This window comes from Agelaius tricolor, unplaced genomic scaffold (assembly GCF_023055355.1).
Source record: "Agelaius tricolor isolate 1412-34295 unplaced genomic scaffold, bAgeTri1.0.p SCAF_2, whole genome shotgun sequence".
NCBI lineage: Eukaryota > Metazoa > Chordata > Aves > Passeriformes > Icteridae > Agelaius > Agelaius tricolor.
This window is the reverse complement of record NW_027269262.1, coordinates 72,016,930-72,088,729: the sequence shown is the minus strand read 5'-3', so window position 1 is coordinate 72,088,729 and position 71,800 is coordinate 72,016,930. Positions and strand designations below refer to the sequence as shown.

General features: G+C 43.5%; 1 protein-coding gene and 1 long non-coding RNA gene across 4 annotated transcripts; one reads left to right on the top strand and one right to left on the bottom strand.

The window, feature by feature from the left end:
• Positions 1–20,657: 20,657 nt before the first annotated feature.
• Positions 20,658–46,488, bottom strand: YWHAZ (tyrosine 3-monooxygenase/tryptophan 5-monooxygenase activation protein zeta). Of its 2 annotated transcripts, none has more exons than XM_071421482.1 (6): positions 46,355–46,488; positions 43,833–44,136; positions 28,836–28,959; positions 25,280–25,443; positions 25,095–25,190; positions 20,658–21,705 (listed from the first exon to the last, which is right to left on the bottom strand). In XM_071421482.1, exons 2-6 carry the CDS (start codon positions 44,124–44,126, stop codon positions 21,646–21,648), a joined length of 738 nt encoding a protein of 245 aa, XP_071277583.1. In that variant the 5' UTR covers positions 44,127–44,136; positions 46,355–46,488; the 3' UTR covers positions 20,658–21,645. The 2 variants fall into 2 exon arrangements, with proteins under 2 accessions (XP_071277583.1, XP_071277584.1); XM_071421483.1 differs by lacking the exon at positions 46,355–46,488 and adding an exon at positions 46,154–46,287.
• Positions 46,489–46,603: 115 nt separating this feature from the next.
• On the top strand, positions 46,604–62,745 carry LOC139587308 (uncharacterized). Of its 2 annotated transcripts, XR_011678367.1 has the most exons (3): positions 46,646–47,560; positions 48,080–48,224; positions 59,549–62,745. It is a non-coding gene; the product is annotated as an uncharacterized lncRNA (long non-coding RNA). The 2 variants fall into 2 exon arrangements; XR_011678366.1 differs by lacking the exon at positions 59,549–62,745 and having other exon boundaries at positions 46,604–47,560; positions 48,080–48,319.
• The last annotated feature ends 9,055 nt before the right edge of the window (positions 62,746–71,800 follow it).

The window sequence follows — 71,800 nt, the reverse complement described above, 5'->3', positions numbered from 1 at the left end:
TGAATCTTTCCAAGGATGGGGCATCCATTACTTCTCTACACAACTGTTCTAGTGTTTTGCCACCCTTGTGATAAAAAAAAAAAAAAATCTTCATTATATCCTAAGTCCCATCCCATATGTTGAGCAGGGCTTGACCCTACACAAGGTAACACATTTCAGATTACCAAAGCTCCCAAACTGCTGTCCATCAGCTGAGCCATCAATTGTGACTATTGTGCTCTTCATGCTGCCACTGAAGTGTGCTAGTCTGAAACCCAAGATAAAGTGGGACTCACTCAAGAGCACTGGGCTAGGTCTGGATCTGTGTTTGTCCCTTATTATGAGGGTCTTGCAATCAAGTGCTCATGTACATCCATGTCTCCCAACATCTCTGAAAAAATGTGCAAGCAATAGAATGGTGCTCAGGCTGTTTCCTTCACTATTCTCCATGAACACAGTTGCACCCTTAATAAAGCTGTCCCAAAATAAATGAATAGTTGGTGCCCTCTGTTCCCAGCTTTGGTGTGAGAGCCAGCCCACAGAGGCTGTCCTGGCTCTGCTGGCTCCCTTCCTACCATTCTTTAGCCCACTATCATAGTAGTGGCACAAAGGCTTTCTCTCTGCTGTGGACAGGGATGATCACACCCAAGGCTACATTTATACACCATTATCTCAAGTGTCAGTTAAAACCAGTTACCTTCTCCACCTCTTCCTCTGTGCTTTTCAGCTATTGCACAGGAAGATCTGTGTTTCTCAGCAGAGCCTTGTTCTCCCCTGCTGTTTTGACTGGGAACAGGTTGGTGTGGCCTGCCTGCTGCATCCCCATGAGTGCTCAGCCTGGCCTGCCCTGCCTGAGCTGGGGGCAGCAGAGGGCTGACGGGGATTTTCTTGCTGTGCCCTGCCCTCTATGTCACTGTCACCCACTGGGAGCCTGAAGGAGGTGGCAGGGGCACTGGTGCCAAGATGCAACTCCCAGGCACTACTGCTGCTGCTATTTATAATTTCCCTGGCTGTGCCATGTGCATGAGATAATAGGATAGCTGTTCTGCTAGGCAAGCTGTATTTGTTTGTACCACTAATATATCTTGCTTTGTCATGGTTTCCTTACTTTAATAAGGAGCTTTTTTTTTTTTGTTTTTCATTAAATGCCTCATGAATTTCTGTAAACAAGGAGGGTGAGGCCCATGTTGGAGCAACTTAAAATGTTTTCAGTGAAATCCAGTGTCACAGAGCAGAGATGTAGAGACTGGAAACTGACCATGACTCACCACTCCATCCCTCTGAAGAACCCCATCCAGAGATGCAGTATTTGCCACTTGATGGCTCCTCCTTCATGCATTGTTGGTGGCCTGATCCAGAGGTTGCTGGCTCCTTACAGTGACTTCTATGGGAGTGTTTTTGTGCTTTTTTGTCCCTTTGCTGGACCAAGGTTGGAGTGCTTCATGTGCCACATGACAGAGCCTGCCAGGTAGACCTGTCTAGTCATTAGTTTCTCTGACAGCAACAAGGTTTGAAACATTTCTCTGAAATCCAGTAACAATCCAGAAGGGAATGAGATCCTATCTGCAAGAGCTTGCCTGGAGAGCTGAATGGAAAATTATAGCCCTATTACACCATTTACAGAAGACTGGTGCAAGACCTTTTTGGCTAATTAACACTCCCTACCTTGTCTTTTGAAAAGCAGAACTATAATTCACAGGGAAGCTTGATCCGGAAGCTGGGATCTCAAAAATTGCATGTGTTTCTGTAAACACCTGATTCATGTCCAAAACTTGCTGCTTCTCTGTATCTCAGGACTGAATGTGGGAGGATGGGCTCTGCTTCCCCTGAGGTCCAAGCTGTGTGGGTCTGGACACCTCTCTTATTGCACCTGTACAACCATTAGTCCAGCTTGAGTCCAGCCTATGTTTATAAGACAGGCTGAATTCAAGCTGATGGTTACAAGTCTGTATCCTGAGAGGATCTTTCTCCCAGTGGTGGCAGAATTCTCCCTGCAGACCTGGGTAGCTTGTCACCCCAAAACAACATGGGGTGGAAAGCCACATTTAGGGTGTGTAACAAAAAGGGGAATTTAAGAAAGCTGTCTCTCCTAACTTGTTGCCCTGTGATGTCTTGCATGCAGGTGACCATAGCAATCCAGAGGAGCTTTTTTTTTCTAAAAAATGCTGATTACTGCTTTCTTTTCTCCAGAGGAGCTCTCCTTCAGCCTCCACTTTTTTCACAGCTGATTGTTGTCTCTGTTCTGTGAGTAATGAATCAATTACTCACAGATCTCACTGCCCTTACTGCTCCTCTGGCTTCCTTCCTGTTGCTTCACACCCTTTAGAGGTTTTAGAAAAAAGGTAAAAGCAGAACAGAAAAGGTTGCCCTTAAATGCTGATCTCCTTTTACTGATGTCTAAGTGGCCATGTTCTGCAACCTTCAGGGAGAAAGGAAGATGACACCAGGCTTTTAAACTCACTTCATTTTCCTGGCAGCACTGTCCCTCTGCCCAGGGGAAGCTTACATCTCTTGGGTCTCCTGCCATCCACTTTCTTGTGGCACAGGGTGGGGGGCTGCTCTTCTTTCTGTGTTAAAATGTGCAAAGTGATGACTCTTGAGGACAGCTTCTCCTCTAAACCGTGTGGTGCCCTGAAGGAATGTCCAAGATTGCTCCCAGTTGCATGGGAATAACTGAACCAAAAAGCCTCAGCCTGCTCCCACCAGCCCATGGTCCATCCCCTCAGACATGTTTCCCAGGCATGTCCCCAGGGCATGTCCCCAGAGCACTGCCCCTCTCTCTGCAGGCTGCCAGGCCTGCAGGGCTCCCCTGGGCCAGAGGTGAGCTGGGTGCAGGTGAAGGGGAGGCTGACATTACCCCTCCTGTGGTGAGAGAAGCTCAGCACAGGGCTCCTGCCTGGCTGGAGCTGCCCTTCAGAGGCCACCAGCTGCATGTCCCCTGCACCACCACACTGCTGGGGATGAGAAGGAATGAGGTGTGTGGGAGCAAAGACAGCCCTGAGTGCTGGGAAATCACTGTGTTCATGCTCATAACTCCGCCACCAGCTTGTGGCCAGTGAATGTATAACCCCAGAGCCAATACTTTACTATGCCAGCATGTGAGCTCCTTTTTCAGCAAGATGATGTGGCCCCTGGGAAGCTCCAGCACTGATGAAGCAGCTGTCTTGCTGGATTTCCCCTCCTGCTGCTGATGAAAACCACAGCTGATGAAAACCACAGCTTCCTTCCACACCCCTCCAGCCCCGCCCTGTCCTGCTCCCTGTGGTGGCTGGATGCCTGCTCATCTCCCCAGTGCTACCTCCAGCCCCTGGCAGAAATACCAAGTCCCCACACCATTTTTGTGCTCCCAATCTCTTGCATCCCCAGGTGAAGGACAATGGAAAAAGCTGGTGCAGATGGTAAGTGCTAAATGCACTGGGAGAAATCTCGGTGTGGCACGAGGGGAAGAGGGTTCAGGGCTCCTGACAGCACCTGGGCACCTTGCTGCTGGTCCTGCTCCAAGCAGAGGTGCTGGAGTGATGGGCAGGCACGTGGCAGCTCTCCATCTCTTACATGATGATTTCTTTATGCTGGGTAACCTGGTACCTGGCTCTGTTCAAAAGGATGCTGGTGGCTTTCTGAAAGCAAACGTGTGCGTTCCATCAAGAGTGATGCTGTCTCTCTTCTTCCCAGTGTGGGGGAGTGAGGCCAAATCAGTCAATTAGCTGATTAACGAGGAAGGAGAGGAAAGCTGGCTCAGGAAACATTTCCATGCACTCTGAGTACCAGAGCAGAGTGTGCAGGTCAGGGTGCCCCTCAGACACATGGAGTCAGCTGTTCCTGGCTGCTTCTAAGGAGACAGCAAGCACAAAATCATCAGGGTTGGGCAGGGTTGGCCTTGGGCAGGAAGGGATAGGGCCCAGGTGCAGAGGGCTGGGGTCAGTGAAGCACAGTCACCCCACAGGGTGCTGGCTTACAGGGCTGCCTTGGGAACATGCCTTATCTCAGTTCTCCCTGCTTCTCAGACATTGACACTTCATCACTTTGATTCCTCTTTTTCAGCATTCCAGCCAGCACAGTGGCAAAGGCAGTGCTGCAGCAGCTTCAGGTGTGCTTGGCTGTTTTCAGTGCCATGTGGCTGCTTGGTTGCAGTGCCAAACCATGGGGCTGCTCTAACCTCAGGTGCTCAGCCCAGCTCCCAGAGAGCAGAGCTGCCTCAGCAGGCCTGGCCCTGTCTGTTGAGTGGTGTCAGATTCACTTTGTTAAAGACCCAGGGCTGGCACACTTCTCTTCAGCAGGGAGCTCTGGTGTGCTTTGTCCAGTTGAAATTGGAGGCATTGCTGCTGGGAAGTGCTGCCTGCTTGGGTGAATGGGACCTGTATGCACACCTGAGGAGGCTCGTTAAGGAATATGGGAAAATCCACTGTCTGCCCAGACTGAGAGGCCTCTGAGAGCTGAATGTTTGTTTGTTTGTTTGTCCTTCACACCCCAAGCTCTGAGTGCAGCAGCTCCCTCAGCTCACAGCTTACATCTGAAGCCTTCAAGTCTTTGGCTAAAGTCATATCTTGCAAGGGAAAAGCAGAGACAGACCTTGTGAAAGTGTCTATCCTGGAATGGGGGCATCTTAATGTGAGCTCAGCATTGCTGAATGGGAACAACCTGGTATCTCTTCTGTGCTGCCTTACAAACAGTGCCAAAGTGCTAACTTCTTCATAACACAATATTTTGTCACTTCATTATTAGGGAGCAAGACTTACAACTGCTAGGCTTGCAAGCCCTCCTACCTCCAGAGAAGCTGCCTGTACCTGGCACTTAGGCAGAGGCAGCCTGAGCCAGCCCCACACAGCTCCTCCTTTCCCAGCACGGCGGGGGTAAGGCTTGGAAAAGCTGGAAAGAACAAGCCAGTGTATTTGCTGCAGTATTTTAAGCACAAAGACACACCATGCTGTGATTATTTTCCACGTGGCTGTGAAGACATGAAACATGGTGTAATTTATGGTTATGTTAAAACTGCAATGCATGAGCTGCTAAGGTAGCCCACGAGCAGCACTGAAGTTTGAGGAATGCTCAAGGGCAGATTCCTCTTGATCCTCCAATCTATGTGGCATTTGGTGAGGTCTGCATGGAGATGCATTACTCACCCTCTGCTTTCAGTGGGAGAAATTGCTCTGGGCTTCCCCAGGAGTGTCATGGGCAGGAGTGGGTGGGGACTGAGAGCAGGTCACAAGAACAGTCCTTGCAGTGCCATATATCCCTCTGTCAGCCTAATGAAAGCCTAATAATTAGGATTGCCATTCTCTTTATTTTTAATTATGAGGTAGCACTTTATTGTAGTGGGCAAAAGTAACTCTGTAATTAGCTGGTATGATTACTCAGTTATTAGCCAGTCTCTGACGCTGCAGACACCCAGGAGAACCCTTGGCAGGCTGTCACAGGGCTGTGTGGGTTGGATGGGACCCCTGGCAAAACTTCCCCATCCTGCTACTGAGACCATGCACAGACCTGGCAGGGATGAGGACAGCATGAGGCTTCAAGCACGAGGGGGTGACCTCCAGCACTGAGGAATTGCCATCCAAAAGACTTTAGCTCAGCTTCTCTGGCCTCTGAGACCTCACCATCCTGCATCCCCAGTGCCCCCAGTGTGGTTTCTTTCACCTGCACAGGTACAGGCTGGATTTCTTTCACCTCAGTCTGGTTTCTTTCACCTGCACAGGTACAGGCTGGATTTCCCAGCTCCCAGGCCCCACCACACTGACACCCCATGCTCACTGGGAGAGGCTCCTGCCAGAGGGCATTGCTTAGCACTGCAGTGCACAGCAATATCAAACCGTTGAGGGCATGGGCTGAGAAGCTAATGCGTTTATAAACAAATTACTTAAGACAGAAGACTGCTGTGAGCAGCCCTGTGCTTCTCAGCCATCTGAATCCTAGTCTGTGCAGCTTGCACTGGTGCCTGGATTGCTCCTCCCCAGGGGCAGGAGGTGGCATCACCTCTGCCCAGGTAGGTTGCAGCCTGCCTGCCTTGCTTGGATCTGAAGGACTGAGCAGTTTATGTACTCACTGCAGTGAGAACCTAAGAATCTTTCCTGGGCATGGGGGAGGAGAGTGCAGGGAGCAGCTGGGCGTGGGCCCGGCTGCCCGCTGCATGCAGGCTCACAGCTGTGCTGGAAACACCCTGGCTGGGCCAAGTTTTCCTTCTGCTGGGCAGATGCAAACCCTGCTCTCAGCTTAGCTGCCACTGCTGCCTGCATCCCACGCTCTGCTGGGCTTGTGGGGCGTTTCTTGTCCTCTCCTCTCACCCCCGCCAGGTTTGCTTCTTTAGCTGAGCCACTCGGGGGCCGGCTGGTATTTCAGTCACTGAAGAAATTAGTAACTGATTTATGTAACATCTCGTGGGACTGACTGCAGGGTCTTCGCAGAGACACAACTGAGAACAAGTATGCTATCAGCAGAATGAGAAAGAGGGGCCCAGAACGCACCCCACAGTGAACTGTGGAATCCCACTGCAAAGCCAGATGCCACCCTGCTGTTGTGGCACCTGTACTTGTGTGCCATGGCCATGTTCACTGCAGCTCAGCTCTGCAGGCCGGGCCCAGCAGCCACATTGCCATGTCCTTCCTTGGGCTCACCTGAGCCGGTTCTCACCTTGAACAGGAGTTCCTGCTCTCCTCTGTTTCTCCAGCTGTCAGGCCAGGCCCTGTGCCAGCAGTACAGCGCTCAGCACCGGGTGCTGTGTCTCCCAGGGCCTGCTCAGGCTGGCATCACCTGCAGCAGCCCCTCCCCTGCTGCCCCTGCCCAGCTGCCTCTGTGCCCAGCAGACACAGGAACTGTGGTTCAGCAGGACCTGGGTGCTGTAGGCCCTTGCTCCTCCTCCTGGCTCTCTGCTGAGACTTTGTTGTCTGTCTCTCACCTCTGGTCATCAATGCTCATGGTGGGGAGGAGGGATGGTCACCCCACACGTGCATGGGAAAGCCCGGGCAGAACAATTCTGGGACGTCGGACCCTGCAGCTCTCCCTGACTCTCCTGGGGCTGAAGCCTTCAGCTTGGACGGTGCAGGGGTTATTCTGAGCATGCACATGTCTCTGGGCCACTGTCCCTGGTGGCAGACCTGACATCCCCATGCAGGAATGGAAACCCCACTGGTTCAGCAGCGGTGGGCGGGAAGGCTGAGCAACATGCCAGCATCCCTCTCAGCAGCTGTGATTCAGTAGCAAAGGAAATAACAAAGAAAGGCTTGCAAAATAAAAATGCTTTTGATGTGAATAGAAATGTTTATAATAATCTGGATTTTTTTTCATGTAAATAAGGCTCAGAAAGTGTGTTTTGTCAAAGTGACACACAGTGAGCTCTAGTAGGTGTACCCATCTCAGCATAAAAGGAACAGAAGCCACTCACTTGATGAACCTGAAAGCTTTCTTAGAATTACAAAAGGAATAAATGATCTTAATAATATTAACTCCTGGGTGGTTGCCTGAGTCTTTGTGAGCAGTATTCATCACATCCCAGACAGTGTAGTTTTAAACTCTCACAAAAGGCAACTTCAGATGATCTCATGGTCTCCTTTTCAGCAGTGTAAATTATTGCTAACACCCCAAAGGCTGGGATTTAACTCCAACATAAGAGTGTCCATTTCAGCAAACCTCAGCATGGGAAGACAGCTGCTGCTCTCTCCTGGCAGCCTCCCAGGGCCACTGCCACAGCCTCAGCATCCACTGGGGTCTCACAGGGGCTCTGGTGCTTGACAGCTGGGGAGGGGAGCAGAGGGGCTGCAGGAGCTGGGACATTCACTTGTGCCATGCAAACAGCTGGACAGGAGAGAGGCCCCTCCCCGTGCCTCCCACAGGTACCACCCTTCAGGACAGCAGTCCTGGCCCAAGGTCACAGCACAGCATCAGCCAAGCAGCTGCAATCCTAACATCAACTGCTGAAGCTGCTATATCATCATGTTTATAAAGCATGAAAAACAATGTCTGGATTGTACCTTTCCCTTCAGCTGTGTGCTTTCAAAGGCAGTTTCCCAGACTGCTTGGTCTCAGGTGAGAGGTGCCACTAAATTTTTGCCATACTGACATTGATTCAGCAGCTGTTGCCAGTCTTCTTGATCGTGAAATGAAAGTTCTTCACCAAAAGACTAATTCAAATGCAAAATGAATTAGGCTTTTTTTATCTTACTGCACATGTACTTCAGGAATTTAGGAATATTAAGAACCCCTAGAGACTACCTTCTTTTCAGTTACCATGGCTCATCTCGACAAGCAGCAACCCCCACACTTGCAGGCAATGCCAGAGTTTTGGTTTTTGATGAAGGCAGGTGGGAACAATCCTGTGTTGATTCTGGAAGAGGTGCTGGAGTCTGGGCACCTCAGTGTGGTGGGTGAAGCGTTGTGAAGGGCAATGGAAATCAAATTAATCCCCCACTCTCCCTTTCCCATCCCCTTTCCTGCAACTGAGCTGGTAGGAGATGGCAAACACTGTAAAATTCAGTTTATTCACCCAGGATCCTGGCTATGTGTTGTGGAGAGATTATCAAGTGAAAATGCACCAAGAGATGCTGTACCCAGTGTTAATGATCTAAACTGGTCTGATACAGTGTAGGGGGTTGTTTCCCTACAAACCTTTCATGGCTTCTGTCTCCAGCTCATGCTGGTTACTGCAGCATGCCCCCAAAATCATAATCCTGCAGCAAATGTTAAGAGATCTCACCAGCATGTTGTTTTCATTAAGTAACAACACAACATGAGGATGAGATAAACTCTTACGAAAACCCTTTAATATGTATTGTTTATAAACAAAAAGTTCACCTTCCTCTTTCCTTTTGGGAAAAAAATGGTGAAGCAAAGTGCTTTTTTATTGCCTAACCTAGTTTCTTTTCAGGAATAGAAAAAAACTGTAAACATTTTTAGCCTTGATTTATATCTTACACAGGAGTAGAGTGTGTGCAGGACAGGATCCAGCAGTGAGTGACCTCTGCTTCACACAGGAGTGGCTCATGGATGAATCAGTCTGGCTTAGATCATAGATGCTCCCACAAAATACAGCTTTGCTCCACGGGATGGAGCAGCCGAGTCCTGCATGTGGCTGATGCAAGTTGGCAGGATCAGGCTCTGCATGCAGGGCTGTGATCACAAAGGGTGGTCCCCCAGTCCAGGTGCCAATGCTGTGCCTCATGCCCTCACAGTCAGGGATCTCACTACAGAAAATACAGCTTGGGTTTCAGCTCATCAGTTTTCTGAATGTGAAACCACACAAAGAGATGCGGAGGATAGTGCAGGGAAAGAGACAGCAGGACTGCAAATCTTACCCTGCAGTGTCAGCTACACCTTTTGCCATGATGCTTTTGCTCTCAATTTGCAGCATGTACTTTCTGCCTTGTTGAACTTTCAATACAGTTTCTCTGAAGGACAACAGCAAGGCCTGTGCTGATGTCAGGAACAGCCAGTTCCCTGCCCGGGACTGGGTGCAGCACAGCACAAGGACCAGCCTCCGTACCTGGCCTGTTACTGCTCCCCCCTCTCTCAGCTGTGTGGGGGCTGCAGGGGCCACCTGGGCTCCTTTCCTTCATTTTGCAGGGCAGAGGAGGTCGGTGTCCTGGCAAGCACCCCTCCATGCAGGTAGCACCCACATGCTGCAGACAGCTTGGAATTAATGAAAAAATGTGTCGAGGTCCCAATTTGCAGGTTTCCTGAATGCTTTTTCTGCTTGAATACTTACTCTCAGCAGCACTTGGATTTGCATGTATGACAGGTTGAATCAAAGGTTTATTGTCTGCACAGCCCCTCTGTTTCTCTAGAGATTGTGATTTTGGCAAGAAACAGCTTCTTGAGGCCCTGGGGTGTCTGTAGGCACAAGGGTCACTGCAGGCACCAACCCTGTCAAGGGGTGGCTCTGCTGCCCTCCTGCTTCAGCCACGTAAGCACAGAATTGAAAGGAAACCTGGAGGATTTTGCAGGAGTTGCTTTCCCCAGTGCTTGGAAGTGAGGGAATTTGTTATAGAACAGCAGCGTTAAGAATCTCCCTGCTCCTCGGATTGTCGTCTCCAGCCCTGCAGAGGGTGCCCTTGTGGAGCACTGTCACAGCTGCTGCCAGGACAGGGACCTTGAAACGCAGCGAGCCCGGCACTGAGGGGGCCAACGGGCAGCGGGCAAGGCTGCACAGGCACAGCGCAGCAGGCACGAGCAGGATGCAGAGGGGCAGCTCCTCTGGCTCCATCGAACACACGGCCTCGCCTGCCCACCACGGGAGGGAAGGGCATCTCCAGGAGATGCCTGTGCTGTTACACACAGCATTAGTCACCCATGTAGAGGGACCCATTCTGTTCTGTTGGCTTTAGAGGGGGCCACAGGGATTACCACCACCCTGCACGCTGAAGCTTGCTCCTGGAGACAGGTGGAGGGGACACTCCTGCTCTCCCTTCTCCATCTACAGTACCAAGTCCAAAGGTTAGATGCTTTACAGCTCAGCACCATGGCTTCTTCTGTGGTTTGATGCTGAGGAATACTGCCCAGGGGTCTTTGGGCTCAAAACTGCTCCATTAGTCTGGATGTGTGTTGAAATGTGGAGCCTGATCTTTCTAGTCCATGACCTACCACACCAGCCACTTGCTGCCATGAGACAGATAATGATGCTGTCCTATAAGCAAGGCAAAAAGTAAGATTTTGGGTGTTCTGGACAGAAAACATGTTGCTGCTCTACCAGAAGAGCTAGAATTCTTTATTGAATACAAAAAATGAACTTTCGGTTTGAACTGCCAACAGTGCTCATTTACAGGCACCAAGGCTTTAGTACTTAGGTCTCTGGACATTTCTCCACTGAGGTTACACATAGCAGATGGAGCTGCCAGACAGTAATGGACAGAGAAATGAACTCAGCCTCTGGAGGAATTCTACAGATGCACTGAACAACAGCTGAGTGCACAAGTCCCCAGGGCATGTATTTGCTATGCCCTGTAGAGCCCAGCACACCATTTGCTACCATTATCAACAGCAGAAGCATTTCTTGAGAGGTTTTCCTCTTCTCGCAGGTAATTCTGCATCTTCTGAGAATTCTGAGAAACAACACACCCTTTTCTCAGTGCTCCTTCCTCAGCCACAGAATAGTCAGACCTCAGGCCTCCTCAGAGAGGCAGCTGAAGGTGTGTGTCAAATACTTTCAACAGTAGCTCTTAAGTAACTACAAAAATACTTGGTTTTTCATCAACAACATAAACAACATTTTAATTTTTTTAAAATGTGGATTTTATTTCTTGCTGTAACACACCATAAATTGCATTACGGAATCTGATAACTTCTTGATTTGTTATTTTGGTGGGTTTTGTGTTTATCAGATGCATATGGTCTTATGTTGCAGTGTGATGCCATTTCCTGTTTCACCTATCCCAGTCCCCCAGGTGTGCCAGGCTCTCCTTTCCCCTCCCCCTTGCCCCCTTGCTAAGTGCTGTCAGTCAATCTTAACATCCCAGCAAGGGCATCGTGTGACTGGCAAAAGTTCAAAAGATGCCCCTCAGCCCTGGGGCCATTGGCCAGTCCAGGTGTCATTGTCCCCTGAGACTGCCCCCCTCCCACCTGGTTGGTGGCACACCTGTCCCTTCCCTCCCCCTGCCCCCGAGCTTAACAGACACGGGACCATGCGGTCAGGATTCTGTGGAGCTGTTACAAGATTCAGACATCTGTGACTCTGGAATGAAACTCTGGATTAAACCCTCTGCAGAATCTGTCTCCTTTTCCTCTTCACCTAGCCTGGAGCCATTCCATCAGTGGTAAACTGAGTTCCTACCATGCCTGGACATGTTCCAAGTGCCAGCTGCAGCATCCAGCCAGCCAGGGGTGTCTCTGAGGTGAAACACCACAGCTGCCACCTTTGGCCCAGCAGCAAGGACCGGACGAGCCCAGGCACGTCCCACCTGGTAATATTGGGATCATATTCCAATAGTCTTACAAGAAGGGGTTTCAGTCTATGACACAACTGGAAACCTTAGCACATGCCACATGATAGAAAAGACATAATTAAAGAGGATCTTGTCAAAAAAACCCCCCAGTATCAGAGTCAATTCTGCAGGACTTGCAAGTAAAAGAAAAATGTATCATCAGAGTGTAACAGACATTTCTTGAATCAAGAGAAGGTCATCTGGCTCATCTCCTGGACATTTCATTTCATCATGAAGGATTCTTAACTGATTCTTTAATTTGTTCCAGGAACCTTGTTAGGGAGAGCGTGATGTAGCTTTTGCTCCATATGTGACATGGAGTCTCTTCCAAATTCAGCTTACACACCCTCAGAAATATCCGTGATTTTGTAGAAGGTTTTAATTACATCTTGAAGTTCCTTGTTTGAATAGTAAATGCTGTAATTGAACATTTCAATAAAAAAGATCTCTTACATGAGCTTAAGTCAAACCTTGCAGCCCTGCAGACAGAATTCCATTCTTCAGCCAGGGAATAGGAGCAGGAGCAAGGCAGTCAGCCACATTGAATTTCTCTGCCAATGTCTCAGGTGTGACCTTTAAGGACAGCTTTTAAGGGCAGAGAAGAGTTTAGGCTTCCTCATTATCATTCCAAGAAAATATAATTTCCTATTATCATCCCAGAACACAGAGAGCAGCAGAGAGGCTCGGTGTGACTGCAGCACAGAGAGCTGATCCCTCTCTCTGGCTGGCCTTGGTGGGTGAGCTGTGTCCCCTGCAGCCAGCTCTGGAGGCCTGCAGGAAATCCATCCAGCTCCTTGGGGTTCATCCCTCAGTGCCTTCCCCAGTGAGGAGGGGCTGACAAGCAGGGGAAGGAGATTGGCCACATTCAACTTCCAGGTTCAAAGGAACTGAATTCCTGAGGAGCAGTATGGAATTCTGCATCAGTGCAGACAGACAGTGATAGCCATGTCCTTAGGCTTTCCTGCCAGCTCAGGACTGGCTCTCCCCTCCCTGGCTGACTTGTCATTCACACTGTCAGCCTTGGACAGGATGTCCATGTCCCAGACATTAATGACCATAATGCATGAACTGGCTAAGCTGCACAACTGCCTCAGGCATCCACTGTGCTGGCCTGCTGGGAGGGGAACTTCATGGCTCTGCTGGAATTTGCTCTGTTTCAGGGAAGTGAGGCACAGCTGGGGTGCAGCCCTGGGGGCTCTCCTGTGGTCAGCAGCAGGTGCTCAGCACACACATTGTCCGCTCCAGGTGCTCATGGAGACAGAGAAGCAGCACAACCTCAGAAGAACCAAGAGAATAAGCTCTTGAACTTCTTTGGGGAAGAAGATTCTTCATCCTTTTGCAACAAAATACCATATATACAGAATTACCAGTGAACAGGCAATTCAGTAATTTGCCTCCTTGTTTCATCCATTTGATGAAAGAAAAATATTGAAATCCAGAGATAGAAAATCCAGATATTTTTTAGTCTAAAGTTTTTACAGTAAAGTTTCTTTTAAAGTCAACTGCTAGGCTAAAACCAGCCTAGCAACTTCTGTTTCTCACCCCTTTGTTATCAATCCCAAGGTATTATAGGATAAAGGAGAAGGTGACTCATGAATCAGTGTGACTCTTTAGAGGTATGAGGCACAGTCTCATCCACAGGAGGCTGTGAACTCATCACAGACTTCATCCAGGTGATCACTGGAAGCCAACCTTTCCCATATACATTTTCTCTCACCACCAAATGGCCATCTATGCATCAATTTTAGCTTTTCATCTGACTTCCAGGGGTTTCCTTAATTAAGTGCAGTTTGACTAGAAAGCATCCTGGATCTTTCCTTTACATTTCCATGGGTTTGGAACATGAAGTACTACAAAAATATTTAATAAGGGACTTTGGAGGCTTTTTCCCTGCTATTATTATGTTTATCCCACTGTAGGAACACTGTCCACTGCACCCCAACCATTAGAACTATTTCCTTCCCCCTCCTGAAAATCCATCACCTTCTGCTTTCCTAACCCCACGCCTCTCTCCCAATCTGCTGAATGCTGCTGAGCAGCCCCAGGGCTCCCTTAGGCAGTTTGTCTGCCAGGGCAGCTGCTCCTGACAGCAGGAACCAGGGAAGGCAGCTGGGTGGGCAGCAGGCAGGGAGCTCCCACATGATGGCTGCAAGTTGTCCTTGGCTTGGGCAGGCTGCAATTGGCAATGTCAAGTCCAATTTTCATTTTACTTTGCAAGCTTATTCAAAACCTTGGGCTTTGTATACACAGCAGCTTCCAGAGTAGGGAAGAATTGTTCCTGGTATGTATTGTACCACTGAAACAGTCGCTGAAGCAGAACTCCCCTAGCTGACCAACCCCTCAGGATAATCATGTTGAGCTCCTGCAGTAATGGAAGAGGAGAAACCACTGAGGCTGTGATGACATGCCCCAGGCTCTCATCAGGCACTGGCAGGTTTTTTAGCGAAGAAAACTCCAAATCAATTAGGCACTCCTTTAAAACTCTTATGTGTGCAGCATTTGGTATCTTCACTCCAATGATGATGTCACTTTTACTGGTTCCTCTAGGACCTTAACTGTGACCTAAATTTCTACTGTGGATAGCAGTACAACCAAAACCAGATTTTCATCAACATCTCATCAGTTTTGTCAGTAACACAGGCCTGATATATGATTAACAGACAAATTTTTAATTTAGAAAAAGGTGTGAAAAAAGAAAAAAAGGTAGAAATCTAACTGTGCTTTTGAAGGTCACATCTAATGAACCTGATCCCATTTTGTATTAAGTCCAGATCATTTTTCTAGGTTGCTTTCTGTCTAAAAATTCTCATGTGTGTCCATGTGTGAGCAGCTTGTGAAACACCTCCCAGTCCTACAACATGAAGGTCCCACTGCATGTGCTACTCGAATGGTCCCAGCTCTGAGGGCTGGCCTGGAAGTTGGGTTGTGTAATCTCTTCTGTGCTTTGAGGTTAAATTTTTGCTGCCTCACTTCCCTATCTCTCTCAGCACGTCTTCTTCCTTCCTTTTGTTGTAGTCTTGCCATCAGCATTTTCTTTGCTCACCTCACCAGAGTGCCTGTTTGCATTCTTTGGAAAATAACTGTTTATCTTTCAGAATACTTAACACCACAGACTTATCCTCCCTACGACTTAAACATAAACTGTTTCTATAGCCCAGCTGTGCAACCTGCTGTTTTGCTGGGGCTATAACACACAATGAATTTCAAGCATGACAAAAACAGACTGGAAAAAGATGGATAGTCTACAAAATTTGCTATGCAAATGTCAGACTTATTTATACTACTGATAGGCAGCAGGAAGTAAAGTCCATCCTCTTTCCTCGGAAAGTCAAGCTATGCTGGACCTGGCTTCATTTTGGAGAAAGAACTTGCTCACTGCTGATGTTTGCTGCCTTAGAAAATAGACCTGCACTTCTGTTTCCCTGTTACAGGGCAGGCACCTTGCTTCAGTGATTTTCTGCTCTAGTGCAAGAGCCTGTCACCCCTCCATGGTCACTGCTCCTCCACACATGGCATGGTGAGCACGTGGAGATGAATGGTCTGGAGTCACACTGCAATGCCTGACATCACTTGGGTGAGAGCTCAGCTGTAAGCACTGAGGAGTTAACCTTCCTCTACCTTGAATAAAACTGTGAAGCTGCATAAAGAAAAACAGGCAGGTCTCAAACCACACCAAGATGCTTTGCTGAAGTTCAGTGTTTTCTTTACAAAGCTTACTGGAATCCCCTTTGGCCACTCCAGGAACATCCTTGGGCCAGAAAAATTCTCATTCATGAGATGCCACTTGCTGGCAATCCAGAGACAACCTCACTGACCTAGAAGGGTTCTCCAGTTTGTTTGGCAGTAGGAATGGAATTAGATGTGCTGATGCTAAATGGCTTAGCATTAGCAGCAAAACAGCTTAAATACCCTGTCCCAGAAGGTTAAACTGTAATGAGCCTCTTAAAAAACTCTCAGTGCAATGGGCAAGCACTTGGCTCTGTAGCACAAGGCTGGGGATCAGTCTTCCTCTCCCCTCCTTGTGTGGCTATACAGCAGCAGACAGCACCAGAGGAAAACATTTCCAAGTGTTACTTTTGAAACATAAAGAAATAAAATGATCACACTTAGATGTAAAAAAAATTCTTTCCTCTTTAAGGAACCTGAAAGATTCAGCAGTAGGGACTTGGCTTTGCAAATTTACACATTGACAAGCTGATGTGTCTGTCTTACAGGTCACCTGGGGTCCACACCAGTCTGCTGGGATGGCAGCTCAGGTGTATGATATTCAGATTTTATTTGGGTGGCACGCTCATCTACAGCTAATGCACCGCCACTTTACTCACCAAAATATGTTGACTCCTGATGAAATGCTCCAACTTTAAAGCACTACAGTACAGTTTATAAAGGGACCAGGATTAAAAGCAAGGAGAAGACCACAAAGCAAACAAACAGTAAACGAGTAATTTCTCCCACCAAAACTGATATTTCCTGCCATGCAAGGAGAAATGTCTGGTCAACAAAAATAATTTGCTAAGTTGATTCAGAGGAGCACATCTAGAGTAAGAAAGAAACCACTATAAAACACACTCAACCCTAAGAAAGAACAAAACAAAAAGAAGGTAGTCTATGGTTGAAAATACTGTTTTCCAATCCCTTTTCAAGACAAGCCTCAGACATGTAATTCAGGGCATGACATATCTGAAGTTCTGTCCTTGAAACCTTTTCTTTTTGCCCTCTTCCTCCCAGTCAGGAGTCACACAAAGTAATGGGTCAGCAATGAATTACAGCATTCCAGATCTGCATCAAGCAGCTGAGTTAGGGGGAACCTGTTTCAGCCTCCTTCAAGGCTACTTTCAGCCACCACAGTCTGGTAACATCTGGAGGCCTGGCCAGGAGGGCAAAACCACCATCTGAGCAGTGACCTTGAAAGGTTTCTGGAAAAAAAATATTCTGAAAAAAAAAAAATTCTGCAGAACAGCTCTACCAGAAAGTTCTTCAAAGATATCTAAAACTGCCTTGTTTGTTTGTTTGCTACAGGAACCTTGGGTGTTCCAGAAATGTGGGTTCCTGAGGGACCAAGCAAACCTGTGTGATTGCAGAGTGACCCTCCAAAGCCCTTAGCAACTCCTACTTTCAAGCCATAATTGGTGCTGTATTTTGCCTGGGACCAGAATCTGAAGTTGTCATTTTCTTCCTAGTTCTAAAAAAGCAATTTGGCATGTGGCATGATTGACTTGGCTCTACCCTGTATTTCACTGCTAGTAACTGTTAGCCCACTGGAAAACCAGAGGTGCATCCCTCACCCAAACGGTGGAAATAAGGGATGCCCAGTTAGAGCCTCACTCCAGGATCCAGGAGTCCTCCCACTCCAGCCAGGGATGGCTCCTGCCTCTTGTGTCCCTGCTCATCTGTGAAGCAAATCCATACCTCTAGAATATTTAATATTCTAGATTTATATAAGAGTATAAAGTTGTTGTTTCAAGCATATGGTTAAAGATAGAAGTGCTTTACATCTACAGAAGCCACACCTCAGCCTCGCTGAGGACAGAAGGTAATTTGACTCTCAGCTCCCAAGAACTGGTGATAATGTGAAGTGCTGACTCCAGGAGAATCACACCAACCTTGAGAGCTGCTTCAGCTTTCCTGCTTTCAGCTGGAAACTGAATTACACAGGACAGAAAGTCTTCAGAACACTTTTTTGTCACTCATCTCTCAAAAGGAGAGTTTAGAGACAGCAGAGCACAATGTAAAGAACATTGAATTGAGCTTAATTATCTGTATTCATATTGAAGTTGCGTCTTATCACGAATATTTCTGTATTTTTCAAAGATCAAGTAGTTGTTATGGCACTTAGCACTTGGTAGGTTTAAAAAAGGGTTTTTGTTGTTATTTCAAATCCAGCTACAAGAGGACAAAAAAAAAAGAGAGCAATCCTTAGGTCAAAATGCTTGGGTCTCACTTATCCCAACTAGCAGCTCCTACTGCTACATCTAACAGGCAATGCCAGTTTTTCAAAGGTTTGGGTAGGCAAACATTGTTTTCAGTGAAATCCATGGGATTAATGCAAGGTGTCTGAATACAGCTCAAAGGTAACAGTGATGGTTTAGAACAGCTCTCCTCACGTGAGTTTTGAGGCACCTTAAAACCATACCAGTAGCAAACAATTCCCCTGTTTAAAGGGCATTTTGAGTAATCATTTTCAGAAAAGCTGAAATTCCCTATCTTTCAACAAATTTTAACTGTACTTTGGAAGAAAATAAAACTACTTACCATTAAAAAAAACATCCCAAGACTTGGGAAAAGTGGCTACATCTTGACTTCCAGTAAATTTTCTTGTTCCAAGGGCTGTCTGTCCTTCCTTCCATCCTCTGTCCAGAGTCAGGACGTAGCAGCCTGCCAGGAGCTGGCTGAGCTGTGATTTAGTGGCAGTAAGGAATCCTACACCCCACACAGTGCCTGCTGCACAGCTGCCTCAGCAGAGAGGGCAGCCAGCTGAGTGCTACCTGGGCTGTCAGGGCTGCTTCTGCAGAGCCCTGCACTTGCACCTTTAAAGCTCCTGCATGGCCACACCACCATCCTGGCAGGTTTCCCCATCAGAGGGGCGCAGGCTGCAGAGAGGCTTGGCTGCCCCACGTGCAATGGGGGCTTCCATGCAGACACCCCCAATCCCTGCTGGGTTTGCCTGTTCAAGCTGTGCTGCCCAGCCCCTGTCTGTCTCTGTGCTGACAGGTCCCACAGGAGGGTGTGCAGTGTGTGGTGTCAGTCCTGCACTCAACACTCACAGCATCTCAGGCCCACAGAAGCATTTTCTGCTCAGCAAAGCAGGAGGCAGCACTGCCACACTTTAGGGGCTTCACAGTCAGAACAAAGACTGTAAGCACATGAAAACACGTTTGTAGTAAGAGAAGGCTGATCACTCAATACAGGACATTTTTCATCATCACATATTGTAGATCACTTGAGTGAAGAACGGGGGAAATGAAGAACCTTCTGTGGTATTTAAAAGATCAGCATAACTGCTGAGATCAGAGAAGGCTTTCTGAAACAAAACCCACTGCACCATTCAGTGACCTATGTAAAGATACCTTCATATTTTGTGTTCAAAGGCACAAGAGTAAAATATTTCTTATGCTGTGTTCCACTCGCATGATTATATGTGCTTCTTAATTTTCGGGAATACCTTGATTTCTCCAGACACATGGAATTACCTCACAGAACCCTATTACTCAGAACTTTCTTACAGTTGGATAAAGGCTTAAAAAAATTTAAAAAGGGCATTTTTCAAGGCACATTGTTTCATCCAGTCTAAGTATTTACCATGCTAGCTGAAAGCCACATCCTTTCAGTAAGGGAAGCAGGGAACGTCTTCATTAAAGTGTGTCTAAGACAGAACTCACATATGCTGCAGAACTGTGCTCCTTTCTAAAAGTGGATCAGATATCCCCGCTGGAATTTTTTTAGTCATGGTCTGTCAACTTCCCTCGCTTCCATACTGGAATGTAGCCCTTTGTTTCGTAAATGTGATGACAGCTTTTTCCTTTTGACAAGTGCTTTCATGTATTAAAGAAGTCATTGTTACTTTTTCCCTGGTGACTGAGATGCACCAAGCTCTCCTCAGAAAGCCTTGTTAACCTTTGCCCTCCATACACCTCCCTTTCTCCTGTTCTTAATTGGATTCTAATTTTTATTATCTACTGTAACAGATTATCACCTTCCAATTCTAGGAATGGTGACTATGTCCCTATCTACTTTTATAAAGGTGTAAAATTATCCTAACCATCTTTTCTACTGATCTTGATCCTTAAATACCAGAATAAAGGCTCAGATGCTTCTGGAAATGGAACATCATGGTCCAAGTGCAGTGATGTAATTTAAAAAAATGCAGGAATACCTAATTTGTAAAAGTAAGATCTGTAACTTGCTAAAGTCAATTCCATGTGCAAACGGGTAAGGCCACTGAGTTCATGTTCAGTGAGGTGGTTCAACTGTTTCCTCCAGGTATCAAGATTAACCTGCTAACTTTTAAACCCAGTGAAGTGTATGTAAACCTAGAAAATACTTACACTGTGCTTACAGGTGCAGCTCTGTCAAAAAAAGCCATATAAGTGTCCCTCCTCTTGACTACGTAAGTGTAACATTAATATTTGAATACAATTCCATTACTTTCCAAGATCCTCAGTACTTGACAGGGATATGACACTTTGAAAATCAGTGTCAATTTCTCCCTGTAACTATTTCAGTTTCACACCAAGTATCCACAAATGCTGTAGTTAGTCTGAATACCATGGATGCACACGTCCCTGGGGATGGGGAATGCAAGAGCATCATTGCTTCATCACTCTGGACTTTTCCACCAACTGAGCTGTAATGTCTGAAACCTCTGGACAATACAGAGGCTCCTGCTCAGTTCTCCTATAAAGACTCAACAGCAGCAAGCAAGAGTTTTCCAAATAAATAAAACCATTCCAAAAGGTCAGCTTTTAAAGAAGTTCTTAACGCCTTTTGCTCTAACTCTGGGGATCATCTATGTTAAGGTATCTCCAGAGTTCCAGTCAGGAACAGTCAGAAAGCTCAACCTAAAAGTTCTAAACTAGTTAATTAGAGCAATCTTCAAATCAGGTATGGGGTATTCAATCTCAACTTCCCTAAAATGAAATAAATACCTGAATTTGTATTAAAAATTTCCATAACAGAAATACACTTTCATATTGAATTTCTGTCTAGTACTGCCATTCCTCTCAAAGGTGTAGGAAGACAGATGACATGAAATCTACACCAAAGGTAGTTGAAAAGTCCATTCATAAAACTTTTATTCCACTTACATCAACTTAATACACATGTTCTGAACAGTTATGCTTGGATTGTTCATGAAAATTTCATAAGACATTAAACAAAGCTAGCCATCATCTCAAGTTATTTCCCTGTTAACTATTTTTACAGCACATGCATGTTAGGCAAGTATCAAAAAAAAAATCACAAAAGCAAAAAACCTAAAAAAGTTAAATACATGGGTTTTTGTTTTACTGCTGTGCTCGATATACAGTGTCATTATGAATATCAAGCAATTCATTTTTTACTGCATCTTTACTTGTACATTTGTTCTTAGGTTGCTTAAACCATTTAAATACAAATAAAATGTGTAGCAAAAATAATGAAAGCAACAGCAGGTAACTTTACAAATAATGGAATGTGAACCGTTTCTCCGTCCTTCTCTAGAGAAAGCTGACTGGGTTATCAAACTGTCTTAAGGAACACTTCAGCTGCAATCAAAGATGTACACTTGATTGGAAATTCCACAGATGTCACATGTTCCCCTGACATGCAATATCTATGGGACATCAGTTTATTCACAGCCATGTGTGCTCCAGCTTGGATATTCAGACTAACTACACCTGTGGCTGCAACATTGATTATCCCTTTTTTCCATCGTGACAGACCAATATGCAAGCAGTCATCTTTGCCTGACATAGAAAGCTGTTTTAACACTGGCCTTGTGGGAAGCCACAATGTACCAAAAGTACTATGCCAAACATGTAAAACTTGTATAAAAATTTCACAACCCTATATTGGCCACCTCAGATGAAAACAGATAAATTCCCCAAATGTTAACTGGCTCTATTCCCCTAATATTAAACAAAACCACATGGGAAATATAGAAATCCAAATAGAAGTAACATAAACCTGTCAAATCGTAAACAAAAACTATTTGTGGGACAGCATGGATGACAAATGGTCTACTGTTTAAATTTCAGAATGAGGCAGATGGAAATTGGAAGGCTGGTTAATTCTCCCCTCCTTCTCCTGCTTCAGCTTCATCTCCCTGGGTATCCGATGTCCACAACTGTTTAGGAAAGAAAACAGAGTAACAGGTACATTATTATACATTTATTACTAATAATTTGTAAGTAATTTTTAGAAAGAAGGTCTATGTCTTAATAATAGCAACTTCTAACAGGTCCTACTAAGCACTGTGGAGAAAGAAAAGGCACACAGTAATATGAATCTATTTCTTAGCTATGGCAAGATGGAAATTCAGTTCTAGGTGACCCAACCCTACACTGCATTTAATGAGCAAGTTTATGAACAGTGAAAACCCAAGTATCTTACAGGGCTCTCTAAAATACAACTAACAAGCAGGCAAGAGTCGGACCTACTGAACAGGTAAGTGAGAATCAGGAACTAACAGAAATTTCTTTCTCCTCAAGCAAGTTTTACATGCCTTTCTGAAGGAAAAGCTTCAGCAAAATTATCTCTCCACATCCAATGCTACAGCAAATGTTACTTTTTCTTCAGAACAGGCATCTAAAGGTTTTCTCTGTTTTTTTAAACCCCAAAATATTTCATAAAAATCTCTACCCCCGGCTCTGTTCAGTTAGTTGTGCTCCCCTTTAGCAACTTTAAGAACACTGAGCTGCCAACTTGGCAGGCAGGGCAAGGATGGAAGAAAATCAGGCTAAGCATGCACTATGCACAAAATGTTATTTTCAGCTCCATAAAATCATACTAAGGAACCATATATCAAGATTAAGTACCAGCTAAGGAAACTGAGCATCAGTTCCAGAGGAACAGTCAGTGCCAAGAAATTATTTCGTGAACCAAATTATCTCCATGCTGGCTGCCTCCAAACTATTCCCAGCCCAATATGATTTGTCATCTCTCACTTTATGGAGTTAGAGAAGCATTAACCAAATGATTCATGCTCTATAGTATAAGGTGGTAAAACATAAAACCAACCATTCTCTCCACTGACAGTGCTGTACCAATGAAGTCCTACAGAATGCCTTTATTTTTAAAATCCATCATCAGAAACATTTCATGCTTTCAGGAGCAGAAGGCAACAATGAAACCTGTACAAGATCAGTAGCCTTGTCCTTGCTCTGAACATAATGCATGGCATCTGCACCTACTCTTCCTTGCTGAAGGCATTAAGCAACAAGTTATTTTACTGAAGATAACAGCACACCAATAGTCTGTTTCTAGATCTGCACCGCAATCTTTAGTACATTATTATATTACTACATTAGTCCCAAATTCAGTGCTATTCTTGTAAGGAGAATTAGTAAGAACAATTCTATCATATTTTATCAGAATTCAGAAATCAGAGGTTTCTATCCTAAATCATCACCCCTAGAATACAGTCACAAGAGTAATTTAGGATGGAAAAGACCTTCGATATCATCAAGTCCAACCATTAACACTGTCAAGTCCACCATGTCCCCAAATCTTGACAACCCTTTTAGTGATGAAAATTTTCCTCATCTCCAATCTAAAATACACATTAAGACAAAAGGGCCTGAGTGCTAAGAAAGGGGCATTACCAATTTTACCAATTGAGACACTGAGATCAGTTTAACCAATCTGCTCGGGGTGGGAGGGAAGCGCCTAGGAAGAAGGACTGGCTTTTATTTAATAAAAGAAAACAAAATTTCATAACAGAGCAAAGAAATTATCAAGCAATTCCAGTAAAACAGATTTTGATATGTAAACAGCCCTCTGAACAGTTCTGCCTTCAGTCCCCACAGAGAATGAACAGACTTCTTCAGCCATACAAGACCTGAGGTAAGACAACCAACAACTGAGGAAAGTGCAACTGCACAGAACTGATCAACATGCTAAATCTCTGTCTAAAGCCCACCTATCTCAGACTTCACCACTTGCATAACCAGCAAAACAACCTTTTTTACATTTATGAAATTCACTGTAGTCTGTCAGTCACACACATATGAGAAGTTATTTTCTACCTCAAGAAGTTGTGGATAAACATGGAATCAATGCACTCGTACAGATCACACTAAGCATTGAAGGCAAGACACATCACTCATTCAAGAATATGGAATCTTGCATCTGTTTACAGCTTTCTCCTTGCAATGGAAAGCTCACATCAATTTTCAGGCCTACTACCCTAATTCACACACTATAGTAGCTCAGTCTGACTTCTGTTCTTGTGTGAAACAATTTGCTTTCCAATTGCTATGACAAGCTTTACATTATTTTTACTGGAAAGTTAGCAATTAAAGTCAGCTTCTCTCCTGTTTCAAAACCACTCATTCAGAGGGCAGCTCTTGAGCAATCCCACTCAAGGGGACAGTACACAGACACTGAGAGCAATGCCAACCCTCTATCTGTCTGCAATACAGAGGTTGAGAAATCACTTCCATTTGTTTTGTAAGCAACAAATGGAACAATAACAAGTAGTTTTTGCAGCAGTGTTAAGTTGCCATTCCCATGGAAAAGGCTCCAAAACACAAGAGAAATTAAATGTTAGATGCAAAAGCAGAAAGTATGGCAACTCCAGTTTTTTACAACTGCACAATTTTACCTGTAGTTATTTTTAAAGCAGTGCAGCTATTTTGCAAAGGTCTCTGATATCAGAAGCACAAAGTATTAACAAGGGGCTACATGTGGCAGCAATAAATGTTTCTTATTTTTTCATTTCTTGCTTGCAGCTCTTCTCCCCACAGACCAAGAAGTGAATTAAGCCATCTAATTACACTCTTGCATGTTTGCTCACATTTAAGTTTCATTTGCTTTAGATGTTTATCTTTGTCAGTTTTAAAGTTCAAAGTACGATAAAAAAATCCCACACACAAGATGAAGATTTTGATTATTCTGACAATTTACACCACAGCTTTGAGTCCAAGGAGGAAAAAAAATTAATTAAGACAGTTACTTTACAACTGCCATGGAAATAGCATGGCTCTGAACTTCAATTTCCATTTCAGCTTTACCAAAATTAAAGCCAAACAAAAACCCTCTAAACCACAAGTCCTTAAATGGACTTGCTAGCTTTGTTTCCAGTTTTCATGTAGAATCTCTTCCTTGCAGATACTTTAATGCAGAATAAGCTATATGAAATTTGACAGAAGCTTTAAGAGGCAGATGCCACTGTATTCTCAAATGCTGTTTAACACTGGGTAGTAGGTTTGATAGTCACAGTTCAGACTCATCATTTAAACATGCTACATTCCTTGAATAAAATAATCTGAAAAATGTGGTTAATTTGTCAGAAAATCATGTTATTTTAGTATGGAAAAAAAAAACCCCAAAACAAAACAAGGAAAAAAAACCCCCAGCAAACTAGGAAGGAAAAATATTTAGCTTAGAAGGATGATGTACTATGGACTTGTTTCTGAGTGACAGACACAGCTCCATGGCCAGGAACAAAAAGGACACCTTGAAGTACCAGAAGACCAATTCTGTAATCTATTTGCAAACTTTGATGATACTCACTGTCAAATTGTCTCTCAGTAACTGCATTATTAGCGTGCTGTCTTTGTATGACTCTTCACTTAATGTATCAAGTTCAGCAATTGCTTCATCAAAAGCCTAGTGTTATAAAAACAAACAACTCCATTAGCCATGTGACAAAAGGTTATGCAAATAATTTAAATGGAATTTCCCCCTCTTTGACTTACCGTTTTTGCAAGGGAACAGGCCTTCTCCGGGGAATTGAGAATCTCATAATAGAACACAGAGAAGTTCAGAGCCAGACCTAATCTGATGGGATGTGTTGGTTGCATCTCCTTTTTACTGATTTCAAAAGCTTCTTGATATGCCTGTTGTGATTGCTCCACTATCCCTTTGGGGAAAAAACAAACACAAACAAAACCCACAACAAGTAAGTAATTCACACACTGTAAGCAGGATACAATCAGGACTGTGTTCACACTTGCATGAAGAAACCATGTCAGGAGTGAACGCCTGTGAATGAATACTTTACCTAACAAGTCGCTATTTAATAAAGATTTTACTAAATTACATTTTCAAATTATTAAAAAGGAGGGAAGTTGTAACTGACCAAATTACAGGTTTGAGTCTCTTCCCAATGCCCTGTGACTACTTGTATTTTCAAATGATTGCAGCAGTTTTGTAGCACTGAAGATAAAACCCACCATATACTTGATACAGTACCACAATTTCAATGTCTTTAAGCACTGCAGTGCATTAGAGAGACACATTTTAGTCACAGGAAACACTGATGACCTTTGCCTGTCATGCTGAACCCTTTCAGAAACAGACATCTATGAGTCTCCATTCAAACTGCTCGGAAAAGATAGTGTGGCATATGTCAAATCAAATTAAATATGTATTTTTAAAAGCTTCCAACATAGTTCTATTTCCAGTGCAGATATGGAAAGCATTTTTACCTAACTTAGAAGTTCCAGTACCTATAAACTTTGAAGGGAGAAAAATTAATAATTTGGCTCCTTTATTTTAAAGATTAATCTCTCGTCACTCTTAACTGGTTCTGTTGTACAAGTTATTAAGACTTGGCAAAAACCAGCAACCACAATGTGTATATGAAGATTGAAGAGCTCAACAGTTCCCTTTCTCACTGAAGGCACATGACCTTAGAGCAGGTTCTGCCTGCACAAGTCCGAGATCACGGCCCAACACAGCCCACAAGCTGCAGGGGCCAGGGAGTCGCTGGATGCTGAGCACAAAGGGGCACTTGTTCCTCAGCTCTCCACCAGCATCTGAGAAAAAGGTGGGCAGAAAGTCATCCAATTCAGATGCAAAAAGGATTCCAACCCTAACATTTCTGGATCAAACCAGAAATGCATCCAGCCTGATGTCTGCAAGAGTGCAGTCACACATATTCAAAAACAAAGAAGGGAATTTTAAGGTAAAGACTCAAAAATACAGCAGGATTTAAGTAAGGAGTTTTCAGACTCCAAGTCTGAAAACAACTGAATACTAATACTCAGGATGTCTATGCAATCACCATTTGCTCACCTTTAGACAGTCACAAAAATTAAAGCATCATATTGTTCTCTTCCACATGGAAGAGTGAGGACATGCACTGCACAGTTCATCAACAGTGCTCTCTCTGCACTCACCACTAATAATGGAATGCTTCATATCAAACAGCTGCCCTAATGTCTTGAAAATGACCAGAAGTTAGTACATTGCAGTTGAGAAGAACTAGGTTTACTGCAAGTTAAATTTAGAAATTGTGAGAAATGTTTAACTCCTCTCATAATAGAAAATGGTGCTGTTTAAGAAAAGCAAAATAAGAAGAATGAAAAACAAGTAACTTCAGGAAATGAAGCTGAGAGTTTTATTTTCTAGTAATTTTTCTTTAACATAATTTCAAAGCAAAAAATGTATTTTTTTCTCCCTAATTGAGAAAACAGTTACCTTTTGAGCAACAATTTTGAGCACTTAGTGCATAATTCACTGTATTCTGTTAATTTTTAAATCAGTCACACAGTATTAAAAAGTTTTTAACTTTGAATTCTTTAGGAAGTGCAGCTCCAAAGTTAAAGGATAAAATGGAGTGAGGTACCTGCTTGACATTCCTGTCTCCTAGACTGCTGTAAGGAAGCCCCATCCGATAAAACAAACAATGTGGTTTATGAAGATAAAAATCCAATTCCTACTATTGGGAGCTTTATATTGTTGCTGTATTTAGTGCTCCCACTCAAAAGCCATTCTTTCCTATATAATTATTAATCAACTGCTCTTCTTCAAGGTCACAGACAACATACAGGAAAAACATGTGACATGAAACACTGGAGGAGGGGGATGAATTGAAAAATTGGAAACCCACCACAAACTGCTCAGCCAGGAGACTGGGTTAAATAAAAATAAACTTTAAAAGCACTTTAAACAAAGATTTTCACAGTCTAATTTTAGAGCCTGTTACTTAATCCTCAATAGAAAAAGAAACTTTGGGACTCAAAATATTGTACCTCCTATGCATTTGAACAGAGATCACTAAAATCACCGAAGGAAAACAGAGTAACTCTCTATAACAGATCTAAAGTAATGGTAACACATACAATTCTGCAGTCACCAGGACTGGCTCAGTTTGCATACAGTAAACATCAGAAATCAAATCCAGCCTTACATACTAGGTATGAGGATCTCTGTTTAACTCCCTATTATCCAGCAAGCTGGGAAAACTGGGCTTCACTGTGTAATGTGGATATAACACATGCCAGTAAAGCAGACACATCTATCCCCTTGAAATTATTCCATGTCTGTTTCACATCTCTGCCAGGCTCAATCTAGTCTGAGGTCCCACAGCCGCTGTTCTGTGCCACACTGGGGGGTTTAGCCACAGGCTGCAGGTGCTGCTGAGGGCAGAGTGGGGCTGCACAGCTCAGCATTCCTCACCCCTGTGGGCTCCTGCATCCCCAGGGCAGCCCAAGGCAGTCTGACACAGCAGGCTGGCTCTGTGCTGCTGTGCTGCTCCTCAGGGCACACTGCCAGCAGCCCTCAAGTGGCTCCAGGAAACAGCCTGGCTCTGTTTGCAGCGAGCTGCATCCTGCTAATGCACTGCTCTGAACTGAAGAGGACTCTGCACAGAGGCAGCAATGCTGTTAGGGTGGTTCCCATCACAGCAGGAAAGGGACTCAAAATGATGAATACCTAATATTAACTTTTTAAACTAAAATTAGGTGAAGGCAACTTACCTACCATTGTGAAAAGCTGCTTACATGAAAATATAAGAAATTTGAGAAAATAGAAGACATTTGGACATTAAACTATCATGTTTACAGAAGAAACTTTCCTACCAGTAAGATTAATTTTATTAAACCTTTTCTCCTCCAGGTTGTTTCTATCTCCTTGCTCATTGAACCTATGCAGACTTCCTATATTCTGTAGAAATGCAGGAGGAATGGCAAGAGTAAGTCTAAGAGGTAAAACCCCTAAGATTCAGGCAGACAGAAATGCATAAACCAGTGCTTCAGTGGTAAACCAGATACATGCATGTGGAAGTTGGAGACAATTTCAAGATTTTGTGACTCAGTGTCTGTTTTGTGCCTCCATTGGTACGTATGTGAACATTTCTGTAACTCATTTGAAACCCAACAATCTATGATTTTCCTTCAGAAAACAGGAAGCCTATTGCTAAAGAAATTTACACTCAAATCAGAATTACTCTAAAATTAGGGTTGTGTCATTACCCCACCAAAAGCATTTTAACTGGACAATGTTTATCTACAAGGTGACATACAGTACCTTTCTTGTCATCTCCAGCAGCAACTTCAGCCAAGTAACGGTAGTAGTCTCCTTTCATTTTCAAATAGAAAACTTTGCTTTCTGCTTGAGAAGCATTGGGGATCAAGAACTTTTCCAACAGAGACTAAAAGGGAAACAAAGAACACAGTGTTTTGAACATATGCTGAACCAACAACTCAATTATATTTCCATTTATTTCAAAGTCAAGACAGCTTCACTTCTTGCTTATTTTCTTCACATCCTACATAACAGTCAGCTAGAGAACGTGTTCTGGATTCCAATTCTAGATTTAAAAAGAATGCTGCATTGTGTGCCTTGATGGGGAGAAGGAGGCTGTGTCAATTTAGCAGATAAGTTTTACATGAGCAAAGGATGGCTTTCTATAAATCACTATACAGAACTCTGGCAGAAATAAGGTAGTCCAAAGACTCTGGGCAGAGGGTATACCATGGAAGAAAGCTTGCATCTACAAAATACAATAAAAGGATTTGATATCATCAGCTGCCAAATCAGAGACCTAATTATTTTACATACACAGGCAATAAATAAGCTTCCTTAGCCCAGCTCCCATTAACTTCAATGCTCCACTGGCATTCCCAGCAAGAAACCACAAGGTGAACCTGTATTCTTGCATTTCCAGACAGCTAACAATCTGACATTCAGCTCTGTAGCACTTCTATCTGACTTTATGTGCTGCCCTAACAGGTATTTCCATTATCTTCCAAAGCAAAGTAGCTCTCTAGAGTCACTCCACCAAATCCTCCCCATGGGCTGACATTTAACACCAGGTTTTTCTAGATTATTCTAACTGCTTGTTAACATAGCAAGTTAACATAGTTGAGGCAGTCATGTAATTTAGCAAGAATTCTATTATGATGAAAAGAAAAAGGAAAAAAAATCACTAGCTTCAACACATTCAAATTAAGGTACAAGCTTGTCAAACTTTGTGATATTGAGTGCTTGAAGTCAGACTCTAAAAGAAAAGCCAGTTATTTAAAAGTCAAAAAGGTACAGCATGCCTGAATAGTCAGAATTCAATCAGAAGCTGTTACATATACTTGGTGAAGGCTATGCAGAAAATAATTTTTTAAAAGAGGTTTTAGTACAGATTTTTGGCCATTTTTTCCTGTATAAATTAGATGACTGACATTGCAGTTTGGCTTCACTTTTTTAGCTTTTACTTCCAAGGATACCACAGAAACAGACAAACTAATTTAGTTCCAACTTACAGAAATGATGGCTGCTTAACAGCACTTTCCTCTCAAGGCCATCCAGCAGGTTAAATGAATGTCTCACAGGACACTGCTGGGACAGACTGCAACTACTGCACTGTGACTTGGACACCTGTGGTACCTGCTCTGCCCAGCAGGCCAAGTATTAAGCTATGGAAAACTGTAATTCACAGAAAGAGCAAGAAGAGCAAGTCTGGTCTTGGTTTTTGTTTTGGTTGCTTTTTTCTTTAATCAAAGTACTGCTAATTCATTTATATGAATAAGGATATTTATTGGTAGACTCAAACTTGCATGAAACTCCTCAAAATGAAGCTATCCATCACAGCATCTCTCTCATTTCTATTGCAGCAGGCAGATAATAAAGAAATCAGGCTGACAGACATGAAAGTCAGACAAGGTTCAGCCATGCCTGTGCTACAATGAGACAAAACCTGTAAGTGGACTTTCTTTAGTGGCTTCAACATAGTGGATTTATTTGTTTATCTTTAATATTAGGCCTTTTCAGTAGTGTGGGACTTGGTATATAGCTTCATTTTATAACCACACAGGGAGACACTGAAAAATCCTGCATGTCCTCACTTCCCATCCAAATGACAGCTGAGACAATTCCTTGGCAACAGAAGGAACTCAACACAAGCCAGTCAGCAGCAGAAGTATTTTTCTGGAGACAGTCAAAAGGGCTGCTGAGCTGCCTCAGGCCAAAGGCACCCTTCTGAGGGCATCCCACCACGCCAGGAGAAGAGTTCAGAGCCAGCTCTGTCCCAGTGAGGCTGGGATGTAGCAGGAGGCCAGCAGGTTTATGGGTCACACACCTCAACTCTCTGTGACTCCTTACACACTCTGCCCTCACCACTAGAGAGCTTCAGGGTTTGCAGCTACGACATTTTCATGAGTGCCAAGGACTTCCAGTGACAACTGAAGGTTGCCAGCTACTGAAAACAAGGCTTCTTATCAGTTTTTCTCTGTGAGACTTCAATTAAACCAGGTGTGTCAGTTTGCACCTACACTTCTGGCACCGTGGGGAGCTGCCCTTCTTCTGCATCCACCATTAATCGGCCAGACCAAAATATTTTTAGTGATTCCAGACACAGAAATTATTCCTCATCCCTACAGAAGGTCATTTGATTAAAATGTACAGCTCTACTCATTCACACAGCAGGAACCAAGCTCCAAGATTTAAACTTCACTTAGATCACAAATGAGGTGAAGTTGTTTGCAAACTGCATGGGTGAATTGCACCAGTAGACAGATAGGAGGGAAGACTACTAATTATCTTTTTAAACAGACCAACACCAGCAGGGCAAAATAAGCTTGAAGACTGTAAATCTTGTACTGCAGGAAGTTCTAAAGCCATACTGAATTTCAAAGACTGATGAACTGAGAAAATCCCTTTGAACAGCTATTCACAGAATATAGCCAATGCAGAGACTCCAACTCAAACTGCACTGGGAGCTTACTCATATTTGGATGAAAGAGTCTATTCTATACAAACATGTAGGACTGGTGTGCCACGTATCTCTGGAAGAATTTTATTTATGCCAAATACTTCAAAAACAGCAACAATAAACCCTGCAAGCAGATGAATATTTAAAAGCTAGCATGTGAAATGATTGAAAGGAGATCCCTACCCTATTATTTATTTGGTCATATAAATTCAGTTTCTTCTGTTTGTATTAGTCCATTTATTTAAGGATCTATTTTCTTTTACTGGCAGAAGTAGACACAGATCACTCCTTTAAAGTTAGCCTGAAGATTCAGGGTACAGATTTATCCAAAAGAGTGGCTGTGAAAGCATAACCTGCATGCCAGACAGGTAAGACCAATGAAACTACTAAACTTTTATCTGCCAACACATCAGCTTATGGGGAATACTGTTTATCTTGTGGATTTTTCTAAAAGGTTTAACTGCAAAGCATCTCTGGAGGATACATTTTTTTTCCACAAGGAGGAATATCTAGGTATTTAAGTTCTGTTGACAGGCTGTTTTTGCATAGCTGATGTAGTACCAGCAATACATGGCCACCTTCTCTCTCCCTTACGAGTTGATAGAGCAGTGTTTATCAGTATAGAGCTGATCACCATGCAGGCCACTGAAGCTGGAGCAGCTAGTCCAAGACTGGCTCAGTTAGGTGATCTGTATTTACTAAGCTGATGTGATCTGCATCACTGCAATGCATACAGCACCCTGACAACTGCAGTCCATGCAGCCCAGTCTACTATTATATTATGTGTAGTTAAGGTCTCATGCTTGTTCATGATGTTCCTTGCTACCATGTGAAACTCCCATCCAGGCTGGATATATACTAACACATGGGCAGTTAATTACAGCATCTCCTTCAGCATCTGCTAGGAAGAGTTTTCTGAACAAAACTAAACAGTCCCTGCCTTTGAAACCCCCCAAGGAGACAGCAGTAATTGTCAGAGCTTTTGACAGCAAGAATCTAACTGCTGTGAAACAAACCATACCATTGTAGTAACTAGGCAGATGCAGCAGCATTTTAGAGCACTTTTCAGCCCAAACCTGTAATACCTTGTCCAAGTGCTTCTAGCTCTTTTTGTAAGTCTTTTCAGAAAGATTTAATGGGAATTACCTTTTTTTAAAAAAGGATGTGCTAAATCTGACTATCAACTCTTACTAATATGCTGGCTGTCCAAAGATCAGGCTTCAACACTTCAGACCTGGCTATGACGAAGCCAACAGCTTTCTGCCTCTCTGCACTGTCCAACAAACACACTCCAACTCAGGAGATGTCAGCTGTGCCCACACACCATTGGTAGGATTTGGTATGTTCCCTCACCCTCAGCAAGTACTAATGGGAAGTCTTTGTCTCCAAAGTCATACCAGACACTGTCAGCATACAACTTGAATTATCCTGATGTTGAATTTCAATCCTGGCTTATTTTAAACACTAAACTGGAGAGAAATTGACTTCCTTCATTCTTACACATATTCTACTGCCTGAACAGGATACAGTCAACAGGTGGCAACATGAAGTACATCACATTCTGAGCCACTTTGATGAAAGGCTTTTCATCAAGGCTCCTGTGGTTTTGCAAGATCAAGTCTGAAAGGTTAAGAGTTATCAGACTTAGGAATGTGAAAGAAGCCTAACAAGTAGTTACCAATAAACCCCAACAGCCAACCTCCTCCTGAAATTCTGCCTTCTTCTTACTACAAGTGGACATGCTTCAGCTGTCCAACTGTGGTGAGCCCTGCAGTTGAAGACTGGAAGCCAACACAAAGACTTGAAGAGTCCTTTCCTGACACTTGAAGCCTAAAACCACTCTTGTTTTAAAAGCATTTGCATCTTTGGCAAATGACGTCTGTGGGCCAGAAATATACTCCCAAATCCACCATAAGAACATAAAATTAATTTTATTTTAATGTTCAATTTTGCCTTGTTGCTTCTAGTTCAGTGCTTATTTCCCTTTATTAAAGGCTTGGTCTCAGTACATGTTATTGCCTAGAAACTTTAGATAATTATTAATACACTAGAGATGATTGCATCAACAGCTCCATTTTCTATTTATAGATTTCCCTCTTGACAAGCAGGAAAATAAGAACAGTCATCAGATTCTAGGAAAATGTAGGAGCAATTAGTGGATAATACACAGTTAAAGTACTGGGAATGAGAAGCCTTACTTTTAAATATGAAAAAATTAATTATTGAGATATTTAAATGAATGAAAACACTACAACTATAGGAGAAATAAAAAAGATATTCTTGCACAAAAGAACCAAGGTGCAGAATGGGAAAACTCAAAAGAGAATACACTGATAAACTTTAGGTACTTTAAATACTATCAATTCTTCTCTGAAATAACCTGGCTTTTTGTTTACTAAACAAGCAGTGTTTTTGTTTTCATGCAGTATCGAAAGACACTAACAATAGTTATGTTTTTTCTAATTTTGAGAATGAATTACACAAGAGTACTAGCTGGACTTCAACTCACTTGTCAGCCCACCCATGGTATATGACATAGGGACAAAGATGACATGGAAGAACTCTTGTTTTTTAAATTCCTGAAAGACATGAAACAAACCGTATCTTTTTTAAGCTCAGCTTGACACGAAGTTAATATTTAATGACAACAGCCTGGTATTTTCAGGATGTAAGTAGCATTCTTCTCCAAGATGCTGTAAGAACACAAGAGGGATCATACTGGCTGACAGGAGTTCTCTCTCTGCTAACCTCACTGCAACACTGCCCAAAAGGGGATGCCACTAGAAAATCCACATGAACAAAGCAAGAAAGCCTCATGCTTCTCTTAGCCTCCATCAATGCCCAGGGATTTTCTGAGCCAGATGTGGTTTCTCTGGAGATAATAACATTTAAAAGGCTTCTTGTCCACATTCCACACATTGTTCAAACTCCCATTACATCAAAACAACCTAAATACCCACAATGCACCAGAGAAGAAGCTGCAGATACCTGTGTACCTGTACATTAATGTTACTTTTATTTTTAAACTGCTTCTCAGTTTCATTTAAAAAAATACTCCTATCAATTCCCATTAGAAGCTAGCAAGTGATTTTCCATGACTGTTTTCCACACAAGGATTAAGAAAGTTACAAGCTATAAAACAACACATACAATTAGCTACACTGCACAGACTGGCACACACACTAAAGAGGGTTTAATTAAACCATTTGTGGCCATTTTATTTACACACATTCATCTGAATTGTTAGAGAGAGAGACAAGAATTTGCATTTTTAAGAGGTAATATTTTTAGACAATCCCTTTCCAAACCCTGTTTTGACCCAGGCTTACTATGCTGCTCCTGATTACAGCTCTGCCCCGAGTTTGAGATTAAGGGCTCTCTAACTGCTGCCTCATGGGTGACCTCCATCCCTCTTGTGAAAACTAAAAGGACTGTTCTCAGCCTTCTACTCCAGCCAAAAGTGACACTACAGTTTAAAGTCACCTACAGAATTCTCTCTACTAGTTTGCTCACTAGAAGAGGAATATAAGAAAAGCTGTCAGTATTAGTGGCTACTGAGGCACTGGAGATCTCTGCTGAAACATCTGCTGAAGAAGGAAAGCAGCCTGCTGCCTGTTCTCAGTATCAGTTATTCTTTCTTCCCATCAAATTGGCTGCCCACAGAAAAAGCAGCAGAAGTTTGAGAAAGGTGATAAGGCTGGCTGGAAGAGATGAAGCGAGAAGCATGACCCTCAGCAGGAGAGGAATTCAGAATTTGGGACAATGGATCTTAAAGGGGAAGGGAAGAATTTGACTCTGAGTAATTTGCAGTGTTTATGCAACAGGGGGAGATGTGGAATTGCTAAGAGCAGGAGAAAGGTACACTTGATTAGCAGTTTCACTGTAGTCAATCTGGTGAAGATCTAGAAAGGAAATGAGCAGAGGAAATGAAGTCTGAGTAGCAAGACAGTAACTGAAAAAAAGATCTAAAAGGACTAATGGACAGAAGAAAATCCCATATGACAGAAACAATGGCAAGAAATTTCAGTTTATACATAAAAGTACTAGTAAACCAGTCTAAATGTGCTCCCTTAGAAAAGAGAACAAAAGCAGCATCACTATGGGCAGGCGAAGGAAACATGGAAGAAGTAGAACACCCTGAAAAATCATCTTCACGGTGAGACATATGCTGGGAGAGAGATACAAGTCAGTTAGAAGCAGATGTAGGTACAAAAATGCATACAGGGTGCTTGGCATGGACATACCACTGGTCAGCAAAACAAGAAACACACAGCACCTGAGGCAATGAGGAGCAGCATCTCAGTTCACACTCTTACAGCCACACATGTAGCTCCCTTTGCAGATCTGCCTTCCCCAGCTCAGACCACCATGCCCTTTACCAGCTAGTTTCTTCCACTGTTTTGCTTTCCAATTTGTGTTTATGGCAAGGGAGGCAAGCGTGCCTTATATCAGGATACACTCTTGAGATAATTTAAGACTCCTCAGGTGTTTCCAGCCAATCATTATTGTTTTCTACCAAAGCATGCGTAACAAACATGACAGTGAGGGAACCAAATTCTGAAGCACAGGTAAAAATACCTCCCCAATTTAGTAACCCACTCTGAGGAAACTCATATGAAAGGCAGCAGCTGTAAAGACACTTAATATAAAAACATTAGGATTAAAGTCTTAATATTTTTGATGCATCGCTATAGATCTTAATAAACAGTTTCCACTGAGGATCAAAGTCAATATGTAATTTTTACCTGTGCCTTTTTTTCTCAGCATCACCTCATTAAACTGCTTCTTGAATATTGGGGACTTGCATCAAAATAAAATGGTACCAGATTCATCAATCATTATTCTTTTCACAACATCCTCTGTAAAACTTGAGATAATAAACTGAAACCAACTGAGTTGGGTAAGATTTTCTGCCCAGGATGTAGTCTCAGCTACAGCTATTGCAGCTGTACTCCAAACCAGAACATGTCTTAAGACTCCACAGTTTTGGTCTCTAAACAAATATTAATAAAACTCCCCATAAATATGATGCAACACTTTTTATCCTTGCTCAGAAATAGAAGCAGGAGCCATTTATCTTTTAGCAGCTTGCACTCTGAGCAGATTTCAAACCTCCTGAAGCAGAATATGGATTGACTAGGGGTTCACTATACATACAGTGTTAATAAAAACATTTTAGTAGGAAAAATGCCATTTTAGCAATGTAAATCTGCACTAGGAGAAAATGACCAGTTGAAAGATCAGATTACCTTTGTTGACTCTTTTGTAACATAATCACAAAGGGTAATATCCAGGAAAAAAAACCCCATCACCACCAACTGACAACTCTTCTCAGCCTCATGTGAGCTGCCTTACAGAATCACAGAATCAAGTAGGTTGGAAAAGACCTCTGAGATCATTGAGTCCAACATATTATATCTGATAAAAAAATTTAAGAATTTACTGTTGGTCTCAGCAGAACATGACTTTTTTATTACTTCCCTTTGAAGAGGCATTGCCAATCTTCTGTCAGTTTTCAAGAAAAATAATCCACTGCACAAAAGTTAACATTCAGTTAAAAAAAAAAAAAGTTTAAGAAATAATCACAATCTTAATTCTGTTCAATCAACTTTAATAGCACAAGCTTTCCCAAGCTATTTAAAAATGGTAATCAACTACTGCCTGAATGGACAACCAGCTTCAGAGGCAGGAGCTGATGGGTGCCCACAGCAGAGCACAAGTAAAGCATTTGAGAACCTGTTTCACAAATGCACTTCTGGCACGTGCACGGTAACGAGACAGAAATTTCCAGATAAAACCAGAGATAGTGCAGTATTTGTCTGTACATATGTGCAGAGATAATGCACTAACTCTGCTCATATTCTAAATTTTATGTTTCTGTCACTTACAGCTTCCACATGCACAAGAAGCTGATACATTAGCAATGCAGTGTTTCTGCTTCTTAGATTTCTAAGCAACCAACCATTGAAACAAATACAATGATCAGCTTCACAAAATTGCAAGTACATGCAATGAAGTTCTTCCTTCAGCAGCACAAAGAAGATGAAGAGTTATCTGTCACAGGTGACTAAACTATCAACTTACTTTATTTTGCTGTTTAGAACTGAGTATCAGCAGTAGGTACATAAAGTATTTGAACAATGAAGGCTGCTGTCAAATAAAGCAAGTTGTTACTTCGATGCTTTTGAACAGTATAAGCACTCTGTACCTTTTTACTGTAAATCAAAGCAAATTATTAAACATTAATGCCAAATGAGATTAGTACAGCAGGTTATAATAAAGGTGTCTGCTACTTGCAATAAATGCAAGAAGATGCAGATACATGCACATATGTGTTTACCCATGTGCAAGCAGAGTTAATGTAAGAAGTAGCTGCATTTATGCAGAGCACCTTAGCTGATTTCATGATAAATGGGAGCATTAAATATATGTGTTAACATTATGGATACCCTTCTTGCTAAGATTAGAATAAATTAAAAACAACACAAGTAATCTCATATTTAAACTGATCCATGAATGATGATTTAATGATCAAAGATTCAACAGTTTTTGCAACAGTCTAATCACTTACAAAAGTAAAGGAAATTAGTCTAGCTTAGGCACTGCTTTCACTACAGGCAAACAACAAAAAAAAAACCCCAACAAAAACCAAACCAACAACCCAAACCAAAATAAAAAAACAACAGCCAAAAAAACCCCCAAACCTGAAAGGGTGTAGCTACAATGAGGGAAGTGAGTGAAATAATGAGGTTGATACAAATTGCCTCTGCTTCCTACCTTCAATTCATATGAGCAATGATACCAACCAAACCCTTACTGAAAAAGCCAGACTTGTAGAGTTCGACAAAAGCTTAAATTATAACTACTCTTCTAAGTCAGCAAATCCTGGCTACATTTTGCTCTGCAATATATAAAAGTTCATTCACAGAAGCATTTGTGAACCAGAGTACTCACATATTTTTACATATGTCACTAACACATTAGCAATTACTATCTTTTAGTGCAAATTTTAACAACTTGAGATGACATCTTGAGTTTTATGTCCAGGTTAGAGCTCCACAGCACAAGAAAAACAAAGATATACTGAAGGGACTATGGGGCTGGAGCACATGAGGGACAAGGCAAGGCTGAGAGAGATGGGTTTCTGCAGCCCAGAGAATTCCAGCAGATCTTACTGCTGCGTACAGCTGCCTAGAGACCATGGAACCAGACTCTTCCTTGAGATCTACAGTGACATCACGGGAGGCAGCAGACAAGTTGGAACTTGAGAAGCTCTGCTTACATGCAAGTATTCTTTCCTTAACAACATGAACAAATATTAAAACAGGCTGCCCAGAGAGGCTGTGGAATTTCCATGCTTAAAGATTATAAAAATGTGACAGACAAGGCCTTGAGCAAAGTGATCAAACTAGATCTGTTCTGACCAGAGTTGAACACTGTGACCTCCCTTCTAACCTCAATTCTTCTGGGCACTGAACTCCCAGATTTCAACACGTTAATCACCCCTTTCTGTGACTGACATTTCTGCAAATAGAAGGTTCTACAAATGTCTCCCCTTTTTTCTGAAAAAATGACACAGAACTCAAAGACAAAGTGCAATAAAAAATAAAAAATTAAGCCAGCCTGAAGGAATCACAGAACTGAAGGTAGTGATTTTCAGTCAGAACACAATTTTCTGTTAGTAGCAGATATCATCATAGCAAGAAGGTTGTATGGTAACCTCAGTCTACAGGTTAGCTGTGCACTTTAACTATCAGGAGGACACACTGAGCATGCAGTGGCTGAGTTTTAAAAAGACAATTTTCACATGTGCATGTCAAAAAACATACGGCTTCCTGTAGGAGAGAAGACCAAATTTCCTAACCCTATCATTAAGAATTATTAAACATTTTATAGAACTTAACATAGTAACTTATTAGATGTTTGCAGGCAACTAGAAAATTGTTCCACAGTAATTTGAGAATGATGGCAATAGGCATTGATTCTGTGGTATGCTCTTTAAAAAGCCATTTAGATGTGTTCGGAATGGAATTACACCCCCTTCCCCCAGTGAACTGCAGCCCCATGACAGGTTACTAAACATTCTACTCCCCCTCTCAAGCAATATACATAAAAAAGATATGGAAACCTAAAGTCACTAATCTGAGATATAACTGAACCTTCTGCTCTCACGTTTACCACTTCTAAAAAGCATCCATAACAAGTGCAAAGAAATCTCAAGTATGAGCGCACAAGGAGTACATTTTTAGGCTTCTGAGGGTGAAATTTGGAAGAAATAATGTAGTGAAGAAAGCAAACAATTCATCTTACTGGACGGTCCTAAACAACACCATTAACCTGCTGCTTTTCTGGCAGGAAAGGAGTGGGGGGGAAAGTGCTGAGTAGCACCAATGTGTAACAGTAACTCCAGAAGGCTGAAGGGCAGCCAAGGTTTGCACAAGTTCTCCAGACCTTAACAACTAAAAGGGAAAAGAAATGGTGAAAGGGTGCTTGGGTACTGCCAGAGGAGATTTACTTAGGGCATTTCTGCAGTGGAACTTGGAGGGGGAAGACTGGGCATCGGGCAAGGACATGGGAACTGTCACATAATGAGCACTTGGAGCACATGCAGGGACTGCTGCAGGATGTGCCAGCCTGGAAGAGTGCAACTGTCTGCAATTATATCCATACTAATGCAAAGATAGCCAGTCATGTTTTCAATTATTAGTTTACATTTAGCTGATGTAAGAGACATCCTGAAAGCTAACAGAGCTCTTGAGAACTTCAAACATACATGCAGTACAGGGTGTTAGCTATTCAAAGACCTCTCCATTCTTCTCTATACTTCAGAACCCTTGTTAGCTGAAAAACTCAGCTTACTGCAGATTTAATTTGAATCACTTCAGTTACAACTCACTTCTCTGCTAATGGCAGTTTAAAGAAAATCCACACCTGTTATATTAATAAAGATTTTTATTATGGAAATGACATATGGAAGTTGACTATAGATCATTATACTGGTACTTTAGACAGACCCTCCTTTCTACTATAAAAATTGAAACAGAACTTAAAGCACACACTTAGCTAACATGAGGAAAAGTATTTAACTAAAAGCCTAATTTCCTGTATCAATTGGAAATTTTCTATAATACTCAAAGCACTTTTCAGATGTTCAAGTATGGCAATGTACTTCCTTACACAGAGCATCACACACACTGTATTACTACTGAAGAATTTGGAAATGCAGTCTTCACGGCCACAGTGCAAGGAACTTGTACTACACTCAATGTGCCACAATTATTTGACGTTTACCAGCAGTACCAGACCAACTCCAAACCAGAGCTGGTTATATTATGCTTTAATATATTTAAATGCATATGGTGCTGGAACAAGATATTTAAGATGTCTCTTCTTTGTACAGCAGCACTCTGAGGCTGCAGGAAACAAGAGGATGTGTTCAACTCTTCTGTAGAGTTGTAGATGTACTCCATGGCAGGCTGAAGAAAAGATTCAGGAAATGGCAAGGATGCAGATGCTGTCTTTTCCTGTTGCAAGGTCAGTGTAAAGGAGAAAAATAAACATTTGGAACTGACCACATAACTATTAAAACTTTTATGATTGGGCCCAAGAGGGATGAAGCAAGAAAGAAGTTCGTCATTAATTGCCCCTACTCGCTCTGTAAATTAGTAGAAGAGATGGAAACAAAGCCCAGGTGGAGTTTGGTATATTTGGTATCTACAGGATTAGAGGAGCTATTTCTTCCAGTACAGTAGATTTCATTCCAATAAATGAGGGAAGAGAGCAGGAAGCTGCAGAGGAGCCAGCTTTGGCCACACTCTTCTACTCACAAACACATTCTCTAAATTGCTTTCCTCCCTTCAACACTGAAGTTAGGACGGCAGTCATTCTCAGCTGTGATGTAACACCCCTGGGCATTAAACATTACTTAAGACACTAGCAGACAACTGAAGACAACAACAGCTCAAACAGAGCCACAGCTTCAATAAAAGATACAGAAGTTGCAGAGCTGCTTTTGTACTCTAATTCATAAGGCTCATGATTAAAAGCTTTGAAAGTTTAATATTTCAGGTCTTATTAATTAATGGTATATGTCACACCAATTAAGATTGGGTAAGCCCCACTTTTCACTTCTGTGAACAGTTGTAGATTAGATTATGCTGCATAAAAATGACAGAGAGCTTCTGAAAAAAACCCCCAAAACTAAACCAAACCCGACTTCTACATTTGCATATAGCATTGTACAGACTCCTGTGTTCATGTTAAACAACTGAATCTTACCACAGTTCTTTTTTTCTCTGTGTCAGCCACATTTCTAGGTAAGAATGAACATGCATAGGATACTTCAAGAAAGAAAACAAGAGTATAGTTTTAAATATAAATCTAAATCTTCAAAGTAATTGGCAACATCAAAGGTAGCACATGTCATTTAAAAGTATTTTTATATCCTATCATTTGAATACAAAAGTTGTAATTTTTTTCTTTTTAAATGCAAGTCTAAAAAAGTAGTTTTATTACTGCTAATCACTGCTTAAGGCATTCTTTCTTCTGGACAGTAATTTTTCTTTAATGTATTAAGAAAACTTGGACTGGTGATGTTAAAAATTAGTCAGTCATTAGCTTCTTAAAAATAGTAGCATGTCAAAGAACAGTAACTTCTTTGAATTATATAGGTCTCATTAACACAAAGAGAAACTCAAGTCCATTTTGAGATTCACAAGATTTAACAAGATTCCCCATCCATATTCCTCCCCTCCCGGGCACTCTAGTTGCAGCAAACTCAAAAGCTGGGTTTTGTTTTAGTTTTCGTATTTAGCATGCACAATAAAAGCTAGTTTCACCTTAACCTAGTTTCTATTATCAGACAAAAAAATTAATTGCAAACACTAAATTCTTCTAAGGTTTATAAGCCCAGATTTAATTAAAACAATTTCTTAAACCAAAACATAGTTTACAAAAGAATTTCAGACCCTGAATTGTAAGCATCCACCCCCACCCCAACTTTCCCATTAGTAAAAATAATTAAAGAAAGAAATAACAACTAATTAGGATGCCAGATTCGGATCCTCATTTCTTGGCTTGAATAGATGAACCACCACTTTACAACACAAGTACTAGTCAATCAGTTCTTTCCTATGAGTAAGTTCTGCATTTCATTTTCAGAGTAGAAGTTAAAAGAGCTATCCTTCCACGAGATAACAAAACATACAAAATTGGGTGTGTTACAGTAACCATAGCAGCCAGCCTGAACTGGAAGCCAAGACTCAGTTACCCATGTTGACTCCTACAAAACCTTGGAGAACCAGCCTTCTAGAAGCTATCACCACCTGTATAATTTAGTTATCTCACACATCAAGCAAAATCTATGCTACTCATTGATCTTAACATTCATATGGTATCAGACCTTCAGGCAGTTAGCTATTTAACGTTCCCTCATGCTGCATGTCATTCTGTCACCTGCAGGTGATCCCTTGTCACATATGGGATGACAGCCAGCAGCATCCACAGTGCAGTGGACAACTCTATTGCTGACATAACCTCTACCTCACCAGAGGCTGTAGGACTCAACAGCTGCTCCTTGCGTGCTCACTGAAGCACCACAGGAGTGTGCAGCTGAAAAAAACTGACAATCTGGAATAAGCATTTGAAAGAGGTTTGGATTCCATAAACCAACCTCCCAATGAAAATAGAGTGCTGCTTGCTGTACACATGCACATATTAACATAACTACAAGTCTCAAGAAATGCCTAACTTGAACACCCTTTGAGTTTGCTACAGAAAAAATTTAAGCTTAAGCAGGTATCACAGCATTTCTACTGCCTCTTCCTGCAAGCAATTTTCTGCACGGCTGAGTCATAACTAACATTACATCATCTTACCCAGGGAGGGGCACAATTTCCGTAGAGTAAGAACTACCTCTTACAACCACAGCAGCATATTAAAATTGCAGAAATCGAAGACATCTTAGGATACAAATACTGCATTAAAGGGGAAGGGGCACTGGGGGAGGAGAAACCCCCAAACTAAACCTGTACACAGCTCAGTCTCAGGGAAATATGTTAACCTTTCATAACTACTACTTTACATACAATAACGTTTCTACATGCCTCCAAGTTTATTAGCATTCATAACTATAATTTGTATATAAATAAGCAGCACATTAGAGGGAAAGAAAAACTCAAGACATTTTTTTAAACCTTATTGTCAGAAATAGCATAGGAGACGACAGCTTTACTGACAGACTAGAAATAGTCCCAGAGGCCCAGCACCATTTACTCTGCAACTCTAAGTAAAAATGGATCAACAGTTTCATTATTTCTCACCAGCACATCATTGCAGATGTCTCTTAGCTCGGTCTCAATTTTCTCTCTGTATTCTCGAGCCATCTGCTGTTTTTTCTCAGCGCCTTCCGTCTTTTGTTCAATACTTGAGACGACTCTCCAGGATGACCTACGGGCTCCTACAACATTTTTATAGGCAACAGAGAGAAGATTCCTCTCTTCGTTGGACAACTCAGCTCCTTGCTCAGTCACAGATTTCATGCAACTTGCCATGTCATCATATCTTTCAGCCTGCTCAGCCAGTTTGGCCTTCTGCACCAGCTCATTTTTATCCATGCTGATATTTCTAAAGAGGAAAAATAGTGAGGCATTATTCAGACATTGGTCAAGGACAAAGGCGTTTTAACTTCATAGGCAGAGCAACGTGTATTCTCTAGTTTGGAACTGTAAGAGGTACAACTGAAATCCAGCACAGAGGGCATACTAGCAGCACTGGTTGCTCAAACACATGGACACATGGAGTAGAGAGTTAAAAGTCACTGATTCCTCATGAAAAACTGTAAACTTTTAGAAGTATGTTATTTTAATAAACACAAACAAAAACATCCAAAGGTGAACTGAAACCAAATAATTTCTATCTTATGCACAAAAATGATCCTAATTCTTGCCACCACTCTTTCATAAGACTACATTATCAGTGCAGCAAAATTGACAAAGAAAATATCCAATAAGAAGCTTTCCACAGGAGACAACCCAATAAAGGCTGGACAAAGAATACCAAGGAGCATTCTGAGCCTTAACAGAATTGGTTACATGCAGAGGTACTTCACATAAACATCTGCAAATTAAATTCCACACTGAATGTTAAAAAGTCACAGTGCAACAAATATCTAAATTGTGAGTTGTACACGTTCCCACAATGCTAACTCCCTTTCCCAAAATGGGAATCCCCATAATGGGATATTCTGTGTCAGGTATTGCTGCTCGGCCTGGGAGGCTGTGCTTTCACAAACAAAAGAAAATTTTACTACTTAAAAATAAGACCTCAACATCAGTATTTCAGATAGCACAACCGGGCAGAAATGCTTCATAATCTATCCTATTGGCACTTAAAAAAAATTAAAATAAATCAAACTCTACTAAACAGAGGTATTAAGAAATTTCTTTTGACAGAGGAAGTAAAAATACTTCTCCCTGACTCCCCACCCTTCTGTGTATCCTAACTTGATCATTTGGAGGAATTGGTAATGTGCTTTGGGGATACATTATCCTTTAAAGTTTAACAAGATTATTAAAGCATGAACCAGTTTTGGTAATGAGTGCTTTATCTATTTCTCTATGTTCCACACACCCCAATCAAATATTTTCATTTTAAACCACTTTTGCCATTATACGTGACGTTAGGAGAAACAATGGCAGGGCTATGTTCAGTCTTTGGGAACAAATTAAGCACATTTTAACATTTCAGGTGACTGCAAGTTGTAACGGCTCCTGTCCCCAGCAGGGAGGCACAAACCGAGCGTTTGCTGCCCAACGCCCGTTGAAGAGCTCGCCCACACCGCGCGCGGCGGGGTTAAGGAGCCATTTTAAAGCAACCGTATGGCGGTGGGGATTTACCGCTCGCCATGACCGGGCCAAACGTGCTCGCAATGCCGGCCCCGCCGCCAGCCCCCGGGGCACCGCAGGCTGCCGCGGCAGCATCCCCGGGCGGGCGGGCCGCCCGCCGCCCCCGCGGGCTGGGCGCTGCCGCGGCTCCGGCACGGCGAGCGCGGTGACAGCAGAAAATGGAGCGGCCCGGGGGCGGGCGGAGCGGAGGGCGGGGCGGGCGGGCGGCCCCGGGGCGCTGCGGCCGCCCCTCCCTCCCTGCGCCGCGCCCGCCGCGGGGACACCGAGCGCCGCGCCCGCCGCCTTTGTCACGGCGGGTGGGCGCCGGAGCCCGGCCCGCCCCGATCCCGCTCCCCTCCGCCCAGCGCCCCCGGGGGAGAATGCCGCGTCCCCGCCCCGGAATAGGGAAAGCCCGCGGGTCCAGCCCCGGGGGATTCGGCGCGGGGGAGGGGAGCGGCGGAGGAGGAGCCCGCTCCAGTCCCGGGGGAGCCGCCGCTCTCGCCCGGACCCCTCGGCCGGGGCGGGGAGGATGAGCGGGGGGTTGGGGGGGGAAGGCCTGGGCGTTGAGAGGGGGGGTTGGGGGGGCCTGGGCGGAGGGAGGGAAGCGAGAGCGGCCGAGGGGCGGCCGCCCCGACTCTTCCGCGCCCGGGTAGGGTTCCGGGCCGGAGACCACACCCGGCAGCGCCCGCCGCCCGCACCCCGGCCCCCACCCGGCGGGGGCGGCGCTGCCCTCCCTGCGGGTACGGGGTCGCCCTCACCTGCCGCCCCCTCCGCCGGCGCTTCCCTCTTTTTTCCCGGCGGAGAAAGGCCCTCGTCGCCCCGCGCAGCGGTCCCCGCGACCCGTTCCCTCCCCGCTGAGCCGCGCCGGGGGGAGCAGGGCGATGTCCCCCGGCCGCTCCGCTCAGTGCTCCCGACTGCCGCGTGCCAGAGGAGCCGGTTCTGGGCGGCGGCCCCGTTACCTGTGCGCGGCGGGCGGGCGGGCGGGCACGGGTGCGTCGGTGCGGGCAGGCGGCCGGCGCGGACTGTGCGGCTCTGGCGCTCGCGGCGCTGCAGCCTCGCTCCCTCCCTCCCTCTCCCGGCGCCGCGCACGGGGCGTCTCCGCCAATCACCGCGCCGCTCCGCGCGGGCCGCGCGCCGTCCGTGACGTCAAGCGGCGCCATGGCAACGGAGCGCGAGGGCGCGCGCGAACCTTCCCTCCCCCCCCCGCGGTCACGCCCAGAGCCGGTGGCGGCCCCGCCCGCGGGCGCGCGCCTGCACCCCCGCCCCCACCCCCGAGCCGAGCGGGGCGTCCCGGGGGCGCCGCGGGCTGGGGGCCGTTTCCCGCCCCTCCCCTCCCGCAGCACCGGCCCCGGCCTCACGGGGAGATCCCCGCACCCGCCCGTGGGCGGTGGAGCGGTGCCCGCGCCTGCGGCACGGAGCGGGGGCGGCAGCACCGCCTCCTCGTGCGGCCGCGGGGTGTGCGCGGATGTCACCGCCGCCTCCCGCGCAGGCCGGGCGGGCTCTCCAGGCTTTGTGCCGTCCTGAGCGCCCGGTCTCCCCAGTAAGCCCCGGCGAGCCCCGTGCGTGGCTGGGTGGCTGAGCCCCCAGGGCGGTGGAGGGACCGGGAGTGTCCCGGCACACGCGCGGCTGCGGGACGGCTCCGCATCGAGCCGCACCCCAGCCTCATCCTGCACCGGGAGCGCGACACATGCTGGGGGTAAAAACGAGAGGTCCGGAAGAGCACGGGGGGCCGGGGATGGCGGCAGGGCCCTGGGAGACCCCCGGGGTGGCGGATGGGCGCTCAGCAGCTCCGCAGGCGCAGGACGGTCCCTCTGGAAGCCTCTCCCTTGGAAAGGCAAGCGGGCATTTCGGACAGCACCACCCAAACGTTGAGAACGTGCTGACAGGAGTAGGAAGAGTATTAATAAACATTGCTGTCGCTGGAAATGCTTTTTCAGTTTCTGAAAAAACCCACCCTGTTTCCTAAAGGTCTTGGGAGTCGGCATTCACTTGTCCCCTCACTGAACAGCATGCCCCAGCCTGAATCCTTGCTCAAGTATGCAGTGTCCTGACCTCTCCTGCTTTCTCCTGGGCTCTGGGATCAGCACTGTCTCACAGGATTAGAAATAAAATGGAGAATAATAAGATGGAGAAAGCACCTCGATATATTTTTTGAAAAGGGCCAGGTAGGCTAAAGATTCTCTTCTAGATCCATGTTGTGTCTGGCACTGCCATGGGCCAGGAGCATCTCCGGACCGGGAGGGGCGTTCCCTGCCGGGGCTGGCTGCAGGCTGCCGTGCCTGCGGGAAACTCCGCAGCTCCCGCTCGGTGCAAACCCCACGGCAAACCTCGGCTCCGGTCACGTGCCCGGGGCTGTGTCCCGGCTGTGCGGCCGGAGCGGGCGGCAGCGGCTCCCGCCGGATCAGCGGCACTCGCCCGGCTCATTGCTCGGAACAACTCCCGCAGGACGGGCCTGTGCTTATGGCTACAGCCATAACGATCTGTTGGTGGGGCAGAGTGAGGGAGTAGCGAGGGGAGAGCGAGGTGCTCGCTTCTGGCAAGCAGGACCAAGTTGCGGAGGTGTTTGTGTTCTAGGGTGGCCGGGAGCGGGTTGGTTCGGTAGCAGAGAGAGCAGCATCTGCAAGTTCTCCCGCAGATTCTCTGCCTCCTGCTCTTGCCTGCACGCTTCTCTCTGTCTTTTCCAGGCAGCTCCAGGACAGCTTCCCAGAGTGGCCTTGCACCCTGCAGGGACAATGTGACTGTGGACCTGAGAGTGAGATAAAGTCATCAGAACGGGGTCACTTCCATCTTCAAAACAGTGATCCTGTATTTTGACTGAATATCAGAAAGGTGGTATCTTCATGTCAAAGTTGACTTTTTAAAAACCAGGCTTTTTTTCATTATATCATATAAAGAACAGTTAGTTCCTCCGTGGTGGCATTTTACCTGCAGAGTTTGTTTCTGGATTTCTTACTATCCTTCCTTGTGGCCTAAGATGTATGTTGGGGTTTGTCATAATGTACTCCACATAAGTTTTGCCCATCAGCCTCTGTTATCTTAGACATTAACAGTGGGATATTTTAAAAATTATTTCTCATCAGTTCTAGTTCCTTCAATTAACTCCAAGGTTTAATGAATTCCACTAATGTTCCTATGGAATATTGTTGGAAACCTTGTGAAAAGAGCTAAAAAAAGCAAAATAGGCAATATTGTGCAGAGTGAAGCTTACCAGAATTTACTAGCTGTGTCAGGTGAGAACATCACCGTTGCTTAATTTAAATGTGAAGGATATAACCTTCCTCTGTGTTTTCTAAATGATGCTTCATTGGAGTATACAGGTACAGAGGGGGGGGTTTTGAAACAAACATTGTAAGGCTCAGGTTCATAATGTATTCCAATACACGATGCTTCATCTTATATGTTTTTATTTTTTACCATTATTTTCCACTTTAGGAAGCAATAGGAGGAGAGCTTTAGAGCTGTACTTGAACACAGATGGTATGATGGCACAGCATTTGCTGCATCTTGTTTCAAGTTATGTTACAGAGTTCATATTTAACATAAGCTAAAAACCCTTATTTTGTAGAAAAGTCTCATTGAAATGGCAACCACCCAAATATAGAGCATACGTTTTCTGAGGTACTTGAATATTTTCTGGTAACATGATGAAAAATTAATTGATGCAAGACAAATTACAATCCTTAAAAGTGCATAAAGAACCCAGACTGGAGCCTGCATTAGAATGAAGCACAAGTGTGTATTGCATTTTGATATTTCCAGGAAATATAGGGGAATCCCGTGTGAAGTAGGCTCTAGTACTGTAGGCAGCGTTAATAGTTTTGTGGAAGGAAAACCTCAGCCTTTCCATTCTGTCCTTTCCATTATTTTTGGGTTTGGAGTGAACGGAACATCTCCTGCAACACCCCTAATTGCCACTCACTGTGGTTTTGTTTGCTAACAGCCCGTGCGTCAATAGCTGCTGCACTCTTTCCCCTTGCAGTGGGCTATTTTTGCCAAACACCGTTTCCACTGCTCTGGATTTCATGAACTGCCATTTGGAACAGATCCGAGGAATTAGCTGTTACTCACCTTTGCATATGCTGTCTCTTAAACAGATACTCGCCTGCTGTCTTTTATTCTTACATTTCCTGCACTTTTCCCCCACTGTGGAATGTTTTATTTTGTCTTGCTTTTTGCAGTTTTGACCAGGGAACTCAGTCTCTTAAAAACCTGGGCTTTTAGCAGCTTTCCTGTTCTTCAGATGCATTTTCTCTGTTGCTCTCCTCACAGCTTTTTGTTCGATGACTTGCACTTTCACTATCTCAGACTGTCAGGCGGCAGCCAGCAGCAAAAACTCATTTGTAGAGTTAGAAACATTTGCATATGAAAGTACATATATGCATGTTTATTTACACTCATTCTTACTTTACTTTCTTACATGAGAAGAAGAAATCCAGGGATGGGGAGGGGAAGAAATTATTCCAGATATATTTTATTTCCCCTTTAAATCAGCTTTTAGTTCTTCTTCCTTCCCATCCTTTCTCCACAAGTGCTTAGTTATTCTTTCTTGTGCTTAAGCAGAATTAATTAAAAATAGTTGAGTACAAGGCTGGGTTATCCCCGTACTAGAAAAGGGTGGCAGGATTTTTGGGGGTCACCCTCACATAGACCAGGAACAACAACCCAGGAAATCCATAAGAATATCTCTTAGAAGTTGGTGAATGCTTTCAGGACTGGAAGGCTCCATGGTGGTGACCCTTGGTGCTAACCAGGCTGCTGCTAGAATATGGAGATGTTCTGAGTTACTGTTGGTTGGTGTTTGTGTGGTTTTGGGTTTTTTTTTCCTGGGAACAGGAAAATGAGCAAAGGCAGCCTAGCAAAGGGCATTTCCCCAGAGACCAGGAGATGATTCTGCAAATTTACGGCCTGTAGAGGGAAGAAAAGGAGAGCTGGCAGCTCTGTTGTGTGCTCTCCTACTGTTAAGAGCTACATTTCCAAAAGCTGCTTGCTTAAAATCCTGACTGTTGTGATTTTGTTACATACCTTTCTGGGCTAATTCTCAGGCTGCATGATCATGTGCATATGGGTGTATTTTTATGCAGCCTTTGTGTGCTTCTGTAGAGTTTTGAATTTCTTTCTCTCACTTATCAAAAGTAAGATCCTTCAATTAATACAGCCTTTCTGGAATAAAACATTTATTGACATTTTTGGGTATATATTGTACCTATCTTTATTTTTTTTCCTTGGCCACTGCCTGTGATTGGCAAGCCAAACTTCAAGCTTTGCAGAATAGAATAAGATCTTTTGTTCACCTCTTTTGTAGTCTGATTGTGCTTTTGGATCAATGGATACTCTTCATCCTCAGGACACTCTTGTAGGTGGACCCACCTGAAAGACTTAAGAGAACGATGCATGCATTTAGAGTATTTTCTTTTTTGTTCCCTCCCCCATCCCCAGTGTTGTAAAATGAGTCAGATTCTGACTCTCTGTCTGGTGCCAGTGATAAATCATGAATTGTGGATAAGGCTACTATTTTCCATCACTGAGTGGAAAGTAGTTGGAGCTGCTGGATCTCACAAGGCCTTTCTCTCGGCCTCATCAAACATTCTGTAGTCTCCTCATCTGTTTGTAGTCTAGTTTTTTCATAAAAATTACAAATCTAGCCAAAGAATCAATGTACCTGCAAGTCCTGCAGAAGTAGCATTTTACCTTGGATTCAAATCCTTAAATGATTTTGTATATGGATGCATTTAGATGTATATATATTGGAGAGTTGGTGCATGGTTCGAAGTATCCCTAAGGGTCATTCCTCCAGTTCACCTGTCAGTACAATGTGAAGATAGTTTCCACCAAAATTATTTTTAAATGTTTGCAAACATCTTGTCAACAGTGACAAGTATCCAAGGAGGACAGGATACCCAACAAATAAATAGCATAGAAATGATGAATTGTAGGTTACCACATTCCCTGATTCTGAAAAAAATTAATGTAAAATGGCAACTGCCTTCACAGAACCTGTCACCAAGTGATGAAGATAAATCAGGACTGCTCTTTGCTTCCTACTGACCTTTCTGAGAAAGGAAGCTGGATGCTGGTCTTCCTTGTTTAGAAAAAGCTCCCGAAACTTATGAAAGACTGTGAGTTTGCACAGAGGTAACTAAGAGCTGAATTTACTCTAAAGAACTTTATTTCTGACCCTCAGTATATGAGATGGAGGAAAACATCAGGAATTGGCTGCACTTACAGGGCTGCAATAACTTCCAATAATCCAGTAGCTGAAAGGAGGTTTGAGAGGTCTGGGTGGTGAGGCTGTCACATACATATATGCATGTTTGTGTCTGTGCAGAGGTCCTGAATCTCATTTATTTCCTTTCACTGAAATCTTCTAGTACAGTAGGGGCATTGTGAAACTGTGCAAATTCTTGAGCTGTTGAGAGCTTATTTTGAAAAAGGCTTCATGCCATTGCATTGGGTGTATCTGTTTTCTCAGGGAAAATCCAGTTTGTTTCAGTACTTGCACTGATCTTATAATTATTAAAATTAGATATGAACTCAAAAGTTGCATGTAATAACAAAGTTCATCACTCATGAGTAAGGTTGATTAATCAGACTATTTTGAGATGCAGCTAGGGAGCAAGTGTTTTAGGGATGCTGCTGCAGTCATCAGAATTTTGAAGAATCCAAATGAAATATCCCCACCATCAGCAACAAGAAGGAGATTTAACATGAATGTTTGAAAATACTTGGCTAGATAGAGGCCTGCAAGTAGAATATACATGGTTTATATATTATGATTTTATTACATCCTCCTTCCTATCTGATTGCCTAATGCTGGGGTATTTGCATGTCTTCCAAAGATACAGAGCCCATGACATCTCTTTTCTTCACCATTTCTCCCTCCAGGAAGCAAGAGGGATGGTGCCAGGATGGGCATTCTGTGCCCTGGGATGCAGGAAGGTGGTTGGACACCTGCTCCTTTGGGAGCACTGACTGAACCCGAGTCCTCTGGGGCTGCAAGGATGAGTTTGAGTGAACTTAGCATGGCATTGATGAATTAACTGTGCATCAGTCTTATCCCAGTCCTTCCCACAGGGCTGGATTACTGAATCCAGAGTAACCCTGTTCATTTATAGATTAATACAGTTCTTTACTTTTTGCAAAAATGGCCATTAGGATTTGGGAACTCAGAACTCTTTAGCTTGTATTCATTCCCACTCTGTGTAAGTGCTCTTGAGTGAGCAGGGTAACACTTAAAAAGTGTAGCCAGAAGAGACAGGATGTCTTCAAGCAAACTTGAGACTAACATCATCCTATTATACCTACTTTGATTTATTTTTGGGCTTATTTTTTATTTATTTGTTCTTACTAGCTAATGTTATTTTAATGTTGATTGTCAGGAGAAAGGCTCCATAATGTCTTGGTTCAAATCAGTTGTGCCACTTAATTTCAGAGCTTCTTGTCTTGCATGCAGAATTTATCCTGAGTTTGTCTGTTATTTTTTAAAGAGAAATTATTTATTTTCTTAGCATTCTTTAGAAATAGAACATAGTTGTTGGAGTTAAAGGGATGAGAAAAAAAATGCTAAGATGCAAGTCTCATAGGGTATGTTCTGAGGATTTCTGGAGGACCTAAAAATGAAACAGCATAACTCCTCTAGGATACACACCAACTTCTAAACTCTCACTCTAAGCCTTTGCCATTAAAAGGATCAATGGGTAACATATTGATCCTATGTGTCTCTAAGGTAATCCAAGGAATTATTAATACAGCGAATTGTTTATCAGATAATAATTTGAAGTTAAAAATAAAATGAGACAACACTTCAAAGGTCATTTTATAAGGTGGTCCTTTTTAATTTCTAGAGTAAAAAAATCTCATTAATCACTTAGTGGTATCTGAACAGTTTGATAGAGCTGTGTATGGAGGTAAATTTACTAATATATTTTACTTAGATTTCCGCAAGCCCTTGGCAAAATTATCACAACAGGCTACTAAAGAAATTCAAATGTAGTTTTACAAGGAAAACTTAGGCCCCTAAATACATACTAAAGTGACTTTATTCAAGTTATAGCATTAATAGCACTTCTAATCTTGAAGCTTTGCTTAATGCAGTAGGAATTTACATTTTCTACTGGTAAAATCACTCAGTTCCCTTGTTTTTGCTGCCGAGCACGTGCAAAACCATCTTGACAGCTCCAAGCTGCTAAGCCCCAAAGAAATACATAAAATAAGCATTTTCTTGCAAGTTTCCTCACAACTGCCTGTCAGCTTCAGTTTTGCATCCCAGCAACCAATTTCAACTCACTTTATTTTATACTGACTACATTTATCAGAATTTATTTTATATTCTTGGTAGGATACTGAAGGAAGATCTCAGGGCCACATATTGCTGCCAGAGTGTTAGACAGCATTTAGCATGAACAGGGTCAGAAATTAAAACCTGGCATTTTTTAGCCTGGTTGCCTTTGCAGTTACCTTTGTGAGATTGTGTTGTTTATCTCTCTCTGTACATTCAGCAATTCCCCTGAAAAACTTTGGGAGTGGGTTTCAAGAAAATTTGAAAGATGAGCTGAAATCTCAAGATAAATAAGGTCTGTGACAAACTGCAGCTGTAGAGGGGACAAAGCATGTAATGAAATGCCTGTGCTGAGGCAGAGGCAGGTGGATGCAGCCCTTGCACAGCGCTGAGAGCCCCCAGCCCCATGGAGTGGGCTCAGAGATTTTTGATTGAGCACAGCACATGCCCTATAGACAGTGGGCCTTGGAAGAAAACCTGAGGTTGTAATGGCAGAAGAGATTTTAGGAGACAAGGAACGTAAGTCTATGAAAACAATCAATCAAACCCCACCTTTTTTTTTTGAAGTTCTTACAGAACAGCTTGGTTCTCTTGCCCTGCCTCTTCTTCCTCCTTTTGGCCCTGAACACCTTTTTTCCTCCCAGGATCCCTGGAGTCTGTTACTATCTTTGTATTCCCTTTGCTCTCCTGGCTCAGCATCAATTTCTGTAACTTAACCACTCTAAGAATCCTGTCTGATTTAGAAATGAGGTCTCAAATATACACCCTGGTGTGAGCCACTTAATGGCTGGCTGTTTCTTCATCCAAGAAGTTCAGCCAGGCTGTTAGGATGTGCTCCTGTCAATAGTTGTAACAAAACTAATTGCTACTTACCCTTTTCCATCCTGACTGGAGAATCTCCTGCTTTGATATTTATACTCCTGAAACACTTGTGGATTCTTATCATGCCCCCTTGTCAGCTACCTGACATTTTGAAGACCCAGCTGTTGTGTGTGGGAGCTAATGAATCTAGTTTAAGAGAGGCTAACTAGAATGAAGCAAATTATTACTTTTCAAACCTATACACACATTTTAAATAGTACATTGCAATGGTTTTATAATATTCTTATACGGAGTTTTGCAACTGTCCCACAGGTGTGTGCTGCTCTACAAAACATGTGAGAGTTGTATATTTTACAAATGAGCTAAGCTGGAGAAACCAAGAAAAATGCCCCGCCTCTTTTGTCTTTTCTGTCAGATTCTTCCACAAGATGGATAACTTATCTGGCCTGGAAATGTTTGTAGTTCTTCTCTGGTCAATTATCTAAACAGGACACAATTGAGCTGATGTCAAAACAAAGACTACACACATGTATAGTACTGAGCTGTGATAAAAGCTGCTCTTTCACACAACTTCCAGCTTGTGAAACCTGACTGGTTTTGCATAATAGATAAGCCCCAGGAAGTATAAAATTAGTGGGAGTACTTGCAATGTGGCCAAGTTACATTTTTACAGTCGTTTAGAGGTCAGCAGCAAATTGACATCTACACTCAGTCCTGCAGGGAAAGGCTCTGTAGGGAGAGAGCTCTCAGGCTAATGTCCATATGATTTCCCTGTGGCCATATGGAAAAACCTGAGGCTGAAAAAGGGACTGAGATCATATCAGCAAGCTAGTGGCTTGCCAGAGTTACCAAGCCAATCTTTCTTGTCATTTATCTGGGGCAGACTTTGAAACCTAAACCCCAAAGAAAGGTTTTTGAAGAAAAAAATCCAGGCCTAAGGTCTCACAGGGCAGGCACTCTTTTATTTTTCTCCCAACTTTTGGGTTCTCTTTTTTGTTTCACTTAACTTGAAAAGGATATTTCAATAAGAAAAAGGTTAAACTCCTGAACAAGACTACCAAGTTTATAGATGATATTATCTCTCAAATAGTTAATGTCTCACTTCTCAGTTAAACTATTTTGTTTTTTTCAAACTTGGCAGACTTCTGGGTTGGCTAATTAGGAGTACAACTAGGCTGTAACCAGATGATCTCTATGATACGATAAGCAATAATAGCAGTAGACTAACTTCAGAATGCTGCAAGTTGCTCTGAGCTTCACCAACAGATTTGCTGATCAGCTCCAGATTTTACAATGTCATTTTTCTTCTTTTACAGAAAAATTGTCACCAGAGCTGGTTACAGCTCACGCCTGCAAATGCAAAAAGTTGTATGGAGACAACAGTGCACAGGGAGACTTGCTAGGCTATGGATTAAGCCAATTATTCAGAGAAGATGGTATGCACAAGGAAAGCTCAGAAACTCAAAAGCAGAGATTAGGTGCCTTTCTAAGGAGAATAGGTGGAGGGACAAGATTTGGAAAAAAAAAAACTGCTGAAGAAAATGTTCCACTTACTGTGAAAACAGAAAAGAAGGAGGGTAATAAAAGAATGAAGCCTATCTAGTTTCAAAATTGGGCTGAAGAAAAAGAAGTAGTAAAAATCACTACTACAGATGAGATCCATAGATAATCTCATGGGATGTAGAAAGATCTGTACTGTATCCTGCAACTATCAGAAAGCACATGGGGTAGAGGTTTCTTTAAGAAGCAGTTTACAGGACAAGGTGGAGATTTGGAGGTGTCCAGCTAGAGCTGTGGTTGATGTCCAGGCAGGAAGTTCTCAAAATGTCCTGAATTCCAGGCTTATATCCATCTGTCAATGCAGTCTGTGCTACAGCTGCTCAACACTGATGAAGAAACTCTCTGACTCTGAACTTGTTGTTTTCTCCATCTCCTACTGGTACCTGGTGATGAGGAAAGCACAGTCAGGAGTTCTCATTCTGATGAAGCTTTTGAGTTCTCAGTGCATAAGCACTTGGTCTGTGACACCAAAGCTACTCCTCAGCATCTGGACACAATCAGGGAAGATTTTTCCTCCGGGTTTTTGGGTAACAAGCTAGGCTGATGTACCTTCACCTCAGCTGTAAATGAATCCTCTCCTGGCACTTGTACAGTGTGCCATTCCCAGGAAGATTTGGGAGTTTGTTAGCATGTCCTGCCCCTGGCTCACACATTCCCTGGCATCACTCTGACATTCCTACAACAATTTATATCCCCAGCAGATCAGTTCCTCAAGTAAATATGGCATAGCAGCTCAGAGGGTGGTCGAGGACTGCTCAATACATTCATTTGGATATATGCAGAACTGATGTGGTCTTTTCCTGTGCCTTGGTGCTTTGCCACCAACCAAAAATTCCCGCTCTCCCTCCTGCTGTGATCTTCCTCCCACAGACCAGCCTTGCTGGTGATTTTGTCTTGCTCCTCCCTTCCTCAGCAAGCTTCTTGCTCTGACAAATTCTCCCTGGGCTACAATAGCTCCTGCCAGGTTCCTCCCAGTCTGTGGTCATGGCTACTGGGGTGGATGTGAGCATACCTGGCCCCAATGCCACAAACTTTCCCTTTGCACCTCTAACAGCCTGGAAACTGCTTCAAATTTATTAATCCATCCTGCATATAATTTGAAAGTGGATTTTCTTCAGAGAAAAAACAAATTGCAAGAAGAAAAGTGTCTCTACCTAAAAACAAGCCTGTGTTGTTTTGGGAGTAGAAAAGAATCCCTAAACAAGATGACAAAAACACACAGTATATTATTTTGATTACAGTTGGTCTAACTGCATATTTTTACAGATCTGACAATTATTAAAGGGATTCAAAAATACAGGAGGTACATTTTTTTCCCTAGTGTTTTGAAATCAATCTCCATGTTTGCTAGAGATCCTTTTCTATGCTCTTTTGTGCCAAGGTCCCCAAGTAAGATAATGTTTTTCCTGGGATTTCTGGGGGAGGGTCTTAATTAATCTTGATGAGACATTTCTAGAGAAGGCTGGCTGCCACAAAACCATGGGTACTGCAGAGGCAGTGTTCCTGAGGTGTGGTACTGGTGGGCACTTGTTCTGTAACCTTGGGGGGGGATCTTTGCTGCACCAAGTGCATGCTGCTCTTCTCACATCACACCTGTTGTGTCTTCCTTGGAGCATCTGTTCATTACTGTCAAGGGACCCCAGGCAGCTGGCTGCCCACAATGCCAAAGGGAATGTCTTTTATCAGGCTGGGGGGCATTAACATGTGGTTTTCTCATGGAGATGACAGCAGCAGGTTTCTGCGTTTGTTTGTTTCTTCCCATCTTCTTTTTCATGATGAATTCAGTCTAGGTCTGATTTGTTATATAAGGAGGGGTTTGGTCTTTCACTGTGCTGCTTACTGCTGCAAGGAGGGTGCTAGGGAGCCCTGATACTCCTGGGAAAGATATCCTGAATTTATTTTACACAGTGATCACCAGACAAGATGCAAAAGCAGTCCATAGGGTACAGAGCAGGAGCAAATCTTTTCACCCTTGTTTGTGAGCTCTGGACAGCAGACCAGCAGGCCGCTGTTGCTATTAGGATCAATGCTCTGTTATTAATTTTCAGACAAACATTTAGCAGGAGCTAAAGATCCCCTTGTGGAGACTAATAGGAAGAGTGTGCCCTAAAGAAATGGATTTGCCTTCTCTGAGGTGGAGAAGTGAATTGGAGTCCTCCATGTCCTGGGTGAGTGCTCTTCCCACTGAAGTGCTGTGTTAGGGTGAAGGCAGCTTCATTCACTGTTGGGAAGAAAAACTTGCTCTTCTCACAGCTCTACCTTTGGAAGAAATAGCTCTTAATCCCCGACAAAAAACTTTTCTTTGCTTCAAGCTGGCTGTGGGCAGAATGAAGATGCACCATTGGAGAGGTGGTGCAAAGGGTCTGGATGCCTGTGCATGCAGCAGCAGCAGCAGCAGCATTCCCAGGAAAAAACTGACATGACTCTGATGGGGCTCTGTCACGCACAGCAAGTAAAAGGTGTAGGCAGAAAGTCTGTCCTGTGGGAAGTCCCAAAATCTTGCCAGAACTTGACATGAGGTGGGTGTGGAGGAAAGGGAGGTTTCCATGTTTTATGCTGAAACAACATACATATTCACAAGCGTGTGTTCATGGTCTGTAGGGCTGTGCTCTGTTTAACCAGAGCCAGTCCTGCTTAGAAGGGAGCTGTGCATGGGATGGGCTGGGGGATGTTATTCCTGCTTCCCTAACAATCCAGGTAAAGATGTCAACCTGTGCTGAGATCCAGTCAGGCTATAAACACAGCAAGCTGGAATCCCTGGGAGAAACAGAAAGATCACTTGCCTGCAGATAAACAAGACAGTGGCAAAAATAGTACCTGGTCTCTGGACTGAAAAGCCTGGAATCAGCCTGGTTTTTCCTGTGCTGCCCACAGCTCACAGACAGAAGTGACTATGTCAGGCTGAACTGGAATCTGTTAGATCTATTTAATTATAATATATTAAACAATTAAAATAATGAAGATCAGGCACAATCACATTCAAAACAAAGAGATTTAGCAAGATTAGGCTGTTAACACTGCACAGATGATGCCATTAATCTTGGGGGAGATCCAATGTAAGTGATACAATATCTAGCTAGCTGGGAAATGGTAAACTGGAGGTAATATCAGGTTCTCAGTGTAAGGGAGCACATGGATTTTCCCATTCAATTTTGCAACCTTATTTTTAGACAAGAACAAAATACTGAACGTATCAAGACATGTATATGTGTGCACATATACCTTATGTGTGATGGCTGTGAGTCACAAAACTTGTGGACTTCAAGGAGATGGAGTTCACAGCTTGAAATGCTCAGTTAATTATATATACTGCTGTACTTCCCATTTATGTTTGTAGGAGTTATTCTGTTATTTGTGGTCACTTTAGCACTGGGGGACCTGACTTTGGCAACTCTGGGAGCAGAAGTTGTTCCTTGTCCATAAAACGGGTGCAGCCCTTCAGGAGATGAGAGGGGGCTTGGGGGCCCATGCTTATTCTTTTTTTTGGTTTTTCCAGGATCTCATCATGACTGTTGTCAGCAATAACACATTTATGACACTCTGATGTTTGTGAGAAGAGCCCTCTGTGTGGTTCACAGGTTCCCCCTGGAAACCCTGGTCTGGTGGAAGGTCCTGGAGCCCAGGCACAAAGCCATGGGGAGCTGCAAAATACCCCAAAGCTGTTTGTTGGAGGCCAGGCACGGAGAAGAACAAATTGTTACAGCTGCTAATGGAAAAGCAGGTGAATGTGACCAAAAGCCTGGCCTGCACTTCACAGGTAAAATGATTTTACCAGAAAAGGAGATTCTTGTTAAAGAGCCAAAGAACAAAGACATTTGAGGCCTCCTCTGGGAAATAAGGATGAGCAATCGGAACTGCTGGTTTTCTTTGTATAATCGAATACTGTATTCCTGGAGGGATCTTTTTATTTGGTTCTTTGCTCTCTCTGGTTCCTCTCTACAATGTACACAAGCTGCAGTACAGAAAATAGAGATAGTAAAAGAGAGATAACACTGTTCTGAGAGAATTTAATTAATAAGTCCTTGTGGGACTGAATGGGTAAGTATGGAAAGAATGGAGGAAGATGAGCAAAAAGAAATCCTATTAATGTCTGAGTGTACTAAATATTTCATTGAAAGAAAGCAAAAGATGCACCAAAACAAGTTAAGAGTTCTTGAGAAACCTAAAAAATAATATTAGACAATGTCTTTTTTATTTTTGATTTTGCTTTAGACAAACTTAGTATTGTTCCACTTTCAAGGAGGACACTTTAGCAATAGACATCTGAAGACCTCAGAAAGGACTGGGGAAACAGAACAGAGGGAAAGACTTCCTCTTTTTTTAACCACCACCTTCCACAGTTGCTCAGGAGACACCTGTGAAGGCCTGCATGGGTGGATGCAGGGTGCACCAAGACACAAATACTGGGCACCCACTGCTCTGCAGCAGGCAGGCAGGCAGCAGCAATGCTCTTTAATTTCAGGCTGACCCATGAATGAAAGATTCTTGGCATACTGATCTTGACCTCTTTTCTGTCCTGTCAGCTGTGACTTCCCAGTGCCCTTGGGCTGGCTGAATTTGCTCTTGCTGATGGCCTTTATATAGTTCCCTGTCCTGGTGCTTGTGTTGAAAATGGGCTTTTTAGATTTTTCAGTAGATCTTGGAACAGCAAATTAAAATCACATATCCCTGCTTTTATTAGAATGTTTGCTGAGGTTCAGAAGTTGCTGGAAGCCTGATACTCTTCACCATTTACTGGCTGTGAATTATGTAGCTACCCATATTTTTAATTTCCTTTCATTTACTTATGTGTGCAGGACCTCTGTCATGCCCAGCAGGAAGCTCTCCCCTGGGTACAGAGAGGCAATTCAGCGTCTGTGCCAACCCCAGCTTGTAAAAGCCTGGCAGCTCTTGACAAACAAAGCCTAGAAATGTTGCTATTAAAAGCATTTATTGAATAAATCCATATGTGACAAAATGATAGCTGCAAAAAGCAGTAGAATTGTTTTTTAATGGATAAATCTTATTTGAAAGTTAAAGCTGAGCTGGGAAAGCTCAGAGAACAGTCACCTGAGGATAGAGCTTTGAGCAACGTGGGAAAAATTAGAACCAATATGAACAATATAGAGGATAATAGATTTGAGAACATCTGCTTTGAGTGGAAGCTTTTATGTAAAGAAAAGAGAGGATAAGCCTGGATTTAACTTTGGTATTTGAACGTTCTCCCAAATAGAGACAGCAGAACAAGCCCTGGTTGCCTTTAGCAGGCCTGCAGCAGTTGGAGCAGCAGGAGCCCTGCCCTGCCCAGGGTCCTGCAGGCTGCTCTGGGCAGGGCTGTGCTCCCAGCCAGGGCACAGCACAGCTCCCAGGCACAGCCCTGCTCTGCACCTCGGCCACAAACCCCAGCTGGGCTGTGACAGCCTGGGTGCTGAGGGAGGCAGGGCAGGAAACCTCCCTACAGGGCAGGGAGAGGAGCAGAGCAACCCTGATTGTGTAAAGGCTCTTGCAACAGCTGAAGAGCAGCTCTGCTGGAAATCCAGAATTACCATGGGACACAATCTTGGTTTTATGTCTCTGCTTAAAGTGCCTTTGCTTTGGCCTTTCCTGAGTGATCAGAACTTGGTCTAGACAAGAAGCAGGAAAAAAGGGTCATTGTTTAAAAAGAGACATTGGGACAGTATTTGGCCATAAATTCCTCCCCCCACCCCTCCCCCCCAACATTTGCTATCTAAATTGTTGCTTAGATACTGAATAGAATTAGTCCTGATGGGCTTTGGGTGGGTGATGGAATATTTCCTGTTGAGGGATGGGAAACTCTTTCTTAGAGCTGGCAGTGGCAGATGTGGAACCTAGAGGTGCAAAATATCCTTCCTGGGAAGAAGGAGGCTCCAGCAAGGACAGACAGCTCCTGTGGCTGCTGCTGACATTCATGAATGCAGTATGGGAGTACTCAAAGGGATTCAGGAATTTCTTGGCACACATAATATCCACATTAGGAAAATGTTTTGTATCATTTCAGAGATGGTCTAGCTTGTCCAGCCACTTCAAAGAGGTTATTGGAGAAACCATGAAAACAGCATAGCAGGACTATAAAGGTTTATTGAGAGCTAGATAGAAATGACAGAGAGGACTGAAAAATGTTATGGAAGAATGAAAACAAATAACATCTGAAAGTACAGCATCAGAACTGAATCTGCAGAGAACTCCTGGATGAATGTCACATGTGAACTTGTATTTAGAGAAGATACTTGAGAAGCAAGGAGTTCAATCTAGCAAGGAACAGATTTTTCAAAATCAGACATAGGGAAACAGTAAGAAGCACCTACTATGTTTGGAATGTTACACATACAGGTGCAATTGCCTAATTTAGAAATGAGTCTGATGTTCCTGCTCACAATCTAGGAGCAAGTGAATGTTTGTGTGCACTATTGCTGTAAATCAGTCTCATCACCTATGAATATCTTGCTTTTGGAAATATCAGTATTTTATGTGAAAAAAAAAAAAAAAATCCTCTCTTCAGTTTCTTCCTAAAATAGGATGCCTAATGTTGGTAAAATTATTTCAAGATTTATCTCACTGGCTTTTCTATAAGAGCTGTTTCCCCATGTACTGCTTCCCACAGTGGTAGTGGTAGAGCTGTGACAGATCATCAAAGAACATCATGGGCTTGGTGCTTGCAAACCATTTTTAATTCGAAAGCATCTTAGTGAAACCCCCTCCCCCCTTCAGTTTCCAAAATTTGGGCTACTTAAACCTTCAGAAGTGTCTAGGATCCTTAATTTCTACTATACTTTACTCTTAAAAGAAAAAGAAGATGGATGAAAGAAATAAAGTCACATCAACACCTTATACAGGGGAGACTAGCTAGAAAATGGAGAACAGAAGCACATTGTATTTAATTCAGGTAAATTAAATTAAAAACAGGTAACATCAGGTAAATTAAATTAAAAACAGGTAAATTAAAAACAGGTAACATCCCCTTTGCATTAAGAGTGAGCCAGGGTACCACTGTTGTATTCCATTCCTCAGCTAGCTGGAATGCCGTGTAAGTAAAGCTCAGCTCTGCTGTATTGTCTTCTTCTCTCCCTTGCCTGGTGGTTTTGTTGTTCTGGGGATGAACATGGGATGCTCTGCTCCCTGCCAGCCCCAGCCACCCCATGATGGTTTCTGTCTCAGGAGGGGAGGCCTTGATTCCAGACATTTGGCAAAGTGCCTGCTGTATGGGACCCTATCACTGAGAAGAGTGAGGTGGCTCTGAGACAGGATAGACTAGACTAGACTAGATTAAACTAGACTAGACTAGACTAGAAGGGTTCTGTTGGAAGGGACCTACAGAGATCATCTAGTCCAAGCAGATATGAGATATCAGCAAAGCCTTCTGCAGGGCTAGACAGTGTTTTGTCACTAAGTGCAGACATGCTGCAGATGCAGTGCCCCACTCCCCAGAGAAATGGACACTGCCACATGCTCCCCACACATGTGGGGTGAGTGCTGGCACAGCACAGGCACAGGACTTCAGGCTGTCACAGCAACACAAGGCATCAGCCCTGGCAAACAAGGCTCAGAGAATCACAGAATAAGCTGAGTTGGAAGGGACCCACAAGGATCCTCAAGTCCATCTCCTGGCCCTGCTCAGCACCGTCCCCAAGGATCACACCATGAGTGTGAGAGCATTGTTCAAACACTTCCTGAGCTCTGCCAGCTTGGTGCCTGGTGCTCATGGCTGCAATGGCTGGCACAGGAGTGCAGGGAGCCAGGGCAGTGTTTGCTGTTGGGGGTGAAGGAAGGGCCCCATCCTGCAATAGCATTTCTGTCTTCACCCTTCCTATCTCTGCCACAGGAGTGGCAGTAGCAAGCCCGGTTTTCCATCACAGTGCTGCCCTTCCTTCCCCTTTCCTGTGGCAGGAGCGACTCAGCCCTGGCCCCTTGTTCTGAGGACAGCATTTCTCAGTGCCAGCAGCTCTTCTGAGGAGCCTTTGGTTGATTCTGCCTTGAATTCCCCACAGCAGAGTGCTGCAGTTAAAGCTGGGCACTCACAGCAGCCCCTGGTCCTAAGGCAGCCCACAAGAAAGGTATGAATGTGTCCCTCACAGGAATTCTTAAGGAAAAGCCAAAGGCTTAAGTTATATTAGGACTCAGAGCTTGCAGTCAGGTTTTGCACCAGCAGAATAACTTCACAGCTAAGGCAAGGCCAGTGACACTGGAGAGCCCAGCCTGTCTCAGCCTGCAGGGATCCAAACTGTGCTGCTGCCCATCAGCAAAACCAGACCTTTCCATCACAGGACCCACTGAGGAGCTGCTGCCTCATCCTCTAGCCCTTCACTACCTCTTTCTGAGGGAATTTAGGCAATCTGCTCCAGCCTTGAACCTGTACTATGAACTAGCAAAAGCCTGGACTCAGATGCCTTTGAAATCACTTTGCTCTATTTCCCATTTATATACTGTGACATTTAAGTGTCCCAGACCCTTGAAGCAGAACGACTGGGCAATTATAACCTGCATTTGTTGTTCAGCTTGCGCCCCCCTCCCGTGAGCTGAACCATGAAAGCAGAGCTCACAGCAGCTCTGCTCTTGTGAGAGGCAGCACCATTTACAAACCTCCAGGATGGGCTCTATGGCTCATCCACAGCCATGGATGCAGAACTCCTGCAGGTGCACAAAGCTTGATGTTCAAATAGTCAGTCTGATCTCCAGATTCTTCCTTCCACAAGGCCTAAAAAGCTTCTCAATAGAAAAGAGCTAATGTGAATTTCCCATCCAAAAATCCTGTTTGTATCTCTGTTTGCAGACTCTCTTGTTTCTTGGCCTATTCACAGTGGAGGGTGCTGTATAAAGATTATTTATTATCAACCTCCCTGGGAATGGAGTGGGACTGTTTATAATAATCCTGTATTTCTTTAGACCTGATTGCCTAGCTCTTGGCAAATGTTAGCACTTCAGCCTGGTGATGTCTCTTCAGAAAGGTCAGTGCTGATGTCCATGGGTTACAGGTGGGAAACTGAGGCACAAAGGTCTTAAATGGCCACTGGCACCCCTGGCTGCTGTATGAAGTGGATTTAGATGCAAAGCATTCCAGCTTTGGGTCTGTGCCAGCCCTCTCGTAACAGGGCCAGCAGGAAGAGGTGAGTATGAAGAATTCTGCCATCCCAACAGTAATACAATTTGCCAGCTCTTGCCTGAGTATGGGGAGCTTTAAACAGGACTGATGGGTCACAGGGTCTGGGGCCTGTATCACCTTCCATCACCTCTGCTCTGGGGCAGTGACTCACACTGGGTGCTTAGGTAGGACAGATGACACAAACAACATTGCAGAATTGCCTGGTGTTTTCTGTCAAGAGACCTTGATGAGGATCAGAAGGTACATTTCTAACACAGCCAATTCCTTTCCAACCACAAAGACATCCTTCCTTCCCTATGTGTATCTGTCACTTGTTTTGATAGCTGCCATATTTTTCTAACATGAAATAGACACACATAATATGATTTTCCCCCCCTATTTCTCAAGTTTATCTGATGCAAACATATTTAGGAACTGGATAACAGAGCAGAATGCTGGCCTTCAAACCATAACTTTTAAAGTTGGGTGAAAATTAAAGCAAAAATAGGTATTAAATTTGAGAGAGGCTGCAAAAGTTCTGTTGGAACTTGGAGGAATTTCAAATGTTATTTTTAACCAGACTTTTAGCTCTTATGGGAAACAAAACTTAGAAGGACAGATATAATTAGGTCAGATATTGAGAAACTTATTATGCTTTGCTACAGATGATCCCAGGAGAATGTAACTTAAGGTCTTTTTTTTTTTGTATTAAGATTCAATCATGGTTCTTCACTTTTTAGTGTAAAATAAAGTAGGATAGAGGTATGGTTTGTATTACTAACTGCCTCAGCAATGGCTGTTTAAAAAGAAATCTGAGGACAGAAGGTAAGGTTTTTATTTCACTTTGTAGTGAAATACATAACATTATGCTATCATCTGTGCCTGCTTTTGTTCACTGTGCAGATACAATTGATTTACTGGTGTATCCTGGGAATATCTGATGTTTGGTATCTCCCAAGCTCCACTGTGCAAATATTAACTGCACCTTGCAGTAGGATTGCAATGCAAATATTATTCCTATTACAAGTGGGGAAACTGAGGCAAAGAGCCCCAGTTGTTTGATCAGCACTGAGCCTGTTTCACTGCTGCAGTCAGGACTTCAGAACTTCTGCCTTCTGCTCCCACTGCTTCTGCAGAGAGATCCACCTTGACACGAGAAGTGTGTGCTTCATGCAAAACCAGGGGAGAAAAGCCTTTATCAAAAGAAGAAAGGAGCCAGTAGGTGGCTGATAGTGCTGTTAACACATGGATCTGTCATTACTCACAGCATTTATCATGTCTGTTGCTGTGAAGCACACTGTTCTTTAAAGTAGGTGTCTAATTTGAGGGATACTGGTTTTCCTAGCAGCTGCAGTGATCTGGGGAGGGAGACGTGGTGAGTTGCCTGCAGTGAGATATTGCACATCTTTGTTGTAAAGCTTGCCCAGAGAGAGGTGAAAGTGGACTGGAGTCATGCTAGGCAGCTCCTGGACACCAGGTTTTCCCAGCACAGTCCCACTGGCTCTGGAGTAGAAAAAACCAATATTGTCACTAACAAAGATTTGTTGGCACCTCTCCTGGAACTCAAGGTCAAATCAGACACAACACATAAAGGTGAAAAATCCTCGATAGCTTGAATTTTCTGGGGAGATGGTTTAACTCTGTCAGCAGCAACAGGTCTCCATTGCTAATATAAAATGTTTCTCCATCCCACAGAGAAGCTGTGTGTATGGTTATTAGCAAAACCTTTGTAGTGTAGGATCAAAATGCAAATATCTGCAGTGACTGGAGTGTGTGGATTTGGAGCTCAGGTTCAAACTTTCATCACAGATGAACAAAATAGAAGGAATCTCTTCTTGTTTCTAGACCATGTCCAGGCCTGAAGTGGTGGTAAATCTGAACAATGTATTTATCTTGAATTCATCTTGAATCTGAAGCAAAGAGAAGCCAGATGCAGTGGCAGGACCATCTGGAGCTAACTAAGCACACTCAAGACAAGCTGATTCAACTGGTGTTTACCTGGAGCAAGACTCCCTACCTAACGTGGCACTGGAGAAACATAAAAGAAGCCAGGAAATAGAGGCTATTTAAACAGGAAGCATCAAGATTTCTTATAATATTTTTGACAAGTATAGGTAAAAGGCAACCATATAAATTCCTATGGTAAGTTAAAATCTCATGCTTGATCAAGACAAAGTGGTGGAAGGTAATTAACTGATTCCAGTGCTGCATGTATTTGTAGCAACACAAAAGTGTCATCCATCCCACTGTTGCCAATATTCAGGAGTTTACTTGCTACCTGTACTTGTAAATGGTAGCAATTGCAGTCAAAGTTTCCCTGTCTGCCACAGGAGGTATTAAGGTTGATGAGCTGTTCAGAATTATTGCTAATGACTACAAGGCAGTGATATTGCTCTTCACCTTCAAGGTAGTAAGTGGTGTCAAGCCATGGCAATAATTTCCTGGAACAACCAACCTAGTATTACTTTCTAATGTAAATTGTACTCTTATTGATGCAATAAACTGCAACTGTTTCTTCAGGCTGTGGAAGACTTCCAGTAACTCATAAAAGCCTCAATCATGTAATTCTGTTGGGTGCTGCTTCCTTCCAGAGCCTTGCTAGCTGATCTTGCAATAGGGGCCATACAAAAGAGATAGTGTACAGCAAATTTGGTCATTTCCAAGCAGAGCTTGGTTGCTGTCTCTCAAACATGCCACTTCCTACGTGCAGCCACAAAACCTTGCTGCCCCAAGAGACTCAAATCAGCCAAGCTGTAACTCAAAGTCCAGAAGTAACTATTCTGAGATAAGGAAGTGTCTTGGATAACCTGTTTGGCATAACACTTCTTGGTAGCACCCAGACAACAAATTGACTTAAATTAAAGCTAATTAAGATTAATATTATCTGAGAATGCACATGCTTTCCTGTACTGAGTAACTCTGCAGCCACACTTCTACAACAGTTCTTTCTTACCCACTGCTTCTTTGTGTTACTGATCTGAGTCATCTGTCAAGTCTATCTCAAGCCTTGTCAAGTCTTGTATAGTTCTGCCAAGAGAGTAAATTTCCTTACTCAGGGTACATTGGATAAAAGAAGTTTGGTTGGTTTTATTTTGTTTTCTTTTCTGAGTTTCTTTTTTTTTTTCCTGAAGGAGATGGTTTAACTTTTCTCAATCCAAAAAACCTATTGCAACAAAGTTTTTGCTTCTGTACCAAGAGTCTGATTTTCCCAGGACATAAATATCATGTGGATGCATAATGTTACATTCTTATGACTGGTGTAGCAGTGACAGCTCTCTCCTGATGCAACATCCAAGCTCTGAATTCCACATCCATCCAAGTGTTCCCTGCTGCCAGCAATAGTGCCTGCACCTCCAGAGTAGTGGCAAGGGGGCAGCCAGTGCAGAAAGCAAACTCTATTTCAGGTTTTACAGTGCTCAGCTAAAATATATTAACAGGCCAACATGGAACTTCATCCTCAGGCTTTGAGAGGTGAAATTGAATTCCTTTTAATCCTTGAAACATCATGTTTCACTGTTAGTATTCAAGGCAAACAGTAAGATGGTTACTTGCCTTTTCTATTTTTCAGAGGAAAGCAAAACCAAATTTTTTCCTGGTTTGATACCAGAGAGACACTGTCTACTTGAAATAGAGCCAGTTTGTGAAAATGAGTTAAAAGTCATCTCCTTGCCAATTTTTGTGGGTGTTCATGCTGCCTGGTTAGCAAGAAAAATCCTGCAGGGAATCTCATGAATGTCAGTGCAAGCAGGTAATGAAGAGCTAAGCCTCTGCTACATTTCTTTCTTCCTTCCTTTGAGGAGGAGGAGGAGAGGGGAAGGCAGATGGTACATCTTCTCTGGAGCACTGTGCGTATGTCTGTTTTTGAAGCTTTACCTCTATAGAATTGATGTGTTTGACTGAAGAATTATATCTCTGCTGCAGAAAACAGGAGCAAGACATCAGCATGTTCCGTGACTGCATTTCTCTGAGCTGGAGAAAAAGTACTGTGGGGAGCAGGGAAGGGAGAGGGCAGGAGCTGCTCACTGCAGAGCAGTTCCAGCTAGAGGAGAAAATATCTGTGACTACTGCCAACGTGCCAAGTGAAAGGTGTTGGAGAGTGTTGTTCAGATTTACCAAATTGATGTAATTTATTGAGTTTTTCTTTCATCCCCCTACAAAAATGTTATGTCTGTTCAAACACATTTTTTACTTTATTGCTCACAGTTGGAGGTGTTTCACACAATGAGGCACAGGTAATATAATGCAATTTCCCCAGATTTCTCCATGAAAGCTCAAAAAATGCCTAAGTGTTCTTATTTTTTGGATAGACCCTCTAAAAATTGAACCTAACCCCTGTTCTTGCAGTCAGTTTATGGCAGAACAGTAGGAAAACCTATTTCAATTTGGACTTTATAGGTACATTAAAATACATTTTTTTATTCCAGGTAAAGACATAGCCTAGGACTTCTTGGGGAAAAAACCCAAACAAGTCTTTAAGCCATTGCTACATTAAATTTTGTTCATTAGTCTTTGATCACATTCTAGGGAAGACAAAAATGTGCATACTTATAAATCCAGGGCAAATATTTCCTAAATTTTGGGGGCGTAAAATGCTTTTGTTTCAGCCAGCTGGGAAGTTTGGCATCTACTGTATTCAGGGGAGGAAATTATGTTAAAAACACATGTTAATTTTATGCTGAACACACGAAATGGTGCTCATTTCAGCAGTCACCCCTCTGAAAACATTTTACTCCAACATATTACCACAGAATCACAGAATGGTTTGGGTTGGAAGGGACCTTAAAGATCACCCAGTTCCAACCCCCTGCCATGGGCAGGGACACCTTCCACTTGACCAGGCTGCCCAGGGCCCCACCCAGCCTGGCGTGAACACTTCAGGAATGGGGCAGCCACAGCTTTTCTGTGCCAGTGCCTCGCCCCTCTCAAGGTGGGGTTGACATCAGTTTGACTGCCCTCCTTCTGTCCTGCAGCTGGGAGGGATGGAGGTGGAGTCAAAGGTGCAATGCCAGACTGTTCAGGACATGGTGGACATGAAGTTTCTGTTAAAAGCCATCTCTGTAAACCTGGTGCTTCAGGTTAGCTGGACACTTGGGTGAAATCTGGCTAAACTGATGCCAGGCAGTGTTTGTCCTTGGATTGCATCCATGCCAGTGTGGGAAATGGAGTAGATGTTTCTGGACTGGGATCTGCCTCTCTTGAGCAATCATGCACCACAATGTGCCTTTCAATTGGTGAAGAGACCTGTGAGCTTCCCACTGGCTGTGCCAGAGCCAGACGTGGTGCAGCTGAAGGGGACACGGGCAGGACTGAAATATCTTTGGTATGGGAGCCAGAAGGAACAAAATGGTTTGAAGGCACCTTTCCATGTGTCTTCATCTTGATTTCTCATTCTACTCTGAAAAGAAGTCCTAGAGATGTCTCATTGCTTCAGTATTATAAGTTAGGAAAATAAGAATTATTTATTTAATCCTGACAGTTCTGCAGCAGTTTACTTCTGCTTTTATATATATTGCACCACACACAAAGTCCAAAAAGCTTTGCCTATTTCTTTCTGTTGGACACGGCTAACAAAGACACAGGGCAGTCCCAAAGAATCAGCATGCAGCTACTTCAGCCCATTGCTTCTGCTGAGATTTCAGCAAGGCACACAGCAGTTGTGGAATGCCTATGCTGCTTTACATTCAACCCCTGGCTTATTCTGAAATAACTTTCATGTGTAGGCAAGCCAGGACAAGGCTGCAGTGCTAACCACCCTGTCTTTCTGTCTTCAGGAATTCTCCCGTGGGAAGGCAATGCTTCATTTCCTCTTTAAAGAAGTGATTCGTCCCCGTATCTGCCACAGCTGCACAAAGCGGGGGGAGACTAGACAGAGGACCTGTGTAAAACGAGAGGCTGGAAGGGGAATAAGCAAATCAAACTCCCTTCATGTGAAGTTCCCACCCACCATTGTGCGATGGACCCAAACCAGAACACTGAGACTCCTCTCTAATGCCAGGGAAATTCAAATCCAGGTCCGACTTAGAAGCCTAGGAGTGAGAGGTAAGGTAATATGACACTTCTCCGGGATGGCTGTTCGAAAGAATGCAGGAAGAAGAAAAAATTAACCCTGTCTGCATGTAAAGTGAGCCACATCCATCCTTCATTCAAATCCAGGGGGAAAGTCTCCCTTTTGCATAATTCCTGTGCCCCAGGCAAGAAAGGGCATGATACAGTTCTGGTGACGAGGGTCTAAGGGATGTCGAGTTCCTTGTGAATATTGCAGACTTTGCAACACCGATTGTGCTGGTGTGGAGAGGGCATAACATAATCAACATTTTAGGAATGTCTGCTTGCATTTGATGCAAAAAGCTAAGAAATAGGTTGCACTTGATATTTATGTTTTTATGGGTGAACCTTACCTATACTGGAATATTTGGGCATCTGTGTAGCACTGGATTCAGAATGTGTGTTGTAGCATCATCTGCAATGAATAAGTAGCAAAAAGAAAAGAGGGAAATGTGGGCTTGCTTCTGCATGAGGTGGGCATCCTGATGAGAGAAGGTGGTGCTGCTGAAAGCCTTCTTTGCCTCAGTCCTTACTGCAAGAGGTGGCTGTCAGGAATCCCAGACCCTGGCAGCAAGAGAGAAAGCCTGGAGAAATGAGAACTTCCCACTGTTGGAGGAGGCTGGGGTT

Coding starts and splice junctions, on each gene's coding strand:
- YWHAZ (XM_071421482.1), bottom strand. CDS start 44,126: ATGGATAAAAATGAGCTGGTGCAGAAGGCCAAACTGGCTGAGCAGGCT. Junction 25,444..28,835: donor TGCTGGAGATGACAAGAAAG/GTACTGTATGTC, acceptor TTTTCCCCAAAG/GGATAGTGGAGCAATCACAA. Junction 25,191..25,279: donor CCTGTTCCCTTGCAAAAACG/GTAAGTCAAAGA, acceptor TTATAACACTAG/GCTTTTGATGAAGCAATTGC.